We start from the raw sequence: 72,089 nt of genomic DNA on the forward strand, positions 1-72,089 counted from the left end.
TGCCACTGCCTTCTCCATATATTAAAATAAGCAACGGTAATTGTGAAAATGCACATTTGTACTCCAAATATTCTGATTCAGCAGGGCTAAGGAATATGCATGTTAAACTAATGGTACGTAACATACTTATGCACACTAACATTTAAGGACTTCTGATACTGAGACTCCAGGATAGGAGAGAGCTGGAGCTTGTCACCATGTGGCCCTAGATTGGATAGAGAGACTCATGTTGCAGGGGCAAGGTTGGCAGGCAAGAAGGCGGGCACCCAATCTCCCAGTGGAGTTAGGTACAGAAGGTACCTGATAAGTAAGTGTTCCAAGTGTGTTAATTTCCTTTCCTCTGCCACACCTCAAATATAACACAACCAGCAGCTGAGCATGCCTGGGGGCTTCTTACCGTTTTCTCCTCAGTTTAGTGTATTTTATTTTGTCTTCATATGACCTCACTTGGGAGGAGATCCCTAGATTTTCTTCTGAGAGATGGGAAATCCTTGTTGTTCAATCGCTAAGTTGTATCCGACTCTTTGCGACCCCACGGACTGCAACACACCAGGCTTCCCTGTCCTTCACTATCTCTTGGAGTTTGCTCAAACTCACGAGTCAGTGATGCCATCCAACCATCTCATCCTGCCTAGTCTAATTTACCCATTGATTTTATTATTTGTTTTAATGTTTGTTAAGTGCTGATAAAAGTTCAAATACCAGGGTACAGAGGCTTGTGGGATTTGCTTCTCACATTTCACAGAAAAGTTTAACAGCCTACTGGTTTCAGATCAAAACTCTAGAAGCCTCCATCACCACATTTCCTGTTTGTAACTGAACAAAGTACACGCAGAAGATTTTAAGAAGAGAGAAAAAACTGAGGTACAGATAAAGTTTACTGACACTTATAACAACAGAGCAACATTACTTAGAAAAAAAAGCTTGCGGGAGTATTTTTAATTCATACACTTGCTTATGGCTACATAAGGATTTCTCAAAGAAAAAAAGCATGTCAGGTAAGTGGCATTTTAAATTTTGCTCAATTCATATGCCTAAGAATTTACATAATAATGTCTAAGCCTCTAGCAAAAAGATACTTAATAAAGATTTGGAAAGTAAGTTTACACAATTATTTTAAAAGTGTGAGATGAACTTTATAATAATTAGAATGTATTTGAAGTATATCAATGATCATAAATTGCCTGTTTTAAAAAAGTTGGATAGTATTTTATAACATAAAGCTAAATGTAGCTATTGGGTATGTGTTCCTTGATGCATGGTAAGTCGCATCGGTCACGTCCGACTCTTTGTGATCCTATAGACTGTAGCCCACCAGACTGCTTTGTCCATGGGATTCTCCAGGCAAGAATACTCCAGGCAAGAGTGGGTAGCCATTCCCTTCTCCAGGGGATCTTCCCGACCTGGGGATAGAACCTGGTCTCCTGCATTGCAGGCAGATTCTTTTTTGCTGAGCCACTGGGGAAGCCCCTGTTCCTTGATAATCATCCCATTTAAAGTACTTGTTATTTTTAGAGGATCTTTCCTTGACCTTGCATATTCCTTTTTATAGTTTAATTATAAAGCAAGAAAAGCATTCTGGGATTGACATTTATGCACTGCTATATTTAAAATGAATAACCAACAAGGACCTACTGTATAGCACAGGGGACTCTGCTCAGTGTTCTATAACAGCCTAATCAAGAAAGGAATTTGAAAAAGAACAGATACATGTATACATATACCTGAATCACCTTGTTGTACACCTGAAACTATTAATAACATTGTTAATCAACTATACTCCAATATAAAATAAAGTCAAAAAAATAAAGCAGGTTAGAAGTAACAACATTCTAATTCCTTACACTTTAGGCATTATCTTCCCAGAAATCAATTCAATCATCAACTTTCAGAGAGATGACAATTTGCAAAGGCCAGTGAAAATACCATCACCTTTGGAATGGACTATAAGGGTTGAATCCACATTTATTAGCCTAATTTCTGCTCCACATCGACTATCATTCCTCCTTTATTCTTTAATGTACTTTTAATTTCTTTTTTTTTAATTTTTTTTTTTAACTTTACAATATTGTATTGGTTTTGCCATATATCAACATGAATCCACCACAGGTATACATGTGTTCCCCATCCTGAACCCTCCTCCCTCCTTTTTAATTTCTTTAAATAAATGTTATAAAAGAAAAGTGAAAGTCTCTCAGTCCCGTCCAACTCTTTGGGATTCTATGGTCAGAATACTAGAGTGTATAGACTTTCCCTTCTCCAGGGAATCTTTCCAACCCAGGGATCGAACCCAGGTCTCCCACATTGCAGGCAGATTCTTTACCAGCTGAGCCACAAGGAAAGCCCCAGAATACTGGCTTATCCCTTCTCCAGCCGATCTTCCTGACCCTGGAATCGAACCAGGGTCTCCTGCATTGCAGGCGAATTCTTTACCAACTGAGCTATCAGGAAGCCCCATTATAAGAGAAGATATGTATAATATATAAAGTGGGAGAAGTGTGGAATACAAATGAAAAAATTTCGTTTCCATCACTTTAGAAAATATTGTGTTATATTTCCTTCCAACTTTTGCTTCTCTGTATTCTACTTGGTTTGCTTTTCATAACTAAAATAATAATGTTTATAAAATCATATGTTCAGTGTTTTTCACTAACATTATCACCATCTCCATCTTCATGGTAACTTCTGCTTAGTTGTTTTATATGAATGCACAGTGACATCAATTGAGTTATAGTTTACTTAGTCATTTGTTTATTGTTAGACATTTATGTTGCATCCAGTCTTTTTGTATTTTAAATGACAGAGAGATGAACAACTCTGTAGCTTTTTCTATATTAAGGATATTTTCTTAGGAAAGATTCCTAGACATAGAATTACTGAATAAGAAGTTATGAACATTTTAAATATCATTATTGTCAAATTGCTTTTCCAAGGTTGTTGTCAATTCACTCTCATCCTAAAAGTGTTTCTCCTTAACAAGCTGGTCTCAGTTTTATAAATCTTTACTAATTTGATAAGCACAACATGCTAAGCCATTGTTTAATATGTATTACTCTGATTATAATGAAAATGAACATTTTTGCATGGGTTTTTAAACTGTTTATAATTCTATCATTTGTGAATTATCTGATTATATCTTTTGCTTTTAATTGTGCTAATAGTATTTTTAATATCAATATGTATGAGTTATTTGTAGAAGATAATAGATATTATAATATCTGTGAATTTGCTTCCCAGTGTTTTGGTTGATGGATTTTTAAATTGATTGATTGGATTATTCCACAGGGAACATAAATTGATGTATGATTTTCACAATTCTCTTTATCTTTCCCAGGTACATGTACATATATTAGCAAAGAACGAAAACAATTATACCAGTTTTGCTAGTGCCCTGCAGAAATGAACATAACAATACTATGAATAATTGCTATGAGCTGACAGTCATGGGGAACTTGGCAAGTGTGGGAAGGCTGAAGGCAGTGAATATGACATTCAACTATTTCCCATCAATTAATTTTAGATTTGGAGGAGATGATAAAATTTTCTCCTTAGGATTTCATAATTTATATTTAGATTTTTTCAGTGTAATGCAGGAGTTCCTCCATTAACAATTAAGACCTAAAATTCCACAGAAGATAAAAGATGTACAGTATTTGCCATTAAAGCTTCATAGATCTTAAAAGCCAAGAAACAAAATGAAACATGCTTAATATGAAAGGAGAGACTCAGATTATAGTATTTTTTAAATTAGATAGGTGAAGTAAAGGAGAAAATAAATGTGAACACCATGGAAAAGTGAGATTATTCCTAGCTGAGTGAAAACAATGTATGAAAAATAAAATCCACAGCTTTCCTTCTCTCCTACCTAAATGGCTTGTTGGTAAAGAATCGGCCTGCAATGTAGGAGACTCCAGTCCAATTACTGGGTCCAGAAGATCCCCTGGAGGAGGTCATAGTAACCCTCTCCAGTATTCTTGCCTGGAGAATCCCCAGGGACAGAGGAGCCTAGCAGGCTACGGTCCATGAGGTCACAAAGAGTCGGACACGACTGAGCGACTAAGTACAGCACAGCACAGCACCCATGGCTTGTAGTCCCCGAATCAGTAAATGTGCCAGCATCCCAGTTCCTACTGTGCTTCTGTATTCACATAATCAGGATTCGCTGAATCAAATGGCAAAAACAACTCCTTTGGGCTGCTATTAATTTAATTTAAACAATGATTCACTCTAGTTACACATTGCTGTTTTTCGAAGGAAAAAAAAAAAAAGATTTTCATTGTCTTTACTCAGTTTCTTTTCCCTTGAGTCTCAGTCATCTTTTGAGAGCAATGAAAGCTTGTCTTTTAGAGACTAGATAGGACTTATTTATGAATCTTTTGAACGCAGATGTTCTTTAAAAGTAGGTCCAACACAGTCATTTAATTAAGTAATAATTGATAGTGATCTTAAGAACAGTTAACCCAGCAATGATTGTCACATAAAGCTCACAACTCTAAGAAATAAATACCTACAAATTGCTAGTTAATAATAAATAAATATTGAACTCTTTTCCAGACATTTTTTTTCATTTAATTTTCTCAGCATTCCTGACTTAAAAAGGAAAGAAACAATTAACAGGCCTTCTTAAAACATTAAAGAAGTGTAGTAGTTACAGTATTTTGTTGGATGAAGTTGCACACACCTGTGCCATCTTCAGAGGCTCTTACCAAGGTGGTTCTCCCGCAGGAAACAGTAAGTACATATACAAGATGGAGCAGCTAAAAGTACAGAAAAATACAAATTCATCTACAGTAGGGAATTTGGCAGGCTTCAAAATCCCAATAGGTCTTCCCAAGCTTACCAATTCTGAGTTTAATTATGAAAGAAATGACGAGTCTAATACTAGAGGAATCATAACATGCTGTCTTAAAATCTACCCTCTGTCTCACTCCCCTATGTACACTTTCCTCAGGTAAAATCAATAAGTATTGGTTAATAGGAATCATGATGTAGTAGAAAGAGGGGACCTTTGTGTCACATAGATGGTTTCTGAACACCAGATTTATAGTTGGCTTAGTGTGACAGTCGGGCTTCCCTTGTAGCTCAGCTGGTAAAGAATCCACCTGCAATGCGGGAGATCTGGATTTGAACCCTGGGTTGGGAAGATCCCCTGGAGAAGGTAATAGCTACCCACTCCAGTTTTCTGGCCTGGAGAATTCCATGGACTGTATAGTCCATGGGATTGCAAAGAGTCGGACACAACTGAGCGGTTTTCACTTTCACTTTATGGTGAGGGTCAGTGATCTGCAGAAAGTCACATCTTCTGCCTCTTTCCCTATACACTGTTCCAAAATAGACATTCCAAAGCTTCATATTGCTAATGTCCCTCTTCCCATCATGGCCCCTTCCTAACATGTATCATTCACTTTTCAAATAACCTATTCATAATAGGCACATTTAAGTTTGGCAGTTTTCAACTTTTGCATTAACAAGTTTATTATTTACTTGAAAGCCTGGGACTAGATTTGAGAATCTCTTCCAGTGATCCAGTCCATGATTCTAATGCCTTTTATTGATGGGATAATGTATATGGACAGTAGTGGCAGAGGCTGTGTAGACAGTGGCAGTGTGCAACAAAGAGTCATCAGTAATGTGCCTAGTTTGCAACCAAATGATCACCACAATAAGAAATGTTCATTTCATGAGTAGAATCCATGGAGACTGTAATATCAGAACTTTTATGTTGAACTATCAGTTCAGTTCAGTTGCTCAGTTGTGTCCAACTCTGTGCTACCCCATGGACTGCAGCACGCCAGGCTTCACTGTCCATCACCAACTCCTGGAGCATGCTCAAACTCATGTCCATCGAGTCGGTGTTGCCATCTAACCATCTCATCCTCTGTCATCCCCTTCTCCTCCTGCCTTCAATCTTTCCCAGCATCAGTCTTTTCCAAGGAGTCAGTTCTTTGCATCAGGTGGCCAAAGTATCTGAGTTTCAGCTTCAGCATCAGTCCTTCCAATGAATATTCAGGACTGATTTCCTTTAGGATGGGCTGGTTGGATCTCCTTGCAGTCCAAGGGACTCTCAAGAGTCTTCTCCAATGCCACAGTTCAAAAGCATCAGTTCTTTGGTGCTCAGCTTTCTTTATAGTCCAACTTTCATATCCATACATGACTACTGGAAAAACCATAGCTTTGACTAGACAGACCTTTGTTGGCAAAGTAATGTCTCTGCTTTTTAATATGCTGACTAGGTTGGTCATAGCTTTTCTTCCAAGGAGCAAGAGTCTTTTAATTTCATGGCTGCAATCACCATCTGCAGTGATTTTGGAGCTCAAGAAAATAAAGTCTGTCACTGTTTCCATTGTCTCCCCATTTATTTGCCATGAAGTAAAAGGACTCGGTGCCATGATCTTAGTTTTCTGAATGTTGAGTTTTAAGCCAACTTATATTTAAACTTGGAGAAGGCAATGGGAACCCACTTTTGTACTCTTGCCTGGAAAATCCCAGGGACGCAGGGGCCTCGTGGGCTGCAGTCCATGGGGTCGCTAGGAGTTGGACACGACTGAGCGACTTCACTTTATTTTTTCACTTTCATGCTTTGGAGAGGAAATGGCAACCCACTCCAGTGTTCTTGCCTGGAGAATCCCAGGGATGGGGGAGCCTGGTGGGCTGCCGTCTATGGAGTCACACAGAGTCGGACACAACTGAGTGACTTCACTTTCACTTTTCACTTTCATGCATTGGAGAAGGAAATGGCAACCCACTCCAGTGTTATTGCCTGGAGAATCCCAGGGACGGGGGAGCCTGATGGGCTGCCGTCTATGGGGTCACACAGAGTCGGACACGACTGAAGCGACTTAGCAGCAGCAGCAGCAGCAGCAGCAGCATATTTAAACTACTACTATTAGCCCCTGGTGGGTTTTCCTGCTGGCTAAGCTGGTAAAGAATCTGGTTGCAATGTGGAGACCCGGGTTTGATCCCTGGGTCAGGAAGATCCCCTGGCAAAGGAAATCGCAATGAATCCAGTATTCTTGCCTGGAGAATTCCATGAACAGAGGAGGCTGGTGGGCTATAGTCCATGGGATCACAAAGTCAGACATCACTGAGCAACTCGCACACACACATTGGCCCCTGGTAGTTGAAAGCTAGTTAGAAACTTCAGTCATAGTTTTCCTACCTGACATTGCCTCACTAATAACGTCCCAAAACTTTTAGTTTTTTAACAGTATAGATAACTAAATTAAAATTGTGTAAGAGTACTTTTTAAAAGCTATATGAAAGTAATTACAATTAATGAATAATGGTAATAAAGATTGCATTTGTCAGGCAAGAAATTTTAGGTACTTTGCACATCCACTGTTATAAGAGGCACTGTTAGTATTGAACAGACACCCACATGGGCATACTGTATATGGAAAGTAACTCAGTAAGAGGAGGTAAAGTATATGTGTGAATCTGTATATGTGAACATTTACACAAAACTACCATTCAAGTTGAAAATCTCCACCATTTAGTTATTCAATATCTTCTCATCTCTGTGTTTTTTGTTTTGCTTTCCAAATAGGGCATTTATTGTTGGCAATCAAAAATTTTGAAAGATATCAAGAGTGTCCTGAAATACAAAGCTTCCAAATAAAAATCTTCCTACTTTTAACTCTGATCGCATTACAAAAGAAAAGTATCTTGGGAAATAGAAGGGTTACACAGGAATCATAGACTCCTAAAATCAGGGGAAAACTAGAGACCATGTGAAGCAAATCCCTACATATTAGAATTTAGCCTGTTTTAAAACGTCTGCAACTGATAAAGCAAATTTACTGTTCTACAAATGACAAAACCCAGCCTAAAGGGATGTACAGTGCGGTCCAAGTTCTTTCCTTGGAGTTGCTGATGTATTTCATGAAAATTATTAGGGCTTTCCTAAAGCCTTTAGTCGGAGAAGGCAATGGCAACCCACTCCAGTACTCTTGCCTGGAAAATCCCACGGGCAGAGGAGCCTGATAGGCTGCAGTCCATGGGGTCGTGAAGAGTCGGACATGACTGAGTGACTTCCTTTCACTTTTCATTTTCATGCACTGGAGAAGGAAATGGCAACCCACTCCAGTATTCTTGCCTGGAGAATCCCAGAGACGGAGGAGCCTGGTGGGCTGCCATCTGGGGGGTCGCACAGAGTCGAACACGACTGAAGCGACTTAGCAGCAGCAGCAGCAAAGCCTTTAGTATAAGTGTAATCTTGTTATATTGCTTTGGTTATTTCTTTGCTGCTCAGAGCAAAATTATCTTCTTGTAATAATTAATGGATGAGGGGAAACTTCATCAGTGAAATATATTTTTGTGAACGATAAGAATTTATAGCTAGAATCAGTGTAATTTTAAAATGAAATTAGGATTTTCTGCGTGCTGCTTTGAAGTACACCTTTTCCTACTCTGCTGTATTTTATCTACACAAAGCACAACTATTTATTGAGTATATACTAAATACTAAATTCTGTGGGAAATGGAAAGGGAAAAAAAGGTAAGTACAAAGTAGACTGATTTTGTTAGTTTCCGAAGGATGATTTTATTAGTTCTCCCAAGGATGATAAATTCTAGAGATTTATTATATTTTCTATGTGTTTATTTGCTCTCTTACCCTTCGTCCAGAAAGAGAAGTATTACTATGTAGAATAGTACATATAAATAATACATAGAATAGTACACATAAAGGAGAACCAAAGAAATCAGTACAAAGAGAAAAAGAGCAAAGGGTACAATTAATTCACAAAAGTGAGTAGCATATAATCCTATTGCGTGTCAAATGATATACAAGATTAGACAGATGATCAGTGACAATATTGACCAGTGACAATATTCACATGGATTATTAGAGTTAAAATTTATCCTTTCTTGAGGAGATCCCCAGAGTCTTATGCATTTTGTAGCATGGTCTGAGTTACAAGTAGGAAGATTTTCATTCAGAAGCTTTGTATTTCATGACATTTTTTATACCAGTGATGTATTAAACAATATCTTCTAGTCCATAGCATCTCTATAATTAATAAATTCAACAGCAAGTTTCATACAGTTGGTTCTTTTTCTTAAAATAAGTTTTATTTTGTCCTGATAACAAAGGCAGAAATTGTAGAAAATGGAAGATAATAAAAAGAGCAATAAAGAGTTAATTTTTATTTTCTGACTACAACCTGAAGTTTAGCTCTGTTGCTGTTTTACACAGGTCATCAGCTGAGATGGAAGTAAGTTCTATATTCTCTTAAGAAATCTTGGGAACTTAACTAGGGCATGTCCTAGTGTAGAAATAATCAAAGCCTCCATTCAGAGGTTGACCAAAGGAAAATCTGCAGGGAGAGTCAAAAAATCTTCCAAAATCTGTTTTGCACCTTTTAACCATTTGTATAAATAAATGAATGATCAAATCCCTAAAATATATGACATGATGATTAGATGCAGTAATTCTAGATGGCCAGTGTGATCAATGCAAAGAAATAGAGGAAAATAATAGAATGGGAAAGACTAGAGGTCTCTTCAAGAAAATTAGAGATACCAAGGGAAGGTTTCATGCAAAGATGGGCACAATAAAGGACAGAAATAGTATGGACTTATCAGAAGCAGAAGATATTAAAAAGAGGTGGCAAGAATACACAGAAGAACTATACAAAAAAGATCTTCATGACCCAGAAAGCCATGATGGTGTGATCACTCACCTAGAACGAGACATCCTGGAATGTGAAGTCAAGTGGGCCTTAGGAAGCATCACTACAAACAAAGCTAGTGGAGGTGACGGAATTCCAGCTGAGCTATTTAAAATCCTAAAATATGATGCTGTGAAAGTGCTGCCCTCAATATGCCAGCAAATTTGGAAAATTTATCAATGACCACAGGACTGGAAAAGGTTAGGTTTCATTCCAATCCCAAAGAAAACCAATGCCAAAGAATGTTCTAGCTACTGCACGATTGCACTCAACTCACATGCTAGCAAAGTAATGCTCAAAATTCTCCAAGACAGGCTTCAGTGATATGTGAACCATGAACTTCCAGATGTTCAAGCTGGATTTAGAAAAAGCAGAGGAATCAGAAATCAGATTGCCAACATCTGCTGGATCATCAAAAAAGCAAGATAATTCAAAAAAAAAAAAAATCTACTTCTGCTTTATTGACTATGCCAAAGCCTTTGACTATTTGGATCACAACAAACTGTGGAAAATTCTTACAGAGATGGCAATACCAGACCACCTGACCTGCCTCCTGAGAAACCTGTTTGCAGGTCAGGAAGCACAGTTAGAACTGGACATGGAACAACAGACTGGTTCCAAATAGGAAAAGGAGTACGTCAAGGCTGTATATTGTCATCCTGCTTATTTAACTTATATGCAGAGTACATCATAAGAAATGCTGTACTGAATGAAGCACAAGCTGGAGTCAATATTGCCAGGAGAAATATCAATAACCTCAGATATGCAGATGACACCACCCTTATGGCAGAAAGTGAAGAAGAACTAAAGAGCCTCTTCATGAAAGCGAAAGAGGAGAGTGAAAAAGTTGGCTTACAGCTCAACATTCAGAAAATGAAGATCATGGCATCTGGTCCCATAACTTCATGGCACATAGATGGGGAAGCAATGGAAGCAGTGACAGACTTTATTTTCTTGGGCTCCAAAATCACTGCAGATGGTGATTGCAGCCATGAAATTAAAAGACGCTTGGTCCTTGGAACATAAGCTATGACCAATCTAGATAGCATCTTAAAAAGCAGAGACATTACTTTGCCAACAAAGACCTGTCTAGTCAAAGCTATGGTTTTTCCAGTAGTCATGTATGGATGTGAGTATTGAACTATAAAGAAAGCTGAGTGCTGGAGAACTGATGCTTTTGAACTGTGGTGCTGGAGATGCAACCAGTCCATCCTAAAAAAATCAGTCCTGAATATTCATTGGAAGGACTGATGCTAAAGCTGAAACTCCAATACTTTGACCACCTGATGCGAAGAACTGACTCCTTGAAAAAGACCCTCATGCTGGCAAAGTTTGAAAGCAGGAGGAGAAGGGGACGACAGAGGATGAGGTGGTTGGATGGCATCACTGACTCGATGGACATTAGTTTGAGTAAGCTCCAGGAGTTGGTGATGGACAGGGAAGACTGGCATGCTGCAATCCGCAGAATTGCAGAGTCGGGTATGACTGAGCCACTGAACTGAATTGAATTCTAGAGGGACCATTTCTAAAGCAAGGCTATGCTGTGCTAAGTCACTTCAGTCCTGTCTGACTTTTTATGACCCTGTGGACTGTAGCCTGCCAGACTCCTCTGTCCAGGGGATTCTCCAGGCCAGATTACTGGAGTGGGTTGCCATGCCCTCTTCCAGGGGATCTTCCTGACCCAGGGATTGAACCCGAAGCTTTTGAGACTCCTGCACCGCAGGCAGATTCTTTATCACAGAGCCACCAGGAAGCCCAAGCAAGACTACAAGTCACCCTTAATTTGGCCAAAGGTAAATTATTAAAACATCTATTAAATTCTTAATTGTAGGCAGTGCAGCTTTTTGGTTAATATGCTATATTCTTAGATAAGTTATACTATACTACACTATATCATTTTCTAGGCCCCAAATAAAAAGAAATCATAAAGAACATCTACCAAAAACTTATTTGAGTTTTAAATGCAGGAGTTAGTCTTCCATTATTTTCTAATAAAGAATAGCTAAAACAACTATCTCATGAGGCAACTCTTGATTTATGTAGATAGAACCTTGTTGTCAGCTTATAGGAAGACATCCATTTTTCTGTTCTCATAGTAGGAAAGTGTACATTTAATACATAAAAGTAAACATATGAGTTTTTTAAGGTAAAGATTGAGAAGAGAATGAAAGCACATCTCCATTTCATGCTTTTCAACATGATTATGTGGTCTGTGACAACTGTTTCTACTCACCCTGACTCTCGTGTTTTATGCAAGCATCCCAGTTTTATGCAAGCATATGTATCCTGGGTTGCAATAGAGTTCACAGCTTAGCTCAGCTAATGGTATTTTCTAAATTACTTTTTTCACGAGATTTTAATGGACACTACTCAAACTCCTCAAAGACTGATTTTTTAAACCAGAAAATAAAATTTTACCTTTATAGTTGTGACCACCCATAAATTTAATCAGATAGCCAGCTGTTAGCACTAGCTTACTTGTATCCTAGGATACAACTTGTAGGTAGATTTTTTGCAAATACAGGCTCAGGGCAAAGAGAATTAGGATGGTAAATTGATGAGTAGCCTCACCAAAGCGACAATGAGTTACTCCTTTCTCAGGGGTTGTTTCCTAGCTTCTGGGAAATAGGTCTTCTTCTCAATAGTACTAGATACAAATGTAACAGAATCTTCAATCTGTCTTTTCCTGGGTTGTGGATGTGTCTAGATTTTATACTTGAGCAGAACCCTTCTGTTGGCCCTGCTTATTAAGTTGCCCTCTTCACTTTACTCTTCATTTAGTCAGTTGACACATAATTAGTGAGCACCTACTTGTGCTGAATAGGATATAGAAATAATAGTAGGAGTCTTACTATTATGTGTGTTCAGTTGCTAAGTCATGTCCAACTCTTTGTGACCCTGTGGACTGCAGCACACCAGGCCCCTCTGTCCCTCACTGTCTCCTGGAGTTTGCCCAAGTTCATGTCCAGTGAATTGGTGATACCATCCAACATCTCATCCTCTGTCGCCCCTTTCTCCTTTTGCCTTCAATCTTTCCCAGCATCAAGGTCTTTTTAAATGAGTCAGCTCTTCACATCAGGTGACCCAAGTAATAAGATAATAACAATAGCAATAGCTACCATTTATTGAGCATTTTATTAGTGAGAAACATCATTACACAAATCTCTTTATATGAGTCTTATTAACAATAGGTGCATTGAGGAAATTGAAGTGTGAAGATAAAAGATCAATAAGATACTCTTTCTCTCCTTTGGGAAGTTCAGTCTAGCAGGGAGGAGTTTTTATACATAAATGATTATTTTGATATTTGTTGAAATGTAAAGGGATATATGAGATGTTACTTGGTGAGGGACAGGTGGTACTGTGTGAGTGCTTCAGAGAGAAGGCACTTTTGAAGGATGACAAGGAATTTGTCAGATGGCCAAGGAGAAAGGTATTTCAGGAAAAGGGGCAAATGTCAAGACATAAAGTATGGTCTCTATTGAAAATTGCAAGTGCTTCAGAATGATTGGAGCATGGTCTATTATTGGGTGTGTATAGTTGACAAGTCCTGAAAGACAGACAGAAAACTTAAAGTAATATTTTGTAGAAATAACTTTGCCGACAGAGGTCTGTATAGTCAAAGTTATAGTCTTTCCAGTAGTTGTGTATGGATGTGAGAGTTGGACCATAAAGAAGGCTGAGTGCTGAAGAACTGATGCTCTCAAATTGCGGCGTTGGGAGAAGACTCTTGAGAGTCTCCTTGCACAGCAAGGGGATCCAATCAGTTAATCCTAAAGGAAATCATCCCTGAATGTTCATTGGAAGGACTGATGTTGAAGCTGAAGCTCCAGTACTTTGGCCACCTAATGGGAATAAGCCAGCTCATTGGAAAAGACCCTGATGCTGGGAAAGATTGGAGGTAGGAGGAGAAGAGGGTGACAAATGATGAGATGGTTGGATAGCATCACAAACTCAATGGACATGAACTTGAGCAAACTCCAGGAGACACTGATGGGCTGGGAGGTCCCTCAGGCTGCAGTCCATGGCCTTGCAAAGAGTCGGACATGACTTAGTGACTGAACAACAATGACAAAACTCATGGTAAAGAAAGAAAAGGGATTCCCAGGTGGCCCAGTGGTAAAGAATCCATCTGCAATGTAAGAGACACGAGTTCAATCCCTGAGTCAGGAAGTTCCCCTTAGAAAGAAATGGCAACCCACTTCAGTATTCTTGCCTGGAAAATTCCATTGACAGAGGAGCCTGGCATGCTACAGTCTGTGGAATCACAAAGAGTTGGACACACCTGAGCACACAATCGGAGAAGGCAATTGCAGCCCACTCCAGTACTCTTGCCTGGACAATCCCACGGGCAGAGGAGCCTGGTAGGCTACTGTAGTCCATGAGGTCGCTAAGAGTCGGAGATGACTGAGCGACTTCACTTTCACTTTTCACTTTCATGCATTGGAGAAGGAAATGGCAACCCACTCCAGTGTTCTTGCCTGGAGAATCCCAGGGACAGAGGAGCCTGGTGGGCTGCCGTCTATGGGGTCGTACAGAGTCGGACACGACTGAAGCAACTTAGGAGCAGCAGCAGAGCACACAATATGCAAAGAAAAGTGTGATGTCCTCTATGTTTAGGGCAGAGGTAGGAGCAGCCACCTTCTCCTGAAGGACCTATGTCACAGGCTCCAGAGAAAAAAATAAAGGGACAACTTTCTCCAGAAACTCTGGAAAAAAGGAGTGTATGGGAACAGGGTGTGTAAAGATAGTAGTTGGGTTAAGAGTGGTGATTGATGGAGCAAGGATTAACACAAAGAGCCGTAAAGTCAGGGCCGATTGAACTAATAGGAACAGAGGCCAAACTGACCTGAGAAGGGTCTGCTTAGTACTCTGTTTTCAAACACTGGCCCTCAAGATGGCAAAATTCTTTTATCCAGTAATTCAGGAATTTTTACCTTAAAATAAGTTAAGATTGGGTGTATAGTTTTGGTTAAAGATAATCATCACAAAATTTCTTACATAACTAAAAATTAGAAGCAACTTAAATGTCTAAAAATAAAGGATTGATTAAATTATGGGAAATCCATACAATGGAATATAGGGCAGCTAAAAGAAATGAAGGAATATTTAGCTTATAGGAAAGGAGCATTCTGTATTAATTATCAGGGGGAAGCAGATAACAGTATAGTCAGTATAATTAAATCATACACCTCATGACCAAAACAGCTTCTACACAGAAAATAAGTTTGAAAGTGCATTAACCAAAGTGTTCACGGTGACTGTCTCTTGATAGTAGGATTATAGTTGATTCTTATCCTTTTTTTGCTTATCTGAGTTTACTAATTGTTTTTAACTTTGAACATGGATGATTGTATAAGTATGGCTTTTTTGTAGCAATTAAAGTTCATTTATTTAAGTGTCACCAGACGGACATGACTGAAGTGACTTAGCAGCAGCAACAGCAGCAGACACAGTGAGTGTAGAGGTGATGATGAGAGTCTACATTTGGTTTCGTGAACAACCTAAAATAATAGTTGTGACATACTGCAGTAGAAAAGACTGTGTGCACTCAAATTGCTTTAAAATGTGGAAGAATCTAGACTGTATCTAGACTGTGGTCCTAAAGGGACATATATAAGGAAAAGAAAGGAAGAAAAATCTTTAATAATAAAAATCATTAGTTTAATGATTAATAACAGAAGTCAGAAATTAATAACCCTGTATTGCGACAGTGGCAATTAAAGCATGGGCTTCTTAGGTGGTGCAGTGGTGAAGAATCCACCTGCTAATGCAGGAGACAAGGTTTCAATCCCGGGTTGGGAAGATGGCAACCCACTCCAGTATTCTTGCCTGAGAAGTCCCATGGACAGAGGAGTCTGGTGGGCTATGGGGTTGCAAAGAGTCGGACATCACTCAGCACATACACACAGACATTATGACAGCAAAGAAAGAAACTGAGAGCCATCTGGCAAGAGAGAGCTTGCTGGTTCCATTATTCATTACAGTTAAATCAACCACCTGAAAGGGGTTGTTATCAAAAGGAGGTGGGGAACAATTAAGCTCTGAAAGTTTGGCTTAAAAATTTGCTTTAACCCAGCAATTCTACTGCCAGGAACCTTTCTGCAGATAAGCCTGCATACATGGTAAATGTCCATCCGATAGAGTTTCTTGCATTATTGTTTATAAAAGAAAAATGTTTTTAAAAAATCAGAATGTCTGTCATAGAGAATCCGGTATGTAATTTATATTACTGCAACACTACGAAATTCTATATAACCACTAAAAGTAACATACTAACATGGTAAAAATCTGCCAAACACTCTGGCAGGTTTTTTAAAAAGTCTCAGTTCAGTTCACTTCAGTTGCTCAGTCGTGTCTGACTCTTTGTGACCCTATGAATTGCAGCAGGCCAGGCCTCCCTGTCCATCACCAACTCCCAGAGTTCACTTAAACTCACGTCCATCGAGTCGGTGATGCCATCCAGCCATCTCATCCTCTGTCGTCCCCTTCTCCTCCTGCCTTCAATCCCTCCCAGCATCAGAGTCTTTTCCAATGAGTCATCTCTTCACATGAGGTGGCCAAAGTACTGGAGTTTCGGCTTTACCATCATTTCTTCCAAAGAACACCCAGGACTGATCTCCTTTAGGATGGACTGGTTGGATCTCCTTGCAGTCCAAGGGACTCTCAAGAGTCTTCTCCAACACCACAGTTCAAAAGCATCAATTCTTTGGCACTCAGCTTTCTTCACAGTCCAACTCTCACATCCATACATGACCACTGGAAAAGCCATAGCCTTGACTAGACGGACCTTTGTTGGCAAAGTAATGTCTCTGCTTTTGAATATGCTATCTAGGTTGGTCATAATTTTCCTTCCAAGGAGTAAGCGTCTTTTAATTTCATGGCTGCAATCACCATTCGCAGTGATTTTGGAGCCCAAAAAATAAAGTCTGACACTGTTTCCACTGTTTCCCCATCTATTTGCCATGAAGTGATGGGACCAGATGCCATGATCTTCGTTTTCTAAGTATAATATTAGTGTCCTGCGTGCATGTGTGCTCAGTCATGTCTGACTATTTGCAACCCCATGGACAGTAGCCCACAGGCTCTTCTATCCATGGAATTTTCCAGGCAAGAATACTGGAGTGGGTTGCCATTTACTACTCCAGGGGATCTTCCTGACCCAGGGATCGAACCCTCATCTCATATCTCCTTCATTGGTGGGCAGGTTCTTTACAACTAATGCCACCTTGGAAGCCCACTATTTGTTTTAAAGCTGTTCATTTGCTTAGTCATGTCCAACTCTTTGTGACCTCCTGGACTGTAGCCCACCAGGCTTCCCTGTCAAGGAGATTTCCCAGGCAGGAATACTGGAGTGGCTTGCCATTTCCTTCTCCATTATTTTTTAATAGAGGGCCTTGAATGTTATTCTATATTTTGATAGTCAGACTTTTTAAAATTTGTACTCAATAAGCGCTTGTTTTTTTTAAAAATTAGACATAAAAATCAAATTCTTCTAAAAACATATGCAGTATCACGAAATAACTAGAATTTCTAATATATTTAAGATAATTTACTACATTATAGAATTCTATAAATATTTATGGATTATGTGCATGATGAGTAAACTAGGCCCCTCCAAATCTCAGTGTTTTAAACCAAATTAATTTGAAGAAGACTAGGAGAAGGCAATGGCACCCCACTCCAGTACTCTTGCCTGGAAAATCCCATGGACGGAGGAGCCTGGTAGGCTACTGCAGTCCATGAGGTCGCTAAGAGTCGGAGATGACTGAGCGACTTCACTTTCACTTTTCATTTTCATGCATAGGAGAAGGAAATGGCAACCCACTCCAGTGTTCTTGCCTGGAGAACCCCAGGGACAGGGGAGCCTGGTGGGCTGCCGTCTATGGGGTCGCACAGAGTCGGACACAACTGAAGTGACTTAGCAGCAGCAGCAGCAGCATGCCTATCTATGCTCATTTAAAAATAAATGATTCTGATAAATAAATAAAGCAATCAAGTACACAGAAGGCAGTTCAACAACCACTGCAAAGTCAATAATTTAAAGGAAATTAAACAATTCAAATGTCAAATCTGAGATACAAAAAATAAGTGAAATAGAGCAACACAAAGAACATTTGTGCTAGGGAGTCTTTATTTGATGGTTTAAAGGTAGGTTAAGAGCATAGAACTAATTTTCCTCCTATTAAGTTTTTGCCTCTACTATTTATTGTGTTTAACATCGTGGTATTTGGATTTCTCTGAAGGGGCTTAAAATGTTTAGGGAGTCACAGAGAGAAAGAGAGTGGGAACTATGAAGGAACATAATCTCTATTGCGATTGCTTTTTACACTGCACTTCTAATTATGTGTTTACACAATCATGTCCCCAACTAAACATGGTTCCTTGAGAACAAAGATTCTGTTTTCTTTACCTTTGATTCCATAATATAGGGCATAGTTCCTGGCATGAAGAAATGTCTAATTGATACTGAGTGAATACACAAATATGTAGTATAGAATCACATGCTATTTTTCTGGGGTCAGCATTCACATGGGTATATGAAACTAAGATAATTAGTTGAATTTTATACATGTATGCAAATATATCTCATTTATATTTTATAATATATTTGTAATTAGGCTAATTATCTTAGTAGCCTCTCATCTATGTGTCAAGATTGACATAAATAACCCAGGGCAGCTGATGATCACTGCTGCTGCTGCTGCTGCTAAGTCGATTCAGTCGCGCGACCCCATAGATAGCAGCCCACGAGGCTCCCCTGTCCCCAGGACTCTCCAGGCAAGAACACTGGAGTGGGTTGCCATTTTCTTCTCCTATACATGAAAGTGAAAAGTGAAAGTGAAGTCACTCAGTCATGTCCAACTCTTCGAGAACCCTGGACTGCAGCCTACCAGGCTCCTCCGCCCATGGGATTTTCCAGGCAAGAGTACTGGAGTGGGTTGCCATTGCCTTCTCTGAGCTGATGGTCAGTATCTCACAAAATCCCCTTTATAGCTCAGGAACAAAGAAACACCTTCACAGAGGGGAAGGAGAACCGTAGTCAACCCACCATTATCTCTTCTTGGGGCTCCAAATAGTATGAGAAAACTCCTTATGACTAGTCTTGACAAAACTGGTTACTCTGATTCCAGTATTATTGTTTTTATCCCAACACACAGCATCCTGTAGTACTGGGATTAATAGAAGGTAATAAGTGATTCTCCACAGTAATGAAAGCATGTATGACTACACACAGAGGATTTTAAAAAAGGGGATAAGTGTAGGCAATTATTGTGGGGAGCGAGCTCTGCCCGTGGCAAAGGTCATGAGGAAGGAAGCTCAGCATACGCAAAGGCGGGATCGAGCCTCAGGAGTCCCCCTGGAAATTCTCGAGCATCTACCCCAAAACCAAAGTCTGCCTACTTTCTGCTTTGTGCTTTCATCTACACCTCTGACTTTACGGGGGGCTGTTCCCCACTACCTCTCTCTGAAAAAGAGTTAGCTTACAGCTCCAGCTAATAATTCCTGGGTGTCACAGTGTTTCAACCTAGAAACTCCTTTGGAAATCCTCTAGCCTGCCTGAATAGGTTTTTCCGGCCACATGTGATTGTTCAGAGCCTCCCAACTGTGAGAGGCAGGAGATGTTCTAAACTGTCTAAACACAGATTCCTTTGAGTAGTTAAAAGATTGATTAGAAATTGTATTGGTGAAGAGTTTTTCACTTATTGGGCCAATGTTTGCTGCTAAGTCTCCATACTCCTTACCTACTGTGTCCTTGGCAGTGTATTGATTGATATAATGGGTGTATAGAAATGTAAGTAGTAGCCTCAATGTTTGTAACCTTGGACCCTTGAGTTAAGTCTTTTCTTGATTGAGCCCACCTCACCTTTGCCCTATAGGAATGCAGCTTTGTCCAATGCTTTTTTGGAGGCTGGTGCCTGACTTTGGAATAATCACCTTTAGAGAAAGATAAGTTTCTTAAAATGTTAACAGGCCTCCTGGCCAGAAGATGATGTAATTCACCTGAACTTTTGCATATGATAAGTTTGAAAGCCTGGCTTCGATTAGGACCAGGAACTGCTGTCCTTCCATGACTCCACCCCTTCCCCCATTATCCTCTATGCATAACGTAAGGTATAAAAACTACTTTGGAAAATAAAGTGTGGGCCTTGTTCACTGAAACTTGGTCTTCCCATGTCACTCTCTCTCTCAAATTCTGGCTGAGTCTCCATCTGGAGCGCGGAACCCGCCATGCTTACTAATTTTGCCTGGGCTTCTAAGATCCGACCGGGGAGGCCTTAGTGTCTCCTCTCCTTCGGGAGAACGGGAGGATGCCTGCGGCCTTCATAGGTGACGTTAATTCCCTGCTTTGGAATTTTATTCAGCCTCTTTTGTTCACTGAATTTTCCTACTGGGCTATCCTTATTCTATTACTCTTTACATCTCTAATTAACATCTAATTGAAGCTATTGTATCCCGATCGTCGCTGACGCCGTCCCCGTTTCAAATACCCTGGATCAGCCGGGGCTGGTCCCCGGCAAATTATGATTCTGCATAATTTGAAGTTCTTGATTTAGAACCGAATCTTTAGTAGCTAGACTAACAAATGCTAGCTTATTTCTTGACGGGTTTGTCCTTCGTTCTGAAAAAATACAGTGGTTTTGATTTTGAGAATTCCCAGTTCCAAAAAAATGAGTAAGCTAATATTACTAAGCATGTGTTTGCTTTTGTTTGCAGGAAACGCTGAATGCCACTTTTCCATCTGGGCAATTCTAGCCTTCTTGGGCTTAGCTCTGACTATATCGCTGATCTTCAACATTTTTCACTGTGTAGAAAAGCAGCGACAAGGTAAGACATTGAGAAATAGCCATATGATACCTGCTTAAATGGAGATGGAGTCACTGGAAAATCTGTAGAATAAGATAACTTTATAGAATGTTATTCATAATATGTTTTTATCTATAGAAAATCTATTTGATACATTTTTTTCACCCTGAGGGTTTGCTTAAGCATGTATTCATGTTAGAAATGTAGACAGAGTCCCAATTTTAGCTCTTTAAGGTTCCACTCAAGTCTACTCAGGCTTCTCAGGATTATTCAGGGCCTCTAAAGTGCAGCAGGCTTGGCTGGAGGATCAGAAGGGAATGGAAAAGTGATAGATTGAACCACAGGCTTGTGATCAAACAGTCCCAGGGTCAGCCACTGACAGCTTCTCTTTTCAATAAACGGGGCAGAAGTTTTAACCATGTGGCTTTCACCCTCTTGTGCCATGATTGAATTAGGGTGATGCCCAGTAAGTGGCACAGTATTTGCACACACTAGGCACTCAATGTAGGTATGTATGTTGAATACAAAGATGAGTGGATGGAGGAATGAAAGTTCAACTATTTCTAAGTGCTCTTAATATTCTAGAACCAAAAAACTCTTGGAAGTGGGACATTTAAGTGATAAACAGAAAATGTAAATACAGTTTCTTTAAACAGATGAAAATAAAGTTAACAAAATCGAGTTAGACACATGTGTTCAAAAAAAAGTACATGAAGCTAATTTGGAACCAAGGTCAGTTTCCAGGGAGTCTCTTGCATTGGCAGGCAGGTTCTCTACCTCTAGAGCTACCTGGGAAGCCCACTTTCAACCATGTAGTCTCTTATTTCAGCCCTATGACTGCATTGAATTGTGGTGAATATGAGTGTGTAGAATCAATTTTCATTAACACGATAAGATCAGGACTGGTCTAATTTTACTGACCTGTTACTGCTGCCCCAAAAGTATTTGGCTGTGCTTGTCTGTTACAACACAATGTGAATAGGTTTTCCAGTTCTCATTTTTGATTATGCGTTGGAATTTATTAATGCATATTCATACCATTTTCCCACCATACAAACTTTTATCAGGAGTTGTTTATGATGATTAGTTGGCCATGGTTAAAAGACATGTTGCCTAAACTTAAAAAAAAAAAAAAGCAGGTTTTTTAAAAGACAGACATTTTTTCCCCTTATAATTGCACAATCCCTTACCACATCAGGCATGCTATAAATGACTCATGCCTAAAATCAGCAGAGTGGGAAAGAACACTTAAAAAAACCAGACAATTGTAAATTACGTTCAGTTCAGTTCAGTCGCTCAGTCATGTCTGACTCTTTGCGACCCCATGAATCGCAGCACGCCAGGCCTCCCTGTCCATCATCAACTCCCAGAGTTCACTCAAACTCACGTCCATCAGTCAGTGATGCCACCCAGCCATCTCATCCTCTGTCGTTCCCTTTTCCTCCTGCCCCCAATCCCTCCCAGCATCAGAGTCTTTTCCAATGAGTCAACTCTTCGCATGAGGTGGCCAAAGTACTGGAGTTTCAGCTTTACCATCATTCCTTCCAGAGAACATCCAGGACTGATCTCCTTTAGAAGGACTGGTTGGATTTCCTTGCAGTCCAAGGGACTCTCAAGAGTTCTCCAACACCACAGTTCAAAAGCATCAATTCTTTGGCCCTCAGCTTTCTTCACAGTCAAACTCTCACATCCATACATGACTACTGGAAAAACCATAGCCTTGACTAGATGGACCTTTGTTGGCAAAGTAACATCTCTGCTTTTGAATATGCTATCTAGGTTGGTCATAACTTTCCTTCCAAGGAGTAAGCGTCTTTTAATTGCATGGCTGCAGTCACCATCTGCAGTGATTTTGGAGCCCCCAAAACTAAAGCCTGACATTGTTTCCACTGTTCCCCATCTATTTCGCATGAAGTGATGGGACCAGATGCCATGATCTTCGTTTTCTGAACATTGAGCTTTAAGCCAACTTTTTCACTCTCCTCTTTCACTTTCATCAAGATGCTTTTTAGTTCCTCTTCACTTTCTGCCGTAAGGGTGGTGTCATCTGCATATCTGAGGTTATTGATATTTCTCCCAGCAATCCTGATTCCACCTTGTGATTCTTCCAGCCCAGCATTTCTCATGATGTACTTTACATAGAAATTAAATAAGCAGGGTGACAGTATACAGCCTTGACATACTTTTTTTCCTATTTGGAACCAGTCTGTTGTTCCATATCCAGTTCTAACTGTTGCTTCCTGACCTGCATATAGGTTTCTCAATAAGCAGGTCGGGTGGTCTGGTATTCCCATCTCTTTCAGAATTTTCTGCTGTATCCACACAGTCAAAGGCTTTGGCATAGTCAATAAAGCATAAATAGATGTTTTTCTGGAACTCTCTTGCTTTTTCAATGATCCATCAGATGTTGGCAATTTGATCTCTGATTCCTCTGCCTTTGGTTCCCTCAATTGTTTTTAAAATCATGACTTTTGAAATCAAGGTGACCTGTATTAGAACTCTGCTATTTACCTGAGAGATCTTGTTGGAGTAATGTAACTTCTGAGTTTCAGATTTTTTATCTCCAAAGTGTCGGAAATACTATCTAGACCGTGGGGTTCTGTGAGAAGTATGTAGTCACCTTAGCACAGTCCTGGGGATTTAGTAGGTGGGTCCTGCACAAGGCACAGCCCACGCCACTGTTCTGTGGCTCTGGTCCTTCCTTCCACAAATGTTTGCTAAAGTCTTACTATGGCTTCATGTTACCCCTTGTTTCATTTGGGTATAGTTGCTTTACAATGTTATATTGGTTTCTGCTGTGCAATGGAGTGAATCAGCTATGTGCTGTGCTGTGCTTAGTCGCTCAATCATGTCCAACTCTTTGCAATCTCATGGACTGTAGCCTGCCAGGCTCCTCTGTCCATAGGGATTCCCCAGACAAGAATACTGGAGTGGGTGGCCATGCCCTCCTCCAGGGGATCTTCCCAACCCAGGGATCAAAGCCAGGTCTCCCTCATTGCAGGCAGATTCTTTACCAGCTGAGTAAGAATCATTTTTCTGTGTACATATATCCCCTCCCTCTTGGACCTCCCATCCCTCTGGTTTAACACAGAGCGCTGAGCTGAGCTCCCTGTGCTACAAGCAGCTTCCCACTGGCTACTTGTGTTACACATGGTAATGTAGATATGTCGATGCTACTCTGTCAGTACTTCCTACCCTCTCCTTCCCCTCCTGTACCCACAAATCCATTCTATCTGCGTTATTTATTCCTGCCCTACAAATAGGTTCTTCTGTACCATTTTTGTAGTTGTCACATTACATGTTAATATGATATTTTTCTCTTTCTGACTTACTTCATTCTGTATGACAGATTAGATCCATCTACATCTCTACTAATGACTTAATTTCTTTCCTTTTTATGACTAATATTCCATTGTATATGTGTACCACATCTCCTTTATCCATCCCTCTGGCTTTGTCACCCCTCCTACCGTCCCCAAACTCTCCAGCTTTCTCCCAATTTCTGCCCTGTCTCTTATTTAACACGTCTGTACAATAACCTGGGTTTTAGTGATAATAGTTTGTTCAAATCACATACAGGTTCATTTTAGAGAATTTTCTGTAGGCTTCTTAGAATTCCTTCTAAATATCAACCCGGCTCAAATTAATTTATTTGAGCAGTAACGAGCTAAAGACTTCTGGAATGTGTCCTTCTTCTGTATCCACACCGATTCCTTCATGGTGATTTTATGCTTGCAGATGTATGAGCCCAGTGTGCTGCCCTGCTGCAGACCCTTTGTCTCCCTTTCTAAGGATGGTGAGAAAGAGAGACCCCGGGGATGGGGAGAAACAGACACCTAGAGGGAGGGGAGTGGAGCCATGCCAGAGTATCCCACTCCGGCCACAGGCCCCTGATGCTCAGGCTCCTCAACGCAGCAGTGGCCCATCGCTTCCAGCCCAGGACTCTACACCCTCCCGAGGTCTGAGCCAGGTCCAGACTGTCTGACTACTCCAGGCAGGGTGAGGTTTTCGGAAGGGAGTCCCAAGTTTCAGCACAGGGTCAACTTCACACATGGGTGTTACCTCACACCATTATGTGCACCTTCCCATTCTTAGATACCCTCTTTCTCCCACACCCGCTCCACAATCCCTTAGACCTGCAATCTGTTAGAAATTATGGTACCGCCCTCTTCCACCAGGGCTTGGGCAGGGGTTGAGTCATGGATGGGCTCACCCTTGAGCTCATGGATCCAGGAAAAACTAAAGACTTTTTTGGTTTTGACTTTACTCGACCCTCACTCTTCAGGAGGAGCACATTGCCTCGGGTCTCGCACTTCACCGGTGTGCAGACCTAAGATTAACCTTGGAGCAGTGTTTGTGGATGTTCGTATCCCATCTCCCCCTTTTCTCTCTGTAGCCCATTCCCAACCACCGCGGTATTACAAATGATCACCATCCTTTCTACTTCACATGAGCAAAGAACACTATCTTTCTTTCTTATCCAGAGATTCCAAGGGGATTTGGGATTAGTCCTGCAAACTGTTTGATTCCTTGGCAGTCAACCTGAGGACTCTCCCTGACTTGTTTCTCCTGGACAGACAGACTACCAGAGATTCTGTCCTATTTAGCCAGCTTTTCTGTCCCTTGGTCTGTGTACACAATGCTCCTACATCTGGCTTCATGTAACTTTTATTTCTACATCTTTGTGCTATTCTTTGCAGCTAAGAAACTTACAGGATATGACTCCACCTCGGTGAACTGTTAGTGAATAAGTTTTTCTGGTTGTATTAAATAGCTTGCAAAAGAAAATCTCTATTCCAGCAACAGTGCAGTATCTACACATTCAATCAGACAGACAAGATAAGTCTCTCCTTGATGTTTTCTGTAGCAGGCAGGGCTCCGTAGAAACTTTGAAATGGAGTTCTCCCTCCCCCCCAAGAAAATCTTTCATTTTTATGTGATTCTTTGTCCAAATATGTTCTTTAGGAGGATCATATTTATTTCTCTTTCTAATAGGAATGCATCCACTTTTTCTTCCTTTAAGCCTAAAAAATATCCTTTAACCTTTCTTCTCTGTTTTGAGAAGGATAAACAACTGTATGGTTTGCTCATATATCAAAGTCCTATCAGTGTATCTCCTATTTGCTAGAAAATTACGGCACATATTTCACAACAAAAGATGTATCATAAAATTTGTATTATGGAGTTTAAGCCACGTACTCTTGTTTCTTATTGTTCTGTATTGCACATGGAAGGGTGAACACCATAAAGGGAAAACAAAAGCAAATGTCAGCTCACACTCTTTCAACCATGAACCTGACCACAGCGTTTATATCTGAATCACAGGAGAGGATTATGAAAACTCACCCAGCTTTTCTCAAACCGAGTCTTGCAAACATACCTGCTTTGTAATAAAATAAAAACTGTGTTTTATTAAATATAACTGAAATGTTTAAGTAGCTTTTAAATCATGTCATTTATTTTTAAATAAACCTATAAGCACTCAGGACAGGACAAGCTCTTTTCAGGGGTCTAAACTTACAGATCTTTTTCCTTTGCTGTAACCTCTAAACCTTTGATTGTAGTACCCCTATTTAAAGAGATCATATTCTATCACACTTCTTATGATAAGCATTGTAAGGCTAAAAGGACATAAGTACTGATGGTCTCGCTTCAGATTATACATTTAAATTTTAAGAGTAGTGTGATATGGTGACCTTGAACCTTTAATGTTTCCTTTTAGGGTGCTTCTTCAGTATGATTCTTTCTGATGTGCAAAGTCCTTTACCCATTATTGATTTTCTTCTTCACATTATTTTAGTTCCCTTTCTCTTTCCTTTTTCACACAAAACTTTTTGGTCTAAATCTTTGTTTTGCTTTTCTCTGCTGCCAATACATTGAACTACATTTTCCTTCTAGAGAGCTATCCTTCTTACATATTACAGCAGTGTATGTTCCAGGCACCATCATTTATACTCTAAGCACCTCCAGTTGGAAAACCCACATCATCTTTAAGAAGTATTAGTCAGTTTGGAGAAACATTTTTACTCTGCACCTATTTCTTTTTCTTGTACCATCACTATTTTTGTTTAGTTTTCATCTTTTCCTTGAATTTACTACTCAGTTGATGACAATCTTCTTCCCCAAAGAAGATTTCATCTCAAATCAAGATTTATTTATAAGTCTTCAAAATAGCATTCAAATTATATTCTATCAGCTACTTTTCAGCTAATCCATTTAATCAGAAAACTTCCCAAATTCAAGTTAGCACAATTAAATGTGGCTTGTTACAGGATGTGGACTTAGAATGTATAATATTGATAGCCAACTTTGTCATTTTCTAAAATGTTTTTATATAAATTACTTCATTTATCTCCCACATCTACTCCATGATAGGGGCATTATTAACCCTACTGATGGACCAAGAATGAGTTCTACAATGATTTGCTTGTTTGTCTGCAATGAAATACATTGAAGAGCTGGTACCCAAATCCAGTTCTGATTCCTAACCCTGAATACATCAAGCTACAGTTTGACTAAATTCTTGTGTATGCACTTCAATTTCAGACGAATTTGAATAATAATGACCTGAGTATAAACAGGTAGTTCATATAAAAAGAAATCAATACATACTTTATATCTTCCAGTTAACAATTTTCTAGTCTATATTAACTAATTTTTATTCCTATGCTTATTGAACTTATTTACATTTTCTCAAGCTTTCTCATTTTGTTGGGCTTCCATTAACTTGTGGGTACTGTGCAGCAGTAGACTCCTCTAGGCTTCTCCCAGCATCCGTGTTACATTCATATTCATAAGACTAATCTGAAGGTAGTTGAAAACAGCTACATCTTTCAGATGCAGTCCATGGTAAGACATTTACTGTGGGCTAAAGACGCATATTTGTGACAGATCCCAACTAGGTTACATTCACCACTTCTGGTCCCATAGCTGCTTGATGTTTGTGATTTGCAAAAAATTCCCACATTTGGTCATTAACAGAATTCTTCCAAATATATTGACATGTGGCATGTCTATTTTACCCTCCAATATGGTGATTTTAATAATTTGAAACATTATTGAATAATATTTCTCTAACATTTAGTGACTTCTCTGGATAATAACTTTGTCATACACAAATCTAAAAATAATTTTGGTAGTTGTTTGGTGACTTGTTCAATTATTTGGAAATATTTGTTAGTTTATTACCAACACACAGTTGTCTCTGAGTCACTGTCAGATAGATAATACTGGGCTTCACTTTCGTGTGATAGCCTTTGCAAGATTTTTATTTAATGCCAGGTTAATAACATGCAATCAAAATATAATAAATATCACAATATATATATCTATCCAGTTCAAAGAAATTTTATTGATGGTCAGATAATTTTTATGTGATTGTCACACACCAAGAAAAATTAACGAGCACTCCAAAATTAGATAAGTAAATAGAAGTGTCTTCTAGGGACTTTTTTGTTTGTTTTTTGATAGGAAGAAAAGCCTATTCAAATCTGCAAGGGCAAAGAGGACAATTTGTCAGTAAGAAGCAGAGGTGTTTTGTGGAACCTGAAGGCAGAAAAGTACAGCTGTGCCCCACAACAGACTGGAACCACAGAAAAGGCAGGCACAGGGTTCCCCTGGTCTCAGCTTGGTGTTTCCCCTGCATAAAGTGGCCACTCACTCGAGCTCTGCGTCATCTCCAAGCTGTACTATGTCTGCATTCCAGATTACCAAGACAGAACGTGATTGGCCCAAATCAGAGAATATCTTTACCCCTAAGTGATAGTTAAGTGGCTTGATTAAAGATGTTAACTGACATTGAGACTAAGCTCCTCTCAGAACATGCTCTAAAATGTTTAACACATGTCAAATTTTCTCTTAATTTGTCTATTTTGAATATCTTTCAGAAAAAATATGCACATACTCCGACGACTACTTTCCCAGGTACGTAGAAAATAAATCATGGATTATGATTCCCAAATAATGTGGAAAGTAACTAGTGTTATATTGCTTTATAGGTTTTACTTAGGAATGTTTCACTTGGGTTAAAATAAAAAATGAGTTTTAATTACTTTTATTTCCATCTGAAGATTAATAGTTATAACATTATCTACCCTAGTTATTTACTCTCCCTGAGTCAATGAGAGAGCTGGATGAAGGACAAAATGAAACTAATCTGGTATCTGCAGAATCCTCGTTAACTTTGGAAGAAGATATCCTAGATTATGATTCAGTTCAGACTGTAAGAATGTAGTATAATTAAATATAGAATTGTGTGGCTCTTAAGAATTCAAGGTGGAAGGAAATCTGACAATACCTAATACAATTTAAGATATGCATGCACATACACAAGAATGCCGTGCCATTTTAAGGGTATTGCCAACAAATAACTCTAAATAATATGCAGTTATGGATGTAACATAACTTAACCTCTTATATTTATTAAGCAAGTTGCAGATAAATTTGTATAATACGTTTTTAAGAGAAGGTTTATGATGTCACAGGAAAGAAGTTTCATTTTCTTAGTATATTCTGACCCAAGTGTGTCGTTAAATTGGAAACTTCTCTTTTGGGGGAAAAGAAAATCTAAATATAGAAAGTTTTCTAGAAGATTCTTTAAGACCTTTTTGAAATGGCAAACTGAAAGGTTGAAAATGCCTTTGAAAAACATAGAGCTTTCTCATTGGTATAGGGTAACACTGTAAGCTTTTTATTTTTTATTTTTTTAGGTAGTAACTACTTTTATTTTTTTATTTTTTTTAATTTAATTTTATTTTTAAACTTTACAAATTGTATTAGTTTTGCCAAATATCAAAATGAATCCGCCAGAGGTATACATGTATTCCCCATCCTGAACCCTCCTCCCTCCTCCCTCCCCATACCATCCCTCTGGGTCATCCCAGTGCACTAGCCCCAAGCATCCAGTATCGTGCATCGAACCTGGACTGGCAACTCGTTTCATACATGATATTATACATGTTTCAATGCCATTCTACCAAATCTTCCCACCCTCTCCCTCTCCCACAGAGTCCATAAGACTGTTCTATACATCAGTGTCTCTTTTGCTGTCTCGTATACAGGGTTATTGTTACCATCTTTCTAAATTCCATATATATGCGTTAGTATACTGTATTGGTGTTTTTCTTTCTGGCTTACTTCACTCTGTATAATAGGCTCCAGTTTCATCCACCTCATTAGAACTGATTCAAATGTATTCTTTTTAATGGCTGAGTAATACTCCATTGTGTATATGTACCACTGCTTTCTTATCCATTCATCTGCTGATGGACATCTAGGTTGCTTCCATGCCCTGGCTATTATAAACAGTGCTGCGATGAACATTGGGGTACACGTGTCTCTTTCCCTTCTGGTTTCCTCAGTGTGTATGCCCAGCAGTGGGATGTAAGCTTTTTATTGTCCTCTAAAACGTCCTTTAAAAAATTCTTCTCCATGTGAAAATGTCTCTGGAAGATTCAGATCTGGGCTACAGGAAGACCCACACAATAAAGAAAATCTATATTTTATGATTATTTTTAACATATTTTACAACATGAGATAATTTAAGTCATTGGTTCATATCAAGAGTGATTTGCTGATTCAGTTACAACAAAAAAATGTGACAAAAAAATCCTACATAGCCATGCAGAACTTAATCTGACAATTGACTTTATACTCTTCACTTGAAAGGTAATTAAGATGCATTGTTATAGAAAGTAATGTGATACAATCATTCTACCAAAAAGACGGGACTGGTGGTTTTTGAATTAGGATGATAAGAAATCAGAAAGAAAAATTGGTAAAATACCCATCTCAAAACAAGCAAGCTCTTGGCTGCAGAGAAAATTCAGAGAAAAAGGCTGGTTCTTTTATAACATTCATTCCTTCAATAAATATTCATTTAACAAATAAGCATTTGTTAGACAATAGAGATATAAAGATGAAAAGATGAGGATCCTTCCCTCAAGGATTTAATAATCTGTTATCAACTGTAATAAATCTCCATTTAGGCAGAATTTGAATATACAATGCAGATTGTATCTATAAAGAGGCTATCTTATTAATTCACAAGTTTATGTATGTACTTCACAGCTTGTCTATTTCTCTGATTATGTAGTTTGGAAGCCAAAGTCACATTTATAGGAGAGCATGGAGGCTTCAGGGAAAAAACAAAAAAACAAATGAACTATCTCCTGCCATTAAGACATATACCATGTTTTAACTTCTATTTACATGGGGAGGGCTTTATTTATTTTTAAAAAGAAAAGCAAGGAGAGAATCAGTATCAGGCTTTGTCATACTGTATTCCAAGTTTGCATTACTGTACTATTTTCCAATATTTTGTAAACTATTTTGTAATAAGTGGAAATCACAAGTGAATACACCTAGCTATAATAAAGCGCTAATTCACCCCCCAAAAAAAAAAATAAATAAAAACAGCAAGTGGAAATAAGGGCTACCTTTCTTTCAGTTCAGTTGCTCAGTCATGTCCAACTCTTTGCGACCCCATGGACTGTAACACGCCAGGCTTCCCTGTTCCTCACCAACACCCAGAGCTTGTTCAGACTTATGTCCATCGAGTTGGTGATGCCATCCAATCATCTCATCCTCTGTCCCTTCTCCTCCCACCTTCAATCTTTCCCAGCATCAATCAGGGTCTTCTCCAATGAGTCAGTTCTTCGAATCAGGTGGCCGAAGTATTGGCATTTCAGCTTCAGCATCAATCCTTCCAAGGAATATGCAAGACTGATTTCCTTTAGGATGGACTGGCTGGATCTCCTTGCAGTCCAAGGGACTCTCAAGAGTCTTCTCCAACACCACAGTTCAAAAGCATCAATTCTTTGGTGCTCGGCTGTCTTTATAGTCCAACTCTCACATCCATACATGACTACTGAAAAAACCATAGCTTTGACTAGACAGACCTTTGTTGACAAAGTAATGTCTCTGCTTTTTAATATGCTGTCTAGGTTGGTCATAACTTTTCTTCCAAGGAGCAAGTGTCTTAATTTCATGGCTACAGTCACCATCTGCAGTGATTTTGGAGCCCCCCAAAATAAAGGCTGTCACGTTCCCATTGTTTCCCCATCTATTTGCCATGAGGTGATGGGACTGGATGCCATGATCTTAATTTTCTGAATGTTGAGTTTTAAGCCAACTTCTTCACTCTCCTCTTTGATTTTCATCAAGAGGCTCTTAGGTAGGACTGACTTTTCCTAGGTGGCACTGACTTTTCTTGGGTAGGACTTAGGTAGGTATCTTTCTTAGGTAGGGCTATAATAGTGGATGTTTCCACAGTTCCTTACATGGTCTGAGGCCAGAAGAAGGGAGGCAAGCTCCCCCTACCCTGGGTTCCCTGCTGCCCTGTCTCCCTGCTCCTTCTCAGCAACTGGTTTAGGTGGGAAGCTATGCTAGAGGGGAAAGAAATTTGCCTCTCTGATCTTCTCTTCTTGCATTAGTAAGTCAGGAACATGATCACTTAAAGGACAGCAAAGTGTCTACATCTAATGAAAGTTAAATACCTGCTTCCTGGTATGTATATCCCAGGGCACTTTATTTTTCCTTTAAATGTAATTCTGCACTATTCTTGTCTTATGATCTGTGTTAAGAGGATAATGCAGTGAGAATAACATGGGTTTGAGATCCAAACCGTTCTGGATTTTAATCAAACTCTTGCAATTACTAGGTTTGTAATCTTGGGGAATGAGCATTTCTGAAGTTGAATCATAACATAATACTACACTTACAGAGAGTAGCTGGTAAGAAAGAAAAAAAAAGCTGACTATAGGTCTAAATTAAGGTCTAAGAAAATACCCACCCATTTGGATTATATTTACCCCTTAATTAAAGAAAGCAGTTCAGATAATTAGGAAAGCAGTTCAGATTTACATTAAGCTTATTATAGCTCCTTAGTTTTCAGAGTCTCTCTCAAGGACTTAGGACAAATTTCCAGCAACTTTTGCATGGTCTCCTGCATGGCACTGAAAGGTGCTTTTATCACAAAACGTATCTCATCTCAGTTATTCTTCTACCTAAAATGATCTCTTGGATTTCTAGAGCTCTGCAGGTTGAGGACCCCACTTCACTTCCCCTCTTTGCTGAATATACTGACCTGGTGCCCTGGAACAGACTTTAGTCTCAGCCATCATCTCCACCTGTTCCCAGAGTTGAACATCCTAATGATAGTGGAACTCCTGGGTAGCCTTCCCTGGCATCAGATTTCCAAGTAGATACACAGAAGAGGCCCTCACTGTGACCACTGCTGCATTTGGAACCAAAACATATCCATGTTCTCCAGCCTTCTGTTTGTTTTAATGTACAAGTAACCATAATCCAAACTCCAACCCTGTGTGAATGCAAGAAGTCCCATCCCTTGCCCAAATCTTTGTGAGAATCCTGCAAAATGTACTTACAGGTTTCAAAAATCTTATTCTTGATTGTCTTTGGGGCACGGCTAGCTCTGTGTCACTGCTCTAGGTTTCTTTCCCATCTCTTTACAGTTCTTCAAAATAGCAGAACTTTCCAGCCTCCCTTCTCTCAAACTTTGAGAAAAAAACAACACTTTTTAAGTGTCCTTTAAGTGCTCCAAAGCACTGGCAATACAAGCTTCTGTGTTTGAGTTTATTTAAAATAAAAAGTGGGTATTATTAGAACAGCACTTGAACACTGATCAAAATAAAAATTTAGTATTAGATGTCATATCTCTGAGATCCTATTAACATATGTCCTCATAGGAAACACTACTGGTTCTTAGCTAACCCTGCTGCTGCTGCTGCTGCTAAGTCACTTCAGTCGTGTCCGACTCTGTGTGACCCCATAGACAGCAGGTATTCTCCAGGCAAGAACATTGGAGTGGGTTGCCATTTCCTTCTCCAATGCATGAAAGTGAAAAGTGAAAGTGAAGTCGCTCAATCGTGTCCAACTCTTCGAGACCCCCTGGACTGCAGCCTACCAGGCTCCTCCGTCCATGGGATTTTCCAGGCAAGAGTACTGGAGTGGGGTGCCATTGCCTTCTCCGTAGCTAACCCTAGCCATACAAAAATCGCTAGGGTTTACGTTTTTCTCCTGGATCAAGTGTCTATCTTTGATGTTTGCTCATGCCAAGTTCAGGAAACCTATACTCATGGTACAGTCCCAATCAAAGTAAAAATTTATTGAGCGTATACACAGGAACATATTGCTGCAGCAACTTCCCCTTTTCTTTCTTGCATCATTTTTTTTTTTTTTTTTGGTCTCTTTGGTCTGATTCCCATCAGTATATAAACAGACAGTAACATCTTACATCTTTAAGAAAAGACAGACTCTCTTGATACCAGATTGCCTGTAGTCACCTCTTCATTGTTCTGTACTCTTTACAGGAAAACTTGGAAGTTCCATGTACATTCTGTCCATATTTGCTGGCTTCTCTTCCTCTTCTTTCTTGAACCTACTCTATTCAACTCTCTGTCCTCAATAATCCACTGACCCAGCTCTTGTCAGGGTCACCCGTGAAATATGTGGGGCAAATCTTAGTCTCACATGTGGGCCATCTGTAGCGTGACACATTGTCATTCTCTCCTTGTGTGTGTGCTGAGTTGCTTCAGTCATGGCTGATTCTTTGTGACTCTATGGACGGTAGCCCACCAGGCTCCTCTGTCCATGGGATTCTCCAGGCAAGAAAACTGGAGTGAGTTGCCATGCCCTCCTCTAGGGGATCTTCCCAACCCAGGGATTGAACCCGCGTCTCTTAGGTCTCCTGCACTGACAGGCGGGTTTACCACTAGTGCCAATTTTGAGACAGTTGCTTATCCAGGCTCTGAGGCCCACCTCCATTTTAGCTTTCTTCCTCAATTACCTGCAGCTCCTTCTCCTTTGCTGGCTCCTAAACCATAGATGACAGAGTGCCCAGGGCTCATCTAGTGAACCTCTTCTCTATCTACACTCATGTCATTAGTAATTTCATCCTCTCTCATGGCTTTAAGTAACATTTATACACTGCGCAAAGCCCAAACTTTTATCTGCCTACTCAGAAAAAGTGAAGTCACTCAGTCATGTTTGACTCTTTGTGACCCCATGGACTGTAGCCTAGCAAGACCTCCATCCATGAGATTTTCCAGGCAAGAGTACTGGAGTGGGTTGCCATTTCCGTTTCCAGGGGATCTTCCTGACCCAGGGATTGAACCTGGGTCTCCCACGTTGTAGGCAGACGCTTTACCATCTGAGCCACCAGGGAAGTCTTTCAAACAAATATCTATTAAACAAATAAAGTTGATCAAAACCAATGTCTGACAGACATTGCTCAATCTTTCAACTTTCCAGACCCTTAAAATAGTTTTATTTAGTTTTCCAGAACTGTTTTTCATTTTTATTTGGATGTTGAAACCCACATTTATGTCTTAGAATTTGGAAGCTGAAAAGAACAACATAGGGAATAATTTAATATTTCTGTTTTTTTAAATCAGGAAATTTAAACTTCAGGAATTTATGTTTAAAGTCACCCAGGCAAAAGTAATGATTTTTTAAAAAATTGAACTCACTTATTTAATCTGAAATAATAAAGTATGAGGCATTTTCTTTAAAAGGACTTCACAATAAAAATGATAAAATATGAATAAGAACTTTAAAAATAGAGACTAGAGAAAATTTAAAATTGAAAGTGGAAAATCTGAACTATAAAGATGTAGGCTGGAGGCAAAAGAAGAGGGCAGCAGAGGATGAGATGGTTGGATGGTTGGATGAGATGGTTGATCACTGACTCAATGGACATGAGTTTGAGCAAACTCCGGGTGATGGTGAAGGAGAGGAAAGCCTGGCGTGCTGCAGTCCCTGGGGTTACAAAGAGCTGGGCATGACTCAGTGACTGAACAGCACAATCACAATATTATTTTAAATGTTGGAGTGTCAGTAAATGTGCTAATTGGTTAGAGGATCATTTCAGGCATGTTGAGAACAATAGAGAACCTGATCTGGCCCAAAACTCAGTGGTGCACTAGCCTCTGGGCATATTTATTAATTTACTCTAACTAGTAATGTCTTCAGCATAAACACTGCCAAACATTTGTGCTTGAAGTTTATTAGATATTTGCAATAGGCTGGAGCTATTTGGCATTGCCAAGTAAAAATATACTTATTAATTTGTTGGTTAGACTGCTTCTTTGTAATAGATTATTTGTGATGATTAATCATTTGAGACCTGCCTGCAGACGCAGGCCACTGCATTATAAATCACGTCCTATTTTCTTCATAGGGAATGAAATGTTCATTTTTTGGACATGATTTATCATCTGCAGGTTGTATCTGCTATTCATGTGCGCTGGGAAAATGGATGGATTGTCTTATTAAAAATTCCTCACCTTTTGCTATTTTATTCTCTGCATAGCCAGAGAAAAACCATTAGCAGGGACTTAACTTTGTATCCCAGTATTAAGCTGTAGTGAATTACCAACAGACAGAAAGGGTATGGACGAGTTTCTTTGTTATCAAATAAGGCAAATACATACCAGCAACTGGACTTTTCAAATAATATCATACAGGTATCGTTTGATCTTTTTTTAAGGATACATTCTTGATATTTAAGTATACTGTCTTCTTTCAGAAGCATGGGACTAACATAGGTGTTATGCCTTGTGATAAGAGTTTTTCCTTTTGATGCAATTCCCTCCAGCTCTTGGTGATACATAATCTCAAAGTTAAAGCAGTTGCTGCTATTTTATGAAATGCCACTCACTGCCTAAAATGTTCTTCTGTTGCCAGCCTGCTATTGTGAAAGCTGGTCACCAGGACTATCGTCACTGCCTGTGACAATAGTAGTTGTCTACTATAATCCTAATAGGATTATTTGGATGAAGCAATAAGGAAATTTAATCAAACATCAAGAGCAAATAATATTTAGAGCTTTAGGGCCAGACTTGAATCACAATCCTAGCACTGTCAGTTACTATATGTCTTTTGACAATTTGCCTCTATAGATTGGACATTCCTTATGTGCACGAAGGGGGAGTTCTGAAAAATGAATCTCGTAGAGTTGTCCTGAGGGTTGAATGAGCACTGGCATAAAGAAAAGCTTTGACATTTGCTATTTATTGCTGATATTACACATAAGGTTAGGGAAAATATGTTAATCTACCTGAAAAGTGGGAAATAATATTTCTGTAGAATTTCCCTGGGTTTTTTATAAAATGTATGTAAAACAGCACAGTATTTGGATGTAATAGGTAATCAATCATTTTATTGCATCTGCCAAGCTGAGTCTACAATATTTCTCTGGCCTCTTATTTTTTAATCACTGCCAATATTTAGTAAACAGTGTTAGGGGTCAGAGTGATATTCTTGGCAAGCAAACAGGAAGTACAGTGTATAGTTTCAGTTTAGTTCAGTTCAGTTCAGTCGCTCAGTCGTGTCTGACTTTTTGTGACCCTATGAATCACAGCACGCCAGACCTCCCTGTCCATCACCAACTCCCGGAGTTCATTCAGACTCATGTCCATCGAGCCATCTCATCCTCTGTCATCCCCTTCTCCTCCTGCCCCTAATCCCTCCCAGCATTACGGTTTTTTCCAATGAGTCAACTCTTCGCATGAGGTGGCCAAAGTACTGGAGTTTCAGCTTTAGCATCATTCCTTCCAAAGAACACCCAGGGCTGATCTCCTTTAGAATGGACTGGTTGGATCTCCTTGCAGTCCAAGGGACTTGAAAGAGTCTTCTCCAACACCACACTTCAAAAGCATCAATTCTTCGATGCTCAGCTTTCTTCACAGTCCAACTCTGACATCCATACATGACCACTGGAAAAGCCATAGCCTTGACTAGACGAACCTCTGTTGACAAAGTAATGTCTCTGCTTTTGAATATGCTATCTAGGTTGGTCATAACTTTCCTTCCAAGGAGTAAGCGTCTTTTAATTTCATGGCTGCAGTCACCATCTGCAGTGATTTTGTTTAGTGCACAGATAATCTAGGTTCTAATCCCAGCTCTGCCAGTTCCTGGTTTTGTGACCTTCAGCATATTATATAACCAATCTGTGTCTCAGGTTCCTTATCTATAAGATGGGAATGCTATAGTGCCTGTCTGGTTAAATTATTGTGAGAAATATAAAAGGAATGAATATATATAATGCACTTCAAGTAACTCCTGACACACAGTAAATATTAAATAAGTATTTGCTATTATTCACTAAAAGAAGATCCAGAATACACTTTTCAAATTCAGACACACACATGCATGCACACTTGTATTTACTGACTTACTTGCATATCTACCTTGGGTGGTCAAGGCTGGATAAGAATGTGCAATAATTTACCCAATACTGAAAATAGCTGAGAAATTAGATATGAACTATGTAGATTCTAACAAGGCAAATTATTTTCTTCTTATAGGGAAGATGAGTATGATCTTGAAGACTCACCAATTTATGGTAATGTAGATAATGTGGCCTTAGGTAAGTTTTATTTTTCCAAAAATTAAATTTACCTATAAATCAATTACCCCCACATAATTCCACAGAGAATTTGAGGTAGCTTATTTTTTGTCACAATCATATTTAAATATTTCAAGGGTAACCATACATTTGAGTATATTTAGCATATCATTTATCAAGAATTTTCAAAGCTGCATATTGTAAGTTGTATTGCAACAGTGAATCAACATCCTGTTTTTCTATATTCTCTTTATTTCACTCTAGTTTGTAGTAAGAATACCGGAAGACTCAATTACAATGAATTGTGACACACACAGATTTCTATGAAATAAAGCTATTTCTAGAACAGAAGATTGCCCAGGGGAACAGTGCTTTATGCTCTGTATACAAAAGCATATCTACAGTGAATAATTTGGAACAAAAAACAGATTCTCTGATTTCCTTTGTTTTAACTGGTTCTTTTAAAGTAGCGAATATAGGGTTACACTGATGACAAGCAGGGAAAGAGAAGAGCCAAACCATCACGGAGTGATGGGTTGTACACTTTTTGTTCTTTTGTAACAAGTACTCTTCAATTCCCAGCATCCTTTATTCCTTGAAACGTTCCACTCCCCCACAACTAAAAAACCCCTAAATGTCTCAAAACAAACAGCTGTGATCTGATCTGATCCCAGCCCTCTGAGGAGAGAAGCTGTCAGACAAGGACTACCAATGATCTCTATCCTTGCCCTGTAAGCACTTAATTCATGATTGGTGGAGGGTGGGTAGGTGGGGTTAACTCCTGTTGATTGGCGTCTCAAACACAGATTCCCAGTAATGAATTAAATTTATCTGAACCTCTATATATCAAGACAGTATGAAATCTCCTAAAGTTAAACACATGAGAATTTTATAGGAGTCAAGAATTTAAATAATCTTTGTCTCTCCCCACCCCCCGCCACCATTGTAAAGTATCCTTTAATCATCTGCTCTCTGAGGAATCAAAACTATTTTACAGGAATAGACTATTAAAGAATTTTCCTTCCTGTTTCCCTTTGCAGAATTGTGGTGCCCACTTATACTATTTGAGAACTTAATTTCTTTTGTATCCTGGTAGCTCAAAGCCCAGCATATCTGCAGTCTTCATGAGCAGTGAGCACAGGTGCCTCTCTTACAGATTCTGACTTAGTAATTCCACAGTAGGACTTAGAACCTCCTATTTAACAAGCCTCCTGGGTGATTCTAATTCATGTTTCCCGTGGTTTATCTTTGAGAAACATTATGGGCCAGTTCTCTACATTGCTTTTCAGAAAGGGTTGGAGCATTACAAAGTACCTTGTATTATAAACACATCTTTTCATCTATGGGGTCAAATTGGTGCAATCAACATTTCTGCAACATTATTCTCCATCCTACAAGTCATTAGCTTTCCTTCCTCTCCCTTTTAAATAGAGTATCTGGGGAAAGAAAGGTATGGATGACTCAGTAAGCATCCCCCACAGAAGGAAATAGGTTCATGCCTGCTGGCTGGTGGACATGGCGAAACCCCCCCAGCAACTTAGTATCAGCATTATATACCCCACTGTATACCCCTCAAAACAGCCTGGATGAACTGTCCTGTCACTGATATGTGGGATAACAAACATAATCTAAAATATATTTTTTCAAAAATAGTATAGGGTTAAAAAGGCCTCTGAGTAAAATATTTTTCTTATGGAAAAAATTACCAAATTTTGATCATCAATATATGTGCTCCGTACTTTATGCCACCTGCACCGTTTGTAATCATACTTAAATAGGAGGGCACAGGCAAGCCTTTAACTCATGGGATCCCCGTAACATATAAATGGTAGTTTGAGCAGAGACTGTCATGTCCTGTGATGGTATAAGAAGAGTAATATCCAAGTGACCAAGTAATATCCAATTTTGTCTAATTGTTAATACTGTTGGGCAACAGGCTTCTCCACAGTCTGACCTGCAGAGAGCAGTTTGTACCTCCTTATCTTTGCACTGCCACAAAAATAGACTAATCAAATGACTCCTGAGGGTTTCACATTTATAGCAAAGTGGTGTTTGGGTCATGCATTATGATTTGTGCCAGCATTTTTTAATTTTTCCATTGTAAATCTCTTTTCAACTCCCCAGAACCGGTGGATGAAAACTGCTATGAACAGATGAAAGCACGACCAGACAGATCTGTGAACAAACTGCAAGACGCCCCACCTTCACAGGTGGGTTTTGTTTTCTGTATCACGGGCCAGATTCAGCCTAGGTCACGGCACAACCGCCTGTTTCATGAGCATAAAGGCAGCATATTCTGATAAACATCAGAAGCAGCCTGTTGGAAATTTTGCATTCTGAACTGCTGTCAAATTCTAGCACCTAAGCTCTAATGAAAAACTCAGAAGGCAAATAGTTTTCAGAGCCGCACTTAAAGACTCAAAATTGTGTACAACTACAAATGCAGTAGATTTCAAGGGAAAAGTGGATTCTCTTCCTAAATAATTAAGCTTTTTTTCTTTCAGAGCAAAGAAAAGTTACATATATCATAGAAATAATTATAAAAAGTGACACATACAGAGTGCTCAGAAGACCCGGATGTCAGGAATGGATGGTGGATGGGGAGAGAAAGACCTTAGTGAAAAGAAATTAACTATAAAAGAACATACTCTGTTTTATAAGGAAAATGAGTGTAAATTTAATACAAGCTCTATGGCTATTGTCTTATGGCAAGATTTACGCACGGCTTGTGGGGGATAGGCAGGACTAAAGCATAAGCAGAAATAGAAAAACCCAAGAAGAAATGAGTAGTTTATACTTTTCCTAGGAGAAGGCGATGGCACCCCACTCCAGTACTCTTGCCTGGAAAATCCCATGGACGGAGGAGCCTGGTGGGCTGCAGTCCATGGGGTCGTGAAGAGTTGGACACGACTGAGTGACTTCCCTTTCACTTTTCACTTTCATGCACTGGAGAAGGAAATGGCAACCCACTCCAGTGTTCTTGCCTGGAGAATCCCAGGGACGGGGGAGCCTGGTGGGAGGCCATCTATGGGGTCACACAGAATTGGACACGACTGAAGTGACTTAGTAGTAGCAGTAGCAGAAGCGACTTAGCAGCAGCAGCAGCATACTTTTCCTACCCACATCAGTTCAGCCTCCTCAGACATAGCACTACTGTTCACAGTTCTTAGTGTATGTGTGGTTGAAGTGTTATGAATTTCAGTTATAATGGTTCTTTCTTCTCTTTCTCTATCCCATCCCTTTTGTTATGTGCTCTCATGCTATTTCCTAGAAACAGGCATATGGCCAGCATTTCCTATGTAGTCATTATACGTCAGACTTGTCTTATGTGCTTTACAGGCATTAGCATTTTAGGTTCCTATGAGGGAGACAGCATGATTATTCCCATTTGACAGAGATGATATAAAACTTGCCCTAGAGACTCAGAAACTAAGTAGGGAAACAGATCCAAACTTAGTCCCACTTGACAGAAAACATTTTCCTCCCAAAGATGGGTCAAAACTTGGAAACTTCCCATTAAGATAGAATTTCCTTTTTCTTTATAGGAGCCTTCTAAAAATCAAATTCTTAAAAATTTTTTAATGAAAACAAGATGTGGTGAAGTTTAAGCAGAATGTAAAGTAACTCTCTCATGGGCAAATCTGCCATGTGACATTCAATTAATTGTTAAATGTATTTTAGATAACAGGTATGAAAAAAACTGCTTGTTATAATATGATTTGCAAAATTCACGATAATAAAAAGAAAACCTTTTGAGAAAGGTTAAAATATAACTATACCACCGGACATGCAGAGATCCACAGCACCTTAGCTGTAATAGAGCTGAGACTTCTGTTGCCGTTTGAATAGAAGTTGCTGTTTAATACGTGTAAATTAAATAGGTCAGCCTTATTTATGCTGCATCTAGTTTGTACTCAAGAGGAAATTGTGCAGAGCCTTAAAGTGTCTTTAAAAGTCTGTTATTTTATAAATTATATATTTAAAGACACTTCTAAGGGAATTAGTCTTTATCCTTCTCACAAATTTAATTGCACAAATTAGAAGTAATCTCTCCTTTTAAATTAATTTTTATTGGAGTATAGTTGATTTACAATGCTGTGTTTGTTCCAGGTGTACATCAAAGTGAATCGGCTATATATGTATATTCACTCTTTTATAGATTCTATTCCCATATGGGTCATTACAGAGTATTGGGTTGAGTTCCTTGTGCTATACAGTAGGTTCTCATTAGCTATCTATTTTACATATAGTAAGCAGTGTGCATAGATCAATCCCAATTTCCCAATTTATCCCACCAGAAGTAATCTCCTTATATTTGCTCAATTCCATTTTATTAGAGGGCTTCCCTAGTAGCTCAGTTGGTAAAGAATCCATCTGCAATGCAGGAGACCGTGGTTCAATTCCTGGGTGGAGAAGATTTCCACTGGAGGAGGAATAGGCTACCCACTCCAGTATTCTTGGGCATCCCTGCTGGCTCGGCTAGTAAAGAATCCACCTCCAATGTGGGAGACCTGGGTTCGATCCCTGGGTTGGGAAGATCCCCTGGAGACAGGAACAGCTACCCACTCTAGTATTCTGGCCTGGAGAATTCTATGAACCGTATAGTCCATGGGGTCACAATGACAGTTATCATCAAAACACTGCCCAGTTAGTTACTATGGTACTCAGTTACTTTGGTCAATTACATTACAAAAGTGTGAAGAATCCATAATGCAATGCAAAAAAAGCTTATGGATCAAATATTGGAAACAGAAAAAAGCTCCTTGTCCTTTGAAAATGATGTGTACAATTCAAAAGTTGCAATTTCAGTCTCTAAGTCTGCTATTAACCGGGAAAAGTTGACTGGGAAACTTGGTGACAAAATGGGTTCATGAGAGTTCCCTAAAAAATTTTAGGGGCATCAATGTGAACTTATTTTTCTCTTATCCTCACATCAAAACCTCACCCATCCCTCCTTTCCCTCCATGTCAGAAGCACCCTTTCCCCTTTCCAAAGCCAATAGTCCTACTTGGGCTCTTGACTATTTCTTCTACTTCTTTCAAGATCTTGCACGTTCAATTATTTGTCTCCATTTCTTTAAATGAATGAAGTACTATTGACTTACAAATATACCCAAATCTCTGCAATATTTAAAAACACAAAACAACAAAACTTTTACTTCAACCTGTTTTTGTCTCTAATCCCTAAACTGGTTTTTACTTTGCTCCAGTTCCCATTTATATTCACAGATACACATGTTTTTTTATCCCTGTCTATATGTTTTCTGGGCCTCCCAAGTGACTCAGTGGTAAAGAATTCGCCTGCCAATGCAGGAGACAGGAGACACAGGTTTGATCCCTGGGTCAGGAAGATCCCCTGAAGGATGAAATGGTGATTCACTCCAGCATTCTTGCCGGGAAAATTACATGCACGAGGAGCCTGGTGGACTATAGTCCATGGGGTTGCAAAGAATCAGACACAACTGAACATGCATGAGCATGCAATGCACGTGTATTTTCCACCCATCTATTCAACTGAAACAATATTTGGTAAATCACAAATGACCATTACACGTACAATTTGTGGTCTTTTCTCAAGACTCACATTCGATGAACTCTGCAGGACTTGATAAATGTTGACCAGTTGTTGACCAGACAAACATTTGGAATGCTTTCAGTAATAAGTACAAAAACTCAATTCAAGCCATATCATAAAAGGGAAGTCACTGGCTCATATAACTGAGATATGAGGGTGTCGTGTTTTTGAAATGATTGAATGTGAGGGCTCCTCCATTTCTTCTCCCTATTTCTTTGTTACTGACTTTATTCTCTTCTGTTACCAACAGGCTCTTCCATTGAGGCTGGGAAAGCCATAGGAGACCCAGCTTTTCTTTTTCCCAAATCCAGGGAAAGATATCTTTTCTATTTCTGCACCTGTACCTCAGTCCCCAAAAGGCCATGTAACTGGCTCTGCTGAAGTCATATGCCTACTCTTGGCCCAGCTTCTGTTGGCAGGAGGATGAGTAGTGTAATTGGTCCCAGCCTGGGTCGAATGCTTATTCCTGTGCTGAGATGGGATACAGTATTGTAATTGATAGTCTCTCCAGGACCAGATAGAGGAAAGAAATTTCCTAAAACAAAGTGGGGAATTTATTAAAGAAAGAGAATAGAACAAAGTGCCAGACAGTCAAAAACGTTACCCACCCCTCTCTATTACGGAATGCCTTTTGGTAATTTTGCTCACTTCACTGACATATTCTCTATCTAGGCAAAGGAAAGCAGGTCTTAAAACATGAGTTATGTTAAGAAAGCAGTGAAATGTCCAGTTTGCTTGAAATACAGAGTTTATGTAGGAGAGTACTGGGAATCAAATAGAAGGTGTGAATTATGAGCATAGGAAACCTTGAATGTTATGCTATCAAATTCAGACTCTAGGCTAAAGTTTCAGGGCCAGGATGGTAAAATATAAAAGTTATGCCTTAGGAAGATAATTTGAAAATAGTATATGGGCTAACTGGCAGAGTATAGAGATGTGATGGCAATGATACCAATTACCTATCTACAATTATCCAGAAATTATTTTAGAAATAAAGTCAGACCAAAGATACCAGAGAGGTTGTAAATAGAACCATCCCCCTGCCTGGTAGAGGAGATAAGACTTTTTAACTTTTAGCATGAAAACAAGTGCCAACAGGGAGAAGCTAATCCATGCATCGGGGGGGTGTTAATCCAAATGTTGCTTCTTTAATCCAAACCCCACAAATTGATATAACTTTGGCTTACTCTGAATGGTAAACCCTTATTTTTGTTTATTCAATGGCTGTTCTAAAGTTTTAGCCTACAGCTCTGATAATTATAATACCACCATACCTTGGACCTTATCTTGGTTCGAAAACCAGGTTTGAAGTGTGCAGTCTACTTAAAACATTGGGTTTTTTCACTAGATGCATACTACAGAGCTATACAGCAAGGGGTTAGTTGACTTTGTGGGTACAGAACTGTGGATATGGAGGGCAGACTATAAAATTATATGTAATATTAAATTACATATAAATTATATATATATTTACCTGCTCAAGGGGTTGGCATCCCTCACCCCCACATTGTTCAACTGTAAATTACCTCCATTTGCTAATAACATTGTAAGATGCGTGTTAAGTCACTGCAGTCATGTCCAACTCATTGTAATCCTATGGATTGTAGCCCACCAGACTCCTCTATCCATGGAATTCTCCTGGCAAGAATACTGGAATGGGTTGCTTGCCCTCCTCCAGGGGATCTTACCACCCAACATTCTAAGATAGGTACTCTCATTTGATAGCAAGAGGTTAAAAATATTGATAGTTAAAAAAAAAAAAAAAGAACTGCCCAGGGTCCCATGATCAGAATGTCACAGCTGGAATTCAATCCTAAAACTTTCAAACACCAAATTCAAGATCTTGTCTTCAGGCTTATTGCTTTCTGCAAGTTTCTCTAGTCTCCTGCCCTTCTTAATCAAGTGCTGACCCAGCTTTAGGCCAGAGAGGACCGCCAGGCTTTCTTGGATGCAAATGAATCCAAGACCAACCTAAATGAGCTCAAAGAGGATCTGGGGACAGGTAGGCAGGAAGGAAGTAATAGGGGAAAATGGGAAATGCAACTCTTGCCAAATGCTGGTCATATAAATGGTTGTTGGTTGTTTAGTTGCCAAGCCATGTCCAACCATTGCAAGCCCATGGTCTATAGCCTGCCAGGTTCCTCTGTCCATGGGATTTCCCAGGCAAGAATGCTGAAGTGGGTTGTCATTCCCTTCTCCAGCGGATCTTCCCAACCCAGGAATCAAAGCTGGGTCTCCTGCATTGCAAGTATCTTCTTTACTGACTGAGCCACCAGGGAAGCCCCAGTCATACAAATAAACCCTGTTAACCTTATACTTCTGAGTCTCAAATGTAGAGAAAGTAGAGACTTTTGTGGGTATCAAATAACCAATTATTAAACATATGTAAAGCATATCTGATTGGTTATATTCCTTCCTGTCATGCTTTGTTCCCAGTTTAACAAATCAGAGTATTGTTACTTGGTAGGTGAAATACAGGGCAGGCACTCCCTGAGATGAATGCAGGGTGAGAAACTGGTTAAAAAAATCCATCTAAAAAGTTCATGTGTATTCTGAGTATAAGAAAGAAAACTGCTTTCTTTTAAGCATTTTCCACTCCAAAATCTTGAATTTACTATTTGTAGTTATCACTCTGATTGACAAATTTGGCAAATAAGGCCGTGAAGACCAGAAAACAAACTTGTGTGTTTTTGGTAGGCTTTAGAGTTTCCCAGTGGAGAGGGCAATGGCACCCCACTCCAGTACTCTTGCCTGGAAAATCCCATGGACGGAGGAGCTTGGTAGGCTGCCGTCCATGGGGTTGCTAAGAGTCGGACACGACTGAGCGACTTCACTTTGACTTTTCACTTTCATGCATTGGAGAAGGAAACGGCAACCCACTCCAGTATTCTTGCCTAGAGAATCCCAGGGATGGGGGAGCCTGGTGGGCTGCCGTCTATGGGGTCACACAGAATTGGACACGACTGAAGTGACTTAGCAGCAGAAGTAGCAGCAGCAGCAGAGTTTTGTAGAGGTCAAAGTTAAAGAATGGCTAACAGTGAAAACTTACTATGCTTTTTTTCTCTTTTAGGAAACTGCAGTAAGGGTATGCTATGCCTCATTAGATCACAACAATGAGGGGAAGCGAAGAAAGCCCAGAAAACAGAAAACTCATTTGTCAGACAAGGATGAAGAGGGGCAGATGCATGCAAAGGATATCAGCCTTTCTAAGACCACTTTGGTGGACAGTTACCCACCAGAAAGCGAGGCAATAGAGGAAAACATTCATGATGATCCCATCAGGCTGTTTGGATTGATCCGTGCACAGAAAGAAAGTTTACACTCGCTAGACTATGATCTAGCTCAGTGAACTGGCTCTTACTGGACGTGTTTGTCAGAGAAATGAAGACCCATTTGACACAGCATGACTTGTCATGGTGATGATCTGATCGTCTGTTGGTGGGATGGTCGCTTACCTTTTATCCAGAGGTTATGTTATGCATGCCAAATGGAATACCATACAAATTAGCTATTTAGTTATTTGAATTCACTTAAAAAACACGTATGTAGTAAAATGTAAATAAAATCAAGTTTGCAGATTGATCCTGATAGAAGCCATAACTTCACAACAATACTCAGTGACATAAACCTCCCCCGAAAAAGGGTTTTAAGCATATGTTCTTGATCATGTTGAAAGAAGTCAATTTTTTTTTTAAAGTTCTCCTTTCTGAATGTGAAATACCCCATAATTGGAGAAAATTTCTGATTGAAAGGCATGGGAGGCATTTAAACTTATTGCTAAGAGTAGAGGGATAAGCTTCTTAATATTTTCCACAAATGGAAATTTTAGTTCTAGAAATAAAATTAATGCATACTCCTTATAACAACAAATAGTATAAAAAATAATTTAGATATTCCACTAGCCAGAGATAATTGCAGTGATCAACTTTCTATATATTCTTTTAGATATTTTTCTCAGCATGACCATACATATACCCATATATAGGCCTAGTAGTTTTTTTTTTTTTAACAAAAAAGAAAAAGGGAGAATGATGATTGTACACTTATTATTTAAGCTTTTTTCACTTAATATATCATAAATTTCTTTCCACTGTTATTTTTAACTATAACTAACTATAGTTAATAATTTTAATTTAATGATTGCATAGTATTTCATTGATGATTGCACCAAAACTTAAATAATTTTGAAGTACATTTAGCTCATTTCCAATCTCTGGTTTTTTTGCTTTTACAAATAACATTTTAATGAGGATCCATCTTTGCACATGTTTGGTACTTTTCTGACTTCTTGTGGCCAAATGTCTAGGAAAAGGATTGCTACTTTAAAAGGTGTGCATTGTGTAAGTCTCTATAGATTATATTTCTGAAAGGCTAAGAGTTAGGTCAAAGTGTGTGCCCTGTTTAAACGCTAATAAGCACTCTTAAATTGCTCTCCAAAAATTTTTTTTCTAAAATGCTTTCTATCTTGCTCCATTTGGAGTAGAAAATTTGGTTTAAATCACTGAACAAAAACATTATACTTGACAGCTATTGCTCCTGCCCTCTGACCAGAGCTTAGAAGATTTTAGTGACTCTTCAATTACCTGTGGAGCTCCCATGGCTGTTGATATTATAAGTTATACAATGATGATGGAAACAGGCTCTGCACCCATTGAATAGAAGATGAGTATTAGGTTAAAGAAAAGTGTAGCTACTAGTAAAAAAAAAATACTATTAAGAAAAAATAATGAGAGATAATAACAGTGAGAGGGCATCTCTGAAGGAAATCTTAATTCTGAGAACTGAACAATGAGAAGGAACCACCCACATAAAAAGAGGAAGAAAGAGCACATTTTGTGTAAAACTTCTATCCCTATTTGGAAGTGCCTACATCTATCAATTATTTTCCATTATGAATCTGTAGAAAAATAAATGCTGATTATAAAAATTTTCAAGTTGTCCACAGTGCCATAGAAAAGGCAAAAAATATTAATATCTAAGGTCAGAAGAAGTCAGGTTTCTGATTCCAAAGAACCAAAATGAAGTTAATAATACATATTGACTTTGTGTTTAATGTTTAATTTAAAATAAAATTTTTGCTATCACGTTTATGTTGTTACATGTTTATATATTACCATGGTTCAATAAAAATAAAGTTAGATTGTGTTTACGGCAGCTATTTTTTCCTGTAACTATTCCACAGGATTCACTTGTATTATTTACCTGGCATCTAGAAATATTTGAATTTTTTGCCTCTGGTTTATATCATTTGAATTCTAAAATATTTTAAAGTTTTGTGTACCAGATATATCTGATGCCCATTAGGAAGATTTTTAGCTACAAATTTAAATTCTTTAATAAATATAAGGCTCTTTAAGTTACCTATTTCTTATTGTGTGATCTTGGTGAATGTGTCTTTTGAGGAATTTGTTAAATTTATTGGCATTAAGTTGTTCAAATACTCTCTATTATTCTTTTAATATCTGTAGAATTTGTAGTGACTTTTCTTTTATACTGATAATTTGCTTATTTTTACCCGCAATGGCAACCCACTCCAGTACTCTTGCCTGGAAAATCCCATGGGCGGAGGAGCCTGGTAGCCTGCAGTCCATGGGGTCGCGAAGAAGGACACGACTGAGCGACTTCACTTTCACTTTTCACTTTCATGCATTGGAGAAGGAAATGGCAACCCACTCCAGTGTTCTTGCCTGGAGAATCCCAGGGACGGGGGAGCCTGGTGGGCTGCTGTCTATGGGGTCGCACAGAGTCGGACACGACTGAAGCGACTTAGCAGCAGAGGTTTGTTAATTTTGATACCCTGAAAAAGTTATTGTTCAATTTCCTGTTGTTTTTATATTTTCTGTTTCATTGACTTACCCTCTGATATATATTATATCCTTTCTTCTGCCTATTTTATGTTTCACTTTTCTTTTTAAAAAAAACATTTTAAGGTGGAAACTGAGGTCATTAATAAAAAACCTTTCTTATCTAAAGTAGTCAGTCTCATAAATTTCCCCTTTCTAAAATATTGTTTTGCTATATCCCACAAATTTTGATGTTTTCATACTCATTCATTTCAAATACTTTCAATTTCCCTTTTGATTTCTTCTTTAAGCAATGGGTTACTTATAAATGTATTTTATAGTTTCCAAATATTTGAGGATTTTCCAGATATTTCTGTTGTTGACTCCTAAATTAATTCTACTGTGGTCATAGAACATATGACTTGAATCTTTTTATATTTATTGTGGCTTTACTGTCAGAATATAGTCTATCTTGGTGGATAACGGTGTGCACTTGAAAAATGTGTATTCTATTGTTGATAGAGTGTTCTGTAAGTGTCAATTAGGTCAATTTGGTTGATAGAGTTTTTCAAGTCTTCCAGGTGGCACTAGTGGTAAAGAATCCCCCTGCCAACGCAGAAGACACAGGAGACGTGGGTTCCTCCCTGGGTCAGGAAGATCCCCCCGGAGGAGGCCATGGCATCCCACTCTAGTATACTTACTGGGAGAATCTTGTGGATAGAGGAGCCTGGCGGGCTACAGACTGTGGGGTGGCAAACAGTTGGACACAACTGAAGTGAGTGAGCATGCACACACATGCATATCCTTACTGATTTTGCCTCTGTGTTCTATCAATTATTGAGAGGAGAGTGTTGAAATCTGACTGTATTTGTACTTTTGTCTATTCCTCTGTACCAGTCTGTCGGTTATCGCTTCATGTTTTTTAAAGCTCTACTATTATTAGGGCATACATGTTCAGAGCATTAGTTTGAGATGAATTTAATCTTCATCACTATGATATAACCATCTTTGTCCTTGGTAGTATTGTTTGCTCTGCAATCTACTGTGTCTAATATTAATATTGTTATTTTAGCTCTTTTGATTAATGTTAGCATGATATATCTTTTTATATCTTTTCAACCTAGTTATATCTTGTATACTTAAAGTGCACTTTTTGTGGGCCACATATAGTTTTGCTTTTTTAAAAAAGCCAGTCTGAAAATCTATCTTTTAATTGGGGTGTTTATTTTCATTTAGTGCAGTTATTGATATTATTGGGTTCAAAATAACACTTTTGATATGTTTATTTGTCCCATCTGTTCTTGTTTTCTTCTTTTTATGACAGCTTCTAGATTATATCAGTATTTTATGATTCCATTTTATTTTCATGGCTGGATTATTAGTTATAAATCTGTTATTTTAGTATTACATATCATTATAAACTTTCACATTTCAGCTGAAAAAATGTAAAGAAAACAGAGAACATTTTGACTCAAAAAACAGATGAATTCCACAGTCTTAAGATTTTCACTGAAAATTTCTTAAGGTTCCAAAAAGCTCAACTCAAATCTCAAGAGTAGGAGCAGTAACTCATTTTCCTTTGGTATTAAAGGATTTATTTCTAGCAGATTAAAGGCAGTATGATTAGTTTTGACATATACTTAAATCTCTGAGGTTTTTGCCTTCATTTGATAAAAAGAATTGATAATTTATATTAAGACAGTGAAAAACAAGAACATTAAAATTTACAGAAGATAATAAGACAAATTCAACAGATGCAGTAATAATGATGCTTGTGTTCCTTTAACCTCTTCGAAGAAGCCACCCTGCCGACTCACAGCTTCTACTGTCATGGCTGACTGTATCTGAAGTGGGTACCTGAATCAAGATAGCTGTCTAATCTATAGATTGGTGTAGAAGATGCACTATCATTGGGGGCAGAGCCAACAGGATGCTATTAAAGAGAATTTGGTGCTTGGTAAACAAGGCATAATTGCAAGGGGGCAGAAACTAAGAGTAAACACAAGAAGATTGTTGCTAGAGAACAGAATTCAAGACTGTGATCAAGAAAATCATAACAACACTTATTTATTAAGAACTTACTAAGGGCAAGACCCTGGGCTAAGTACTTACTTGCATACCTAATTTAATCATGTAACGCCCTAAAAGATGGATGCTGTTATAATCTTACATATGAGAAAACCAAGGCTGATACAGATTAACTTGCCCAATATTTCACAAATATAGATTCAGAATTTAAATAGCAGTCCAAGTGCAGAGCTGGATAAATTGAGAAATTGACCCCTTCAGTTGGTTAAAAGCACCTTAGGCCCAAGTTTTGGATTGTCCCTAGTGAAGTGAAGCAGCTCAGTTGTGTCCGACTCTTAGCGACCCCATGGACTGCAGCCTACCAGGCACCTCCGTCCATGGGATTTTCCAGGCAAGAGTATTGGAGTGGGTTGTCATTGCCTTCTCCACTTGCCATTGCCAAGCACTGTTACTACTAAGTGCTTTAAATAAAATAACCCATTCAACTTTCTTGGGTTAGGTACTATTATCTCTCATTTTACAGATGAAGTCTCTGTAGTATAGAGTGGTTAAGAAACTTGTCAAGGGTCAAACAGCTAGTGAGTGTTGGAGCCAGGATTTAATTACAGGCAGCCTGACTCCAGAGTAATGAGTTCTCAGGTATCACCCTTCTCCTTCCTCTGGTCATGGGTCTGTCTTAGGTGACACCATAGATGGTTGTAGCCATTGTGCCAGCAGTTACCTGGGACAACAGAGCCAAGACTGAATGAACGTAGGGAGCCAGGGTCCTTTCTAACAGCTCCATGGTGGTTTAGTCATCAAGTCGTATCTGACTCTTGTGACCCCATGGACTATAGCCCACCAGGCTCCTCTTTCCATGGGATTTTCCAGGCAAGAGTACTGGAGTAGGCTGCCATTTCCTTCTCCAAGGCCTGATTGTCCCTACATCCTGCCTATTTAATCATAATCATCTCTACTTTAAATACATTGGGTTTCTCATATTTAAAAGTAAAAAAGGTTAACTAAGACAAATTGAAGAAAAAGTATTAGAAATGTTGAAAAATAATAAAAATTTATTGTAGTTTTCACAAACTAAGAACATCTCTAATTTAGGATGAATCTAAATATAAATCCATGTAAATGAGAATTTGCAGCTTTTAATAAACACCAAGACATCTGCCACAACAGGTTCATATTAAAGTGTTTTCACAGGCAAGTATTTTATTAATGCCACTTGCTTTTAAATGCCTTGCCTTTACCAGTCTCTATCCCAATTTTAGGGGGAAGAGAGGTCATCACTTCAGTGACTTTGGATGCTAAAGTCATGTTCACACCTATAAAAGACAAAACCCAAAACAAACTTGCAAAAAATTTTTCAGTGTTACAGGTAACACCTGGTTTTGTGCCCAGTTTTGTCTAATATTGAACATGGGTGTGGAAAGCTATCTCATTTATAAATTTTTATTTAAACAAAAATGGAAAGAATGGAATAAGTGTTTCAGTCAGTACTATCTTTGGCCACTTCTGATATAATTAACTTTCTTAACAAGTCAGTATCCATCACCAAACTTGAGAGTTAGACATTTGGTTTGGTTTTCATCTAAATTGATTGAGACAGTAGATTAAAAAACTGGTCCAAGTGTTGAGTAATAAAAATGTACCATTAGCATTTTAACTTGAGAAAGCAGTGGCCCCCCACTCCAGTACTCTTGCCTGGAAAATCCCATGGATGGAGGAGCCTGATAGGTTACAGTCCATGGGGGTCGCTTAGAGTCGGACACACCTGAGTGACTTAACTTTCACTTTTCACTTTTCACTTTCATGCATTGGAGAAGGAAATCGCAACCCACTCCAGTGTTCTTGCCTGGAGAATCCCAGGGATGGGGGAGCCTGGTGGGCTGCCATCTATGGGGTCGCACAGAGTCGGACACGACTGAAGCAATTTAGCAGCAGCAGCAGCAGCAGCAGCATGCATATATAAAACTGAATCACTTTGCTGTACACCAGAAATTAACACAATTATGTAGGTCAACTGTACTTCAATTAAAAAGATGTGATGGATGAATTTGAACAGCCATGTTAGATCACAGGACTGATGCCATAGGCTAAGGATGGCAGAGAAACAACAGAAAGCATGTAAGCCTCTAACACATGAAGCATCACTCCAGCCTTGAGCCAACTATATCCAGCTTTCTTAATGTGAGAGAAATTTGTTTTCTTTAAGCCATTGCTATTTTGAGTTTTCTGTTTACTTCCAGGCGGGCCTTATCCAGGTCATGCATCCACAAATACCTTGGTTTCACGTTTTACCTAACTTTTCTCCAAGAGGAAATAAGAAGTGCTAAAATTGTGTCCTTTACAGTGCAGGGAAGTTTGTAAAATGAGATCCATTGACATACATCCATGGTTAGCATCTGTTTTATACTACTCAGAATAATCTTAGAGATCATAGAAAAGCCACTTTTTAGGAAGAAAAATGCATATTGAAATTTCTCACATATGCATAAGCTTGTTTCTTCTTTTAAATTTAGACGATTACATATGATTTTGAAGACTATACTTGTATACCTTTATTGGTTATTACAAGTTCAGAGGAAACACAAAAGAATTGTGCCTTAAGGAGATCACTGAAAATTCAGCAAGACATTAACAGACATTTTAAATAGATATTAAAACAACCAGTTTTAAAACACCAACAATTATCTCTTAACTGATTACACTTCATCCACTCTAAATCTTAGTATAAAATTGTTAGGACAATAACACTTGCTATGTTTTTAATTACCGAGTTGGTATCAGTTTGACCTAATACAGTCAGCTTAGCTGTCTCTGAAAGACAAGGTTCCAGCAAAGATGTAAATCAAGTGGCCTGCAGAGTTCAACTCTGATACAGGTCAGAGCAAGCAATGGAGACGTGAGGTGATCAGATTCTAACAAGAAGGAAGGCAGGTCTGCAGCCTCTTGCAGGGCACTTAGGCAAGCAAGTTTCCTTCTTCCTCCAGCTAGGACTGCTGCAGTGTCCTCTGCTCTATAGTTTTGAAACTTTAGTTATCCTAAAAAAAGGAATACCTTTTCCTGGATCTTTTGACATTGTCTTGTCAATTTTGCTATTCTTGCATACTTTGCACTCAATGAGGAATAGCACATATCTCATTTGCAAAATCAGAATGTGGAAGATTAATGCTATATGCACCCTCTCTCACTGTTAAAATAAAATCCCATTCATCTCTTATTCCATTTTTTTGCAAATAAAAATGAGGTCACAGGCCTGCTTTTTACTTTTTATGCTAAGTAATGAAGTTTACAAAGACTTGCATTAAAAAAGTAGAAGTCTTCACAATTAACAAGAGTCTAAAAGAAATGATGTCCCCTCTCTCCTGAAGTTACAGAAAGAGAGCTTTCTACATCATAAAACAAATTCAAATGATCTGATTTGATAAAGTATTAAACAGAGAGTATTCACAAGAATATCAATAGTGTTTCCTGTGCAACAAGGGGATTTGTGAATATTCATAACTGTTCTATTAATATAAATTTGTCCTTGGAAGCAGCATTTAAAGATAAGATTCTTGTAAGACTTTGAAGACTTTAGAGATTGTTTCCATGTCTTGTAATAATAACCAAAAGAAATTTGCAGTTCTGATTAGTTCTTTTACCCAACCTGACAGTATTATAACTGTCTTCTCAGGGTTTTTTAAGATTGTATCAGGTTGGTGCAAAAGTAATTGTAGTTTTGCATTATTGAACTTTGCAATGATATTGGAATACATCCTTAAATAAATGTGGTTATGTTATACATCATTTTAATGCACATTTCTCACTTTGTTTTTTTGCTAATGACTTATTACTTGCTGTTTATTCTAGACTATAGAAATGATGTTAGACAAAAAGCAAATTTGAGCAATTTTCTTATTTGAATTCAAAATGGGTTGCAAAGCAGCAGAGACAAATTGCAACATCATCAACAACAATTGGCTCTGGAACTACAAATGAATGTACAGTGCAGTGGTGGTTCAAGAAGTTTGTAAAGGAAATGAGAGCTTTGAAAATGAGGAGCATAGTGGCTGGCCATTGGAAGTTAACAATGACCAACTTAGAGGATCATCAGAGCTGATCCCCTTACAACTACATGAGAAGTTGCTGAAGAACTCAACGTTGACCGCTCTACAGTTGTTCAGCATTTGAAGCAAGTTGGAAAGGTGAAAAAGCTCAATAAGTGAATGCCTCATGAGATGACTGCAAATTTTAAAAACTGTCATTTTAAAGTGCCTTATTCTATGCAACAACAATGAATCATTTCTCAACTGGATTTTGATGTGCAGCGAAGTGTATTTTATACAACAAACAATGAGCAGCTCACTTCCCAAAGCCAAACTTGTGCCAAGAAAAGGTCATGGTCACTGTTTGGTGGTCTGCTGCTGGTCTGATCTACTACAGCTTTCTGAATCCTGGTGAAATCATTACATCTGTGAAGTATGCTCAGCAAATTGATGAAATGCACTGAAACCTGTAATGCCTGAAGCCAGCATTGGTCAACAGAAAGAACCCAATTATTTTCCATGACCACTCCCAACCACAGGTTGCACAACCAATGCTTCAAAATTTGAACAAATTGGGTTATGCCTCATCTACCATATTCACTTAGCCTCTTGCCAACTGAGTACCACTCTAAGTATCTTGACAACTTTTTGTAGGGAAAATGCTTCTACAATCAGCAGGAGGCAGAAAATGCTTTCCAAGGGTTCAGCAAATCCTGAAGCATGCATTTTTACACTACAGGAATATACAGACTTATTTCTTGTTGGCAAAAATGTGTTGATTGCAATGGTCCCTATTTTTATTAGTAAAGATGTATTTCAGCCTAGTTGTGATTTAAAATTCATGTCCAAAACTTCAATTATTTTTGTACCAACCTAAAAAATACTTGTCATATTAGTAAGTCACAACAGGAAATAATCATTAGCATTTTCCAATTTTGTCACAATCATGATCAAAAAACTTAAAGCCAATGACTGCAATTTTTCTTGTTTTAACTAGGAGATTAAATCAACTAACTTATCAGGAATAATATTTTACAAATATTTTGAGAATGGAGGACTAATCCACCTATAAGTGTCCTACAAGTAAAATATCCAAAAAAAAAAAGGATAAAAAAGTTGAAAATAAAGATTAAAAACAGATATAATAAGCAAATAACATAAAATAAATTGACAGTTACAATAGTGTTAGGCAAAACAGACATGACAACAGAAAGCAATAATAAAGCACTGCAGTTGGTAAACTTAACATTTACTAAGAATATATAGTGTTTCTAATTTGGGTGAAGAAAGCTGAGCACTGAAGAATTGATGCTTTTGAACTGTGGTGTTGGAGAAGACTTTTGAGAGTCCCTTGGACTGCAAGGAGATCCAGCCAGTCCATTCTAAAGGAGATCAGTCCTGGGTGTTCTTTGGAAGGAATGATGCTGAAGCTGAAACTCCAGTACTTTGGCCACCTCATGCGAAGAGTTGACTCATTGAAAAAGACCCTGATGCTGGGAGGGATTGGGGGCAGGAGGAGAAGGGAATGACAGAGGATGAGATGGCTGGATGGCATCACTGACTCGATGGACATGGGTTTGGGTGGACTCTGGGAGTTGGTGATGGACAGGGAGGCCTGGCGTGCTGCGATTCATGGGGTCGCAAAGAGTCGGACACGACTGAGTGACTGAACTGAACTGAACTGAATATCATAAAGCCAAAATTTACAGAACCAAAAGGAGAAAGTATAAAAGTAAGACTCTGAGGAGGAAATTTTTCCTCTACTCTTACTGGTTCTTTTGGCTGGTGTAATAATTGACGTAAGACAGATTAATAGAAGAAAAGCCAATTTAGCTTTGTGACTATGGAGTCTCCCAGAAACCTGAGACTCAGAGAAGGTACCAAAGCAAAGAAGGAAGCTTTCATACATTTTAGACAAAGAAACAATAAATTCATGAGGAACTGACAAGACAAAGAAGCTTAGGTCTGAGTACTAATTAGTGAAGAATCTAACAGAATTTGTTTACACAGCCTTCTCAGTCCTAATCCCCTGTCTCTGGTGATAAGGATGTCTCTCTAAGTCCTGCTACAGGGAGGCTACCTTTCTCATGGGAGATTTATCTCCTACTTTCAGGGGAACAAAGGAAGGGGACAAAGAGTGTCAGAGTGTCCTTCTGGCACTGGCTGTTTCTTAAATAGCTTTAAAATAATCAATATGCCACTTTGGCATATTTTGTCATGGCCTGCCCTGAGCTACATCAACTTAAACATAACTTTCTCTGTGATTTATGGATTAATACACAAAGAAATCAATAACGACTTGGAAGATGCAGAAAATATAGTTAATATTGACTCAATGAAAAACTTATAAGCTGCTGTCTCTGGCAAACTGTTATGCTTTGAAAGGGTTACAAGTTGGCCCAGATCTTAAGCCTCTCTGCCCTAGGAGTGCTGACACTAGGTGTCCTGAGCCTCTCAGACCAGTCTCATCTGACCTCAAGTAACCTCACTCATTAATGCTACTAATACATGATATGAAAACATCTGAGGAACTGAGACAGTGGGCTTTTATAGAAAACTATATTCAGTAGCCGGACATTTTCAGGAACACATAGAACAGTTATGAAAATTATTGACCACATTCTAAGCCATAAACTAAGCCTTGGTATATGTCAAAAAAGCAGAATTACAGACACATTCTTTGACAATTAAGATAGAAGTTGATTTTGTTAAAAAATAAGTTAAAAAGTAAGAAAATTTGTAAATGATAAACACATTTTTTAAATATCCCATGGATAAAAGAATAATGAAAGTTAAAACTGAGAGGTAAAACTGAACTATGATTCCACCTACTTCTGGGTTGTTTTAATTGATACTTAGAAGGAAATGTAGTCTTAAAAGCTCATGTTAAAAAATAGTGTGAAAACCAAGCATTAAATATCAACTGTAAAATGTTGGTGATAAACATAAGTCTAAATAGAGAAGGAAACAAAGAGCAGCAATTAATTAGGAAAAGATATAGAATTTGCAAAGCCAAAATTAATTCTTTGATAAGATATAATGTCAATACTTTCAAGCTTCTATATCAGTCATCTGCAACTGAGAGCAATTTTGCTTTCCTCGTCTTCCAACCCTTCCCCAGGGAACATCTGGCGATGACTGAAGACAAACTGTGATTGGAAATACAGCCTGGGGTGGGGTGTGTCACTGGCATATGGTGGGTAGAATCCAAAGATGATGCTAAAAATCCTGCATGTGGGCTTCCCTGGTGACTTGTTGTTAAAGAATCCACCTGACAATGCAGGAAACACAGGTTCAATCCCTGATCCAAAAGAGTCCCACATGCCACAACAACTAAACCAGTGTGCCACAACTATTGAGCCTGTGCTCCAGAGTCCCAAACTGCAACTACTGAGGTTCATGTCTCAAGCTCCTTCCCTGGTGGCTCAGAGGTTAAAGCATCTGCCTGCAATGCGGGAGACCTGGGTTCGATCCCTGGGTCAGGAAGATCCCTTGGAAAAGGAAATGGCAACCCACTCCAGTATTCTTGCCTGGAGAATCCCATGAGCGGAGGAGCCTAGTGGGCTAAACAGTCCACAGGGTCGCAAAGAGTCGGACACGACTGAGCGACTTCACTTTCACTGTCACTGAGCCTGCATGCTACAACTACTGAAGCTCAAGTGCCTAGAGCCCATGCTGTACAACAGGAGAAGCCACTGCAATGTGAAGCCTGCACACTGCAACTAGAGTAGCCCCACTCACCGAAAACTAGAGACAAGGCCTGTGCAGCAGTGAAGACCCAGCACAGCCAATACATTAAAAAATAATTTTGTAAAAATCCTGCAATGCACAGGACAGCTCCTATTAACAAAGAATCATTGACCCAAATTGTCAAAGTTGAGAAATCCTATTCAGTTAAATGGATTAAGTATAGGGAGAAGCCATTATACACAATATTAGGAATGAAAAGGGGCTCATGTCCTCAAATATAGAAAAATATTAAGATAATTAGAATCTTAACATTGGTGACATAAGATAGAGGGGTGGAAGGATATATGCTCATCTTCTCCTGTGAGAACTCCAAAACTACAACTCACTGCTGAACAACTGTTGACTGGACAATATTGGATCCCACCAACAAAAGATACCCTATATCCAAGGGTAAAGGAGAAGCCACAGCATGATGGCAGGAGGGGCAAAATTGCATTTAGAATCAAACCCCTTATCTGCCAGAGATGCTCAGAGGGCTCAAACAAACCTTATGTGCACCAGGACCCAGAGACCCCCCAGAGACTGAGCCAGAACTGTGTTTCAGTGTCTCCTGCAAAGGTATGGGTAAGCAGTAGCCTGCTGCAGGGGCAGCGGCAGGGGCAGGGGCCCTGGGCACAGCAGACCTGGGTATGGCACAAGCCCACTTGAAGGAGATTGTGATTAACCCCACTATACAGCTGCCAGAACTTACACAGGACTGGGGAAACAGACACTTAGAGGGCACAAATAGAACCTTGTGCAAACCAGGACCCAGGAGAAAGGAGCAGTGACCACACAAGAGACTGACCCAGACTTGCCCATGAGTGTCCATGAGTCTCTGGGAGAGGTCGATAGTGGCCAGCTACAGGGTCAAGGGCACTGAGTGCAGCAGTGCCTGCATGGGACCTTTTGAAGGAGATCTCCATTATCTTCCTTCAGTCAGTTCAGTTCAGTCGCTCAATCATGTCCGACTCTTTTGACCCCATGAATCACAGCACACCAGGCCTCTCTGTCCATCACCAACTCCTGGAGTTTACCCAAACTCATGTCCATCGAGTCGGTGATGCCATCCAGCCATCTCATCCTCTGTCATTCCCTTATCCACCTGCCCCCAATCCCTACTAGCATCAGGGTCTTCTCCAATGAGTCAGCTCTTCATATGACATGGCCAAACTATTGGAGTTTAGCTTCAGCATCAGTCCTTCCAATGAACACCCAGGACTTATCTCCTTTAGGAGGGACTGGTTGGATCTCCTTGCAGTCCACAGGACTCTCAAGAGGCTTCTCCAACACCAGTTCAAAAGCATCAATTCTTTGGTGCTCAGCCTTCTTCACAGTCCAACTCTTACACCCATACATGACCACTGGAAAAACCATAGCCTTGACTAGACGGACCTTTGTTGGCAAAGTAATGTCTCTACTTTTTATATGCTATATAGGTTGGTCATAACTTTCCTTTCAAGGAATAAGCGTCTTTTAATTGCATGGCGGCAATCACCATCTGCAGTGATTTTGGAGCCCGAAAAATAAAGTCTGACACTGTGTCCACTGTTTCCCCATCTATTTCCCATGAAGTGATGGGACCAAATGCCATGATCTTCATTTTCTGAATGTTGAGCTTTAAGCCAACTTTTTCACTCTCCACTTTCACTTTCATTAAGAGGCTTTTTAGTTCCTCTTCACTTTCTGCCATAAGGGTGGTGTCATCTGCATATCTGAGGTTATTGATATTTCTCCCAGCAATCTTGATTCCAGCTTGTGCTTCTTCCAGCCCAGCATTTCTCATGATGTACTCTGCATAGAAGTTAAATAAGCAGGGTGACAATATACAGCCTTGACGTACTCCTTTTCCTATTTGGAACCAGTCTGTTGTTCCATGTCCAGTTATAACTGTTGCTTCCTGACCTGCATACAGGTTTCTCAAGAGGCAGGTCAGGTGGTCTGTTGTTACCATCTCTTGAATTTTCCAGTTTATTGTGATCCACACAGTCAAAGGCTTTGGCATAGTCAATAAGGCAGAAATAGATGTTTTTCTAGTACTCTCTTGCTTTTTTGATGATCTAGCAGATGTTGGCAATTTGATCTCTGGTTCCTCTGCCTTTTCTAAAACCAGTTTGAACATCTGGAAGTTCACGGTTCACGTATCGCTGAAGCCTGGCTTGGAGAATTTTGAGCATTACTTTACTAGCGTGTGAGATGAGTGCAGTTGTGCGGTAGTTTGAGCATTCTTTGGCATTGCCTTTCTTTGGGATTGGAATGAAAACTGACCTTTTCCAGTCCTGTGGCCACTGCTGAGTTTTCCAAGTTTGCTGGCATATTGAGTGCAGCACTTCATGTTCCAAGATGTCTGGCTCTAGGTGAGTGATCACACCATCGTGATTATCTGGGTCATGAATCTCTGTTTTGTACAGTTCTTCTGTGTATTCTTGCCACCTCTTCTTAAAATCTTCTGCTTCTGTTAGGTCCATACCATTTCTGTCTTTCATTGAGCCCATCTTTGCATGAAATGTTCCCTTGGTATCTCTAATTTTCTTGAAGAGATCTCTAGTGTTTCCCATTCTGTTGTTTTCCTCTATTTCTTTGCATTGATAGCTGAGGAAGGCTTTCTTACTTCTCCTTGCTATTCTTTGGAACTCTGCATTCAGATGCTTATATCTTTCCTTTTCTCCTTTGCTTTTCAGTTCTCTTCTTTCCACAGCTATTTGTAAGGCCTCCTCAGACAGCCATTTTGCTTTTTTGCATTTTTTTTTCCTTGGGGATGGTCTTGATCCCTGTCTCCTGTACAATGTCATGAACCTCCGTCCATAGTTCATCAGGCACTCTGTCAGATCTGGTCCTTTAAATCTATTTCTCACTTCCACTGTACAATCATAAGGGATTTGGTTTAGGTCTTACCTATCTTCCTTACCTCCACCATAGTTTGGCCTCAGATCAAATAACAGGGAGGGAACACAGCCCCACCAATCAAACAGAAAATTGGATTAAAGATTTACTGAGGGTTGCCCCGCGCATCAGAACAAGACCCTGTTTCCCCCTCAGTCAGTCTCTCCAATCAGGAAGCTTCCATAAACCCCTTATCCATCAGAGGGCAGACAGAATGAAAAGCACAATCACAGAAAACTAAACAAACTTATCACATGGACCACAGGCTTGTCTAACTCAATGAAACTATGAGCCATGCCATGTAGGGCTACCCAAGATGGTGGTCCGGTTGGAGATTTCTGATAAAACATGGTCCACTGGAGTAGGGAATGACAAACCACTTCAGTATTCTTGCCTTGAGAGCCCCATGAACATTAAGAAAAGGCAAAAAGACAGGACATTAAAAGATGAACTCCCCAGGTCAGTAGGTGCCCAATATGCTCCTGGAGATCAGTGGAGAAATAACTTCAGAAAGAATGAAGAGACGGAGCCAAAGAAAAAGCAACACCCAGTTGTGAATATGACTGGTGATGGAAGTAAAGTCTGATGCTGTAAAGAGTAATATTGCATAGGAACCTGGAATGTTAGGTCTATGAATCAAGGCAAATTGGAAGTGGTCAAACAAGAGATGGCAAGAGTGAACATTGACATTTTAAGAATCAGTGAACTAAAATGGACTGGAATGGAGGAATTTAACTCAGATGACCATTATATCTACTACTGTGGGCAAGAATCCCTTAGAAGAAATAGAGTAACCAATATAGCAAACAAAAGACTCTGAAGTACAATACTTGGATGCAATCTCAAAAATAACAGAATGATTTCTGTTCGTTTCCAAGGAAAACGATTCAATATCACAGTAATCCAAATCTATGCCCCAATCAGTAATGCTGAAGAAGCTGAAGCTGAACACTCTAACACCCAAAAAAGATGTCCTTTTCATTTTAGGGGACTGGAATGCAAAAGCAGGATATCAAGAGATATCTGGAGTAATAGGCAAATTTCGCCTTGGAGTACAAAACAAAGCAGGTCAAAGGCTAACAGAGTTTTGCTAAGAGAACACACTGGTCATAACAAACACCCTCTTCCAACAACACAAGAGAAGACTCTATATATGGACATCACCAGATGGTCAATACTGAAATCAGATTGATTATATTCTTTGCAGCCACAGATGGAGAAGCTCTATACAGTCAGCAAAAAACAAGACTGGGAGCTGACTGCAACTCAGATCATGAACTCCTTATTGCCAAATCAAGACTTAAATTGAAGAAAGAAAGGAAAAGCACTAGACCATTCAGTTATGACCTAAATCAAACCCTTATGATCATACAGTGGAAGTGACAAATAGATTGAAGGGATTAGATCTGATAGACAGAGTGCCTGAAGAACTATGGACAGAGCTTCGTGACATTGTATAAGAGGCAGAGATTAAGATCATCCCTAAAAGAAAGAAATGCAAAAAGGCAATATGGTTGTCTGAGGAGGCCTTAAAAATATCTGAGAAAAGAAGAGAAGCTAAAGGCAAAGGAGAAAAGGCAAGATACACTCATTTGAATGTAGATTTCCAAATAATAGCAAGGAGAGATAAGAAAGCCTTCCTCAGGGATCAATGCAAAGAAATAGAGGAAAACAACAGAATGGGAAAGACTAGAGATCTCTTCAAGAAAATTAGAGATACCAAGGGAACATTTCATGCAAAGATGGGCTTGATAAAGGACAGAAATGGTATGGACCTAACAGAAGCAGAAGATATTAAGAGGTGGCAAGAATACACAGAAGAACTATATAAAAAAGATCTTCATGACCCAGAGAACCACAATGGTGTGATCACTCACCTAGAGTGAGACATTCTGGAATGCAAAGTCAAGTGGGCCTTAGGAAGGATCACTATGAACAAAGCTAGTGGAAGTAATGGAATTCCCACTGAGCTATTCAAATCCTAAAAGATGATGCTGTGAAAGTGATACACTGAATACGCCAGCAAATTAGGAAAACTCAGCAGTGGCCACAGGACTGGAAAAGGTCAGTTTTCATTCCAATCCCAAAGACAGGCAATGCCAAAGAATCTTCAAGTTCAGTTCAGTTGCTCAGTTTTGTCAGACTCTTTGTGAACCCGTGGACTGCAGCACGCCGGGCTTCCCTGTCCATCACCAACTCCCAGAGCCTACTCAAACTCATGTCCATTGTGTCAGTGATGCCATCCAACCATCTCATCCTCTGGCATCCCCTTCTCCTCCCACCTTCAATCTTGCCCAGTATCAGGGTCTTTTCCAATGTGTCAGCTCTTTGCATCAGGTGGCCAAAGTATTGGAGTTCTGCTTCAGCATCAGTACTTCCAATGAATACTCAGGACTAATTCCCTTTATGATGAACTGGTTGGATTTCTCGCAGTCCAACAGACTCTCAAGAGTGTTCTCCAACACCACAGTTTAAACTACCACACTATTGCACTCATCTCACATGCTAGCAAAGTAATGCTCAAAATTCTCCAAGCCAGGCTTCAGCAGTATGTGAACTGTGAACTTCCAGCTGTTTAAGCTGGATTTAGAAAAGGCAGAGGAACCAGAGATCAACCTGTCAACATCCGATGGATCATCGAAAAAGCAAGAGAGTCCAAAAAAAATCTACTTCTTCTTTACTGACTATGCCAAAGCCCTTGACTATGTATATCACAACAAACAGTGAAAAATTATGAAAGAGATGGGAATGCCAGACCACCTTACCTGCTTCCTGAGAAACCTGTATGCAGGTCAAGAAGCAACAGTTAGAACTGGACATGGAATGACAGGCATGTCCGTGAAACGACATGGTTTCAAATCGGGAAAGGAGTAAGTCAAGACTGTATATTGTCACTCTGCTTATTTAACTTATATGCAGAATACATCATGAGAAACGCTGGGCTAGATGGAGCACAAGCTGGAATCAGGGTTGCTAGGAGATACATTAATAACCTCAGATATGCAGATGACACCACCCTTATGGCAGAAAGCAAAGAAGTACTAAAGAGCCTCTTGATGAAAGTGAAAGAGGAGAGTGGAAAAAGTTGGTTTAAAACTCAACATTAAGAAAAATAAAATCATGGAATCTGGTCCCATCACTTCTGGCAATTAGATGGGGAAACAGTGACTAACTTCATTTTGGGGGGCTCCAAAATCACTGCAGATGGTGACTGCAAGCATGAAATTAAAAGACGCTTGCTCATTGGAAGAAAAGCTATGACCCATCTAGAGAGCATATTAAAAAGCAGAGACATTAGTTTGCCAACAACTGTCCATCTAGTCAAAGCCATGGTTTTTCCAGTGGTCATGTATGGATGTGAGAGTGGGACTGTGAAGAAAGCTGAGCACCAAAGAATTGATGCTTTTGAACTGTGGTGTTGGAGAAGACTCCTGAGAGTCCATAGAACTGCAAGGAGATCCAGTCCATCCTAAAGGAAATCAGTCCTGAATATTCATTAGAAGGACTGATGCTGAAGCTGAAGCTCCAATACTTTGGGCACCTGATGGAAAGAACTGACTCATTGGAAAAGACCTTAATTCTGGGGAAGATTGAAGGCAGGAGGAGAATAGGATGACAGAGGATGAGACTTTTGGATGGCATCACCAACTCAATGGACATGAGTTTGAGTAAGCTACGGGAGTTGGTGATGGACAGGGAAGCCTGGTGTGCTGCAGTCCATGGGTCGCAAAAAGTAGTACATGACTGAGCCAGTGAACTGAACTTAATTAGAATCTTACTAACAAATGTATACAGAAATGTATAGACATATAGAGAAAATGCATAAATTTCTAGAAAAATACAAATTTATCAAAACTAAAGAAAAAAATAGAAAAACTAAATTATTATATAATTATTACAGAATTTGGCTCAATACTTTATAAACTTCATAGTGGAAACAGATATTCTCCTGTGTGTTAGTCGCTCAGTCGTGTCTGAGTCTTTGTGATCCCATGGACTGTAGCCCACCTGGCTCCTTTGTCCATGATATTCTTCAAGCAAGAATACTAGAGTGGGTAGCCATTCCCTGCTCCAGGGGATCTTCCTGACCCAGAAATCAAACTCGGGTCCCCCACATTGCGGCAAGATTCTTTACCATCTGAGCCACCAGGGAAGACCAGATACTCTCCTCCTCTACTGGTAAAGAATATAATACAGTACACAATGGAGGGCAATTTGGCAATATATTTAAAAATTACAAATTCATTTGCTCCATGAAATTCATTTGCAGCCATGAAATTAAAAGATGCTTACTCCTTGGAAGAAAAGTTATGACCAACCTAGATAGCATATTGAAAAGCAGAGGCATTATTTGCCAACAAAGGTCTGTCTAGTCAAGGCTATGGTTTTTCCAGTGGTCATGTATGGATGTGAGAGTTGGACTGTGAAGAAGGCTGAGCATCGAAGAATTGATACTTTTGAAGTGTGGTGTTGGATAAGACTCTTGAGAGTCCCTTGGACTGCAAGGAGATCCAACCAGTCCATTTTGAAGGAGATCAGCCCTGGGTGTTCTTTGGAAGGAATGATGCTAAAGCTGAAACTCCAGTACTTTGGTCACCTCATGTGAAGAGTTGACTCATTGGAAAAGACTCTAATGCTGGGAGGGACTGGGGGCAGGAGGAGAAGGGGACGACAGAGGATGAGATGGCTGGATGGCATCACTGATTCGATGGATGTGAGTCTCAGTGAACTCTGGGAGTTGTTGATGGACAGGGAGGCCTGGCGTGCTGCGATTCATGGGGTCGCAAAGAGTCGGGCAGGACTGAGCGGCTGAACTGAATTGAACTGAACTGGTAGCACTCCCATTTTAAAGCATTCATTCTACAGGTACATTAGGACATATTAGGATATCTTTGAAATTATATTTCTACACAAAATTTATTGCAGTATTTGTAATACCAAAAGTCTGAAAGCAATATGAATCTTTTAAGTGAATTCTGATATAGTCACTAAATAGAATACATGTCACTATAAAGAAGAATGAAGACACATTGTGCATTGATATAAAAAGCTTTCAGGGTATAGGTTAAAAAATTTTTTTAAAGCCTGTAATAGTGTATAATGTTTGCTGCCTTTTGTGTAAGTCAGTCAAGGCTGGAGGAATAAAAATATGCATACTTTACATTTACTTATATTTGTATAAATAGAGATCTATTAGTGTTAGTTGCTCAGTCATGTCCTATTCTTTTGTGAACCCATGGACTGCAGTCTGTCATACTCTTCTGTCCATGGAATTCTCTAGGCAAGAATACTGGAGTGATTTGCCCTTTCCTACTCCAGGGGATCTTCCTGAGCCATGGTGTGAACCCTGTCTCCCACATTGCAGGCAGATTCTTTACTGTTTGAGCCACAGTGTAATTCCATCCAAATTCCAACAGGCTGTTTTGTGAAAGTTAAAGGTTGATTCTAATATTTATATAGAAATGTAGATGCCAGGAATAGCCAATATGTGTTTGAAGGAGAATAAAGATGGGGAGAGAAGTTGTTGCTGGGACATGAGGCACACCAAAAAATGAGGCGGGTGGTAAAGGAAGAGGAGGAAGGAAGAAGGAGAGAGACAGAGAGGAGAAAAAGACAGAGGGCTTTTGCAGGCATGTGGGCGATGGCGGGTTTTAGGGGGTATGTTCAAAGGGCAGATATATGTGTCTTACTTACTCTTGGGGCCCTATATTTGGTGTTGGCTGTGAAATGTCCTTGGAAGCAGGATCTGAATCAGACACACTTGAGAGTGGTGTTAAGGATTTCTGAGACAGAACGGGGAGAGGACTCCTGTGAGAAACAGGTCAACAGCAGCAGGCAGCAGGAGCAAAGATGCGAGCAGGACCTCTTGTTCATACAATATGAAAGACTCCCTCTAGAGAAGTGGAGGGGTTTCCAAAAACACTCCAGACTGAATTTCACACAATCTTAACAACTGAAGGAATGAAGCCAGAATTAATTTGATTCTCACAATAAAAGCAATTTAACTTTTGTTTCAGAGTCTGATCTACTCAGACACACCAACCCAAATGAACAGGGTTTCTCTTGCAGAAATAAATCACAGCACTACAGCCAGAGAAAAGGCAGAAAGGCAAAAATATGGAGCACAACTTCTTTCAAGGCTTTTGTTTAATAATTGTCTTTGCCTCAGATGGCCCCGACAGTAAGTGTACTAAATGCTAACAAAGCAATATCATAAAATTGACTTTTTAAATGTTAACATTTTTGTGTCCTGATCATTTTATTTGGTTGCTGTTTATTAACATAAAGCTGTACAAAGGTGATACAAATTTCTGTCTTGAAAATTTTATTGGCCTTACTTTCTAACTAGGATAATTAAACAACAATAATTGGGCAAATGAAGATGAAAAAAGCATGGTAATCACTTGTCATTTTAATGTCATCAGAAGATAATTCATGTAAGCTCAGACATGCTACTATTTAATCTACTTCCTTTCAATTTGGGTAATGTTGCATTCTAATCAGGGTAATTAAAGCTTACTCAATTATAAAGGAGTGTTCCATAAGGTAGGAGAGCAGAAGCAGATATTTGTATGTGCATTTTGCTTAATAGCACCTGCTTATGTGTCACCAACAAAAGGCAAACTCTGAGTCTACTTTCAAAATCAATTGGTTGTTGAGTGAAAAGTAAATAAATGTTTGCTTAATAATCAGTATCTTGTGTTCAATAAGGAAAAGATTCTGAAGTGAAAACAAAAGTCTCTGTTAAAATTTGAAACTAGCCCAATTTTTCCAAAACTGAAATATACTCATTAAATCATTCCATTGGTTCTTTGGGCTTTAATAATTTTATCATGATTTACTCATAATAGCTTTTTCCTTTCATCATTAGGTATGGCGGTGTGGAAGAAACCCACCAAACAGCATACTAACCAACAGCTGTTGGAGGTGATAGAAATTTCCTGGGAAAGAAAATATGTTTAATGTGTTTTATATCTTTTTGTTGTGTTTTGAAAGCTGCTTGTCACAGCACAGTTTGTATATGAAGTATTTTCATATTACATAAAATGTGAGAGATTTTACACTGAGCCTAATTATGCCCTGTGTGTTAGAAACAGTTTTTGCCTGAGTAGAGCCAGAAAAGAATTCTTAACCAAAAATTCCAAATGCACACGGACTCCAGACTGCCGTCCCTTACCTATCATGCTTCTCAGCACTTAGTTCTGACATTTCTACTTTATTTATATGCTTCCAAAGAGCTCAGAGAGCTCAAAAAAGCATTGTAGTGGAGCCATAAGATCTGAAACATGGCACCGCCCTCCCCCAATAACTCTCAAGGGCTTTGTGGGATCCCTCCAGGATATACTGCAAAGCGAAGAGTGTTGTCACTTTTCTGACAATGCATAAGCTCAAGAGGAAAGCTTTCTTCTGTTTGTTTTGTATTGAAATTCAATTTCCTTTCAAAAATAAAAGTTGAGTTAAATTAAACTATTTGTTATTTCTTGCACATAGATTCTTAAGTTCTTCAAGGGGCAAAGTCCTCTACCAGACAGAATGTCACAGAGGTCAGAGAGCTCTTTGATAAATGCAGAATCATAATCTGGTTTCCTTTTCTCTAATGTGTGGGATAACCTGTACACAGGTATACTAGTCAAGGAAAGAATTTAAGGATTTTAAATTTGTACAAATTTTTGCAAATCGACAGAGTGGTTCAGCATATGAGAAAAGAATCTACTCCTCTCTGGGCCTCTGCCTTGCCCACTTGCTGCTTTTGAGAGAACTGCCCAAAGCAATTTGTCCAGCTGAGGTGGTCACATACTATACCACTCGACTCACAACTGACCCAAGGGTAGGCCCTGGCCACTAACCTATAGTGTGATCTGTTATAAGGATTTTTTTCAAGCTAAGGTGTGATGACAATATCACTGGACTGAAGTCAATCTTGTTATTCTTTTAGGCTTGTAATTACTGAAAAAAATTTGTAGTGGGTCTAGAATGAGACAGATAGTAAGAAACAGAGGGAGGATCTGAGAGACACAGTGGTGGAACACTAGAACATGGATCTATGTACAAGTGCTTTAAAGGAAGGTTGACTACAATTCCTTTTGTATCAGCAGAGCTCCCATCAATTGGGCCATTAGAGCATGAAGATATTTGTCTCATTGAAACTTGGACACATAGGTCATTTATTCATTCAGCAGCTATTTATCAAGCACTTAGTATATGCTAGGCACGGTTCTTGATGTGGACAACGCAGCAGTCAAATAGCAGACAAGACCCCATGTCTCTCATGGGGCTTACAATTTATTGGAGAGAGGCAGAGAATAAACAAATTAGTAAATAGTCTTATCTATTAGAAGGAAAACTGCAGAGAAAATAGAGCAAAAAGAGGGATATAACGGGGAGAGGAAGTGATGGGTAGTTACAGTTTTAAGTGTGGTAGTCAAGAAAGGCCTAAGAAGGTAACATCTGGGATTTGCAGGAGGTGAAAGAGCTACTCATGAGGAGAGCTGGGGCAAGAATGTTCCCAGTGAAAGAAACTGTGTCCAACATGTGAGCAGTCTAGCTGTGATGGCCACTGTGGCAGCAACAGAGTGAATAAAGGGAGACCAGGAGGAAAGGTGGAGAAGGCAATGGCACCCCACTCCAGTATTCTTGCTTGGAAAATCCCATGGATGGAGGAGCCTGGTAGGCTGCAGCCCATGGGATCGCTAGGAGTTGGACACGACTGAGCGACTTCCCTCTCACTTTTCACTTTCATGCATTGGAGAAGGAAATGGCAGCCCACTCCAGTGTTCTTGCCTGGAGAATCCCAGGGATTCCCAGAGCCTGGTGGGCTGCCATCTCTGGGGTCACACAGAGTTGGACACGACTGAAGCGACTTCGCAGCAGCAGCAGGAGGAAGGGAGTCAGAGGTAAAGGGAGGGGGAGGGAAGGAGAATGCATGGGAACATATAGGCCATTGGAATTTGTCTTTGGTGACAGGGAACCCTTGAAAGATTTTGAGTACAGTGATTAGTCTATGTTTTAATAGAGTCTCCCCAGTTGCTATATTAGATTTAATAGTAGGCAGTCAAGGGGAGAGTAACCTTGAGATAATTGCAATAATTCTGATGGGAGATGATGGTTTGAGCCACAGTGGTAGCAGCAATGAAGAGTTCTTGGATTCTGGGTGTGTATTTTGGGAGTGTTCATGTTCCTTTCTGAATTTTTTGGATCTTTCTATGTATGAAACTCAAGAAAGCATTTGTTGAGTGAAAATGCACTAATTGAAAAAAATGACACATGCTTCCAGGAAGATGGAATATAAATAATTTTCCTATTTCTCCCACTAAGTACAATTAAAACCCCTGAGCATTATATAAGACAAACAGAAGAACTTGAGAGACTGAGGGAAGCAGCAAACCAGCTAGAAACCTAGCATCCCAAGAAACAGAGTAATGAGTTCTCTGGGTTTTCTTTTTATCTCATATGTCCCATGTTATTGATCAGTTGCCAAATTGTGTTCAACTCTTTGCTACCCCATGGACTGCAACACTCCAGGCCTTCCTGTCCCTCACCATCCCCCAGAATTTGCCTATTTGGAACTAAAGAAGCCAAGCAACCTGAAAATGCCAATGAGCTCAAACAAACAAAAAAGCTTACTCTCTATAGCTACAGGGCCAGGAAAGAGGCCACCTAACAAAACAAAAAACTTTTTGACAATAATTTCTCAGCTCCAGTCAAATACCATAGAGAAAACTGCAGGCCCACCTCAGTTGGGGCAAGCGAAGACTGAGAGAGAAGCCTAGACTTCCACACTCATGATGCTGTAAGAGATATTCCCAAATCCCTACTAGGGTGGTATCAAAGAAGCCAGTAGAGACCCAGGATTTTCATCCCCCTTGCGCCCACTACACTGTGAGGTCTCCATCCTGCAGTGTCAGTGAAAGTCATATGGTGAACCTGGACTTCCACCTTTCATCCAGCCATTTTAAGGGAGCCCTTCTCATCACTTGGTAGAGGCAAGGGCATCAGAGGAGGCTTAGTGGAGAGTCAGGACCCTCAGCATTGCCCAGGAGTAATGAGACCACTCAAATAAACAAGACAATCAATAGGTGCCAACACTGAGATGACAGGTGTTACAATGAAAAGATTTTAGAACAGCCATGAATTTAAAAAAGCTTCAATGAGAAATTATAAGCATGCTTAAAGCAAATGAAAACACAGTCTTAGCAAAGAAATAGAAGACAAAGAACCAAAGAGA

The 72,089-nt window shown here is 39.3% G+C and overlaps 1 protein-coding gene across 1 annotated transcript; it reads left to right on the forward strand.

Annotated features, from left to right (window-relative positions):
* Nucleotides 1-850: 850 nt before the first annotated feature.
* On the forward strand, nucleotides 851-48,565 carry TRAT1 (T cell receptor associated transmembrane adaptor 1). Its single transcript, NM_001163943.1, is given in 6 exon segments — nucleotides 851-998; nucleotides 20,391-20,501; nucleotides 28,367-28,403; nucleotides 37,808-37,869; nucleotides 39,973-40,058; nucleotides 46,493-48,565. Coding segments are annotated over 6 exon segments (582 nt in total). The 5' UTR covers nucleotides 851-991; the 3' UTR covers nucleotides 46,772-48,565.
* Nucleotides 48,566-72,089: the final 23,524 nt, after the last annotated feature.

This window comes from Bos taurus, chromosome 1 (assembly GCF_002263795.3).
Source record: "Bos taurus isolate L1 Dominette 01449 registration number 42190680 breed Hereford chromosome 1, ARS-UCD2.0, whole genome shotgun sequence".
NCBI lineage: Eukaryota > Metazoa > Chordata > Mammalia > Artiodactyla > Bovidae > Bos > Bos taurus.